General features: G+C 36.2%; 3 protein-coding genes and 1 pseudogene across 3 annotated transcripts; 1 reads left to right on the top strand and 3 right to left on the bottom strand.

Annotated features, from left to right (window-relative positions):
- Nucleotides 1–31,313: 31,313 nt before the first annotated feature.
- LOC116126020 (transcription factor ABORTED MICROSPORES-like) lies at nucleotides 31,314–50,039 on the bottom strand. The gene is made up of 12 exons (XM_031411716.1): nucleotides 49,853–50,039; nucleotides 49,589–49,784; nucleotides 49,069–49,415; nucleotides 47,260–47,472; nucleotides 35,744–35,828; nucleotides 33,086–33,268; nucleotides 32,900–32,981; nucleotides 32,681–32,749; nucleotides 32,259–32,573; nucleotides 31,883–32,167; nucleotides 31,607–31,783; nucleotides 31,314–31,517 (listed from the first exon to the last, which is right to left on the bottom strand). Exons 1-12 carry the CDS (start codon nucleotides 50,037–50,039, stop codon nucleotides 31,314–31,316), a joined length of 2,343 nt encoding a protein of 780 aa, XP_031267576.1.
- Nucleotides 50,040–56,883: 6,844 nt separating this feature from the next.
- LOC116126019 lies at nucleotides 56,884–58,430 on the bottom strand (annotated as a pseudogene).
- A 4,001-nt stretch (nucleotides 58,431–62,431) lies between these two features.
- Nucleotides 62,432–62,974, top strand: LOC116126018 (pectinesterase inhibitor-like). Its single transcript, XM_031411714.1, has one exon. The coding sequence runs from the start codon at nucleotides 62,432–62,434 to the stop codon at nucleotides 62,972–62,974; it is 543 nt and encodes a 180-aa protein (XP_031267574.1).
- A 322-nt stretch (nucleotides 62,975–63,296) lies between these two features.
- On the bottom strand, nucleotides 63,297–64,405 carry LOC116126073 (stress-response A/B barrel domain-containing protein HS1-like). The gene is made up of 2 exons (XM_031411782.1): nucleotides 64,209–64,405; nucleotides 63,297–63,780 (listed from the first exon to the last, which is right to left on the bottom strand). Exons 1-2 carry the CDS (start codon nucleotides 64,346–64,348, stop codon nucleotides 63,591–63,593), a joined length of 330 nt encoding a protein of 109 aa, XP_031267642.1. The 5' UTR covers nucleotides 64,349–64,405; the 3' UTR covers nucleotides 63,297–63,590.
- Between the last annotated feature and the right edge of the window lie 7,684 nt (nucleotides 64,406–72,089).

Here is a 72,089-nt window from a genome sequence, read left to right as displayed (position 1 = left end):
CCCAAAAAAAAAAAAAAAAACTCAAATGGAAAGTAGTCCTGACACACTTCAATCCCTTGTATCCTCAATTTTACTCCCCTACAGATTCCCTCCCCTCTAACAGTAAACCCATTTCCCACCATCACTCCAAATGATTTTCCCTTTTCCACCGTTAAACCTAGTTTTCGCACCAAGTCAGGCGAGATGAAATTGTGGGAAGCCCCATTGTCCACCAGCACAATCACCTCTGCACTATTAATCACTCCTTTCAACTTTAAGGTTTTGTCGGTGGTTACCCAACGATCGAGTGCATAGACAGGGCCAAGGGATTACCTTCTTTGTCATTTTCTGCGGTAGGTTTAGGTGAGCTTATGTCGTTTTCGGTTACTTCGTCGTCAGTGACCAGCAAGATCTGGATGGATTTGCTTCTGCAGCGATGGTTGGGTCCGTATTTCTCATCACAATGAAAACAAAGGCCCTTTTTCTTGTTTTTGCTGTAGTTCGACGTCGGACATTCGCCGGAAAGTCTCCCTGCAGAAGTTCTGTTTTTGTCGTGTCTGTGAATCGATTTCTGTCGTGAAATCGATTTGAGGCAAAAGGGTGACTTGGATCTGGGTTTCGTGTTGGGTTAGTCCAATGTGGGCAAATGGGTTCTGGGCTTGGGTTTGGGCTTGGGGTGACCCTATTATAAGAGTCCAACTTGTGTCCTTGGGCTTTAACAAACCTGGGTCTGTTTTTGTCTAAGACCCAATTTCTTTCCTCCACGCGATGGGCCTGGTCCATCAATGCAAACAGGGACCTGGGTTGGGTCAGACAAATTTCGGCCTTGATTTCTTCTTTTAACCCATTTGTAAATACCCCCATAAGTATATCTTCCCCTACCTCACACAAAGGAGCTGTGTGAGCTTCAAAATTTTCCCTATACTCCGTCACTGTACCAGTCTGCTTCAAAGCTACCAGGGCTTCGTAAGCTGATCCTTTAAATGATGGTCTGAATCTCTCCACCACTACTGTCTTAAATTCTGTCCACGAACCAATGGGTGCTCTAGACTCTACCCACTGATACCAGTTCAGGGCACGACCTTCCATACACACTGCAGCTGCTGCCATTTTTTCTCCTTCCTCATATTGATTCACCGAGAAATACCGGTCAGCTCTGAATGTCCATCCATTCGGATCTTCCCCATTGAATATGGGTAGTTCTAATTTTTTTTCCTTTGAGTTCTCTCCCCCCTTGCTCTTATCACTTCCCCTACTGTTTGCAGGATCAGAGTTAGATGCCTCTCCTTTATCGTTATTCATAACGGTATCCCTCTCTTCCCTTCGTCTCATCCACTCACGCAGTTCTGATAAGTACCTCTTAATACTCCCCAACTCTTCCCTTACATTTCCCATTTCTTTCTCAACGTTCCCCATCCCTTTTTCCAAACCTTCAACTCTGTTCTCCATCTTCGATTTAACCATTACCCGAACGAAGCTCTGATACCACCTGATGAGACTCCCTGTACTGATAACAAACAACAGCACAAATAGCCAAGGATAAAAGAATATGTTCACTCAAGCAAGCCTCAACAATTATATTACTTAGAGAATAGAAACAGAACAACCAAAATATTGATAAACTAACAGATAGATCCCAGCAATTCGAGGAGCTGAGGGCCTCCCTCAATGACAATATTTGATCTTCCCATTCACCAAAATGGACCCTTTATTTGTACTACCTTCATGACTAACTATTCCCCTAACAACTTTGATTCCCTTCTCATACGTGGCTGTAACCACTTCTCTAACAACCTACAGCAAGGCACCTCACACTCTTAACCCCCTTTCTGTCCCAATTGTCTTTTATGCCCTTAGTATTGGTAAACATGCTTAATGGGAGGTCTATCAGAATACTTCCTAGTTTTATTTTCATTAACACTTTAGGGTCTTTCTTACGCTATGCCATAGAGCAACCATATGTAACTTCACATCTTCAAACCAGTTCAAACTCAAACATGTATCTTTAACATTGTGACATCTCACCAAACTATGTTCAGCTTCAAAACTCCATGGAAACACATGAAACTATAAGCAGTTATATTAAAAACTATCTACAAGAAGTTATTGATTCATTTCCTGGTTGACAATTTATAAAAGAAATGATTCCCATTCCATTTATCTATATTGATAGCTTAACTATCAGTGTGAAAAACAGAGAACTGATTGTAATTTTATTATATTTGTATTGATAAATTATACATCAATATATAGGAAAATAAAGAACTAATCTAGGAAACAAATAATCTAATCTAGGAAATGAATAATCTAACTTCCGATTTTACAGATTTGTTTTTAATATATATTGATTACAATCCTAATATCCTATTATAGATTTATACACTTAATCATGCAATATCTGTAAGATTTTGCATGATTATCTACAACACTCCCCCTCAAGATGAAGCATAGATGTTAATCATGCCCAACTTGTTACAAATATAATCAATCCGAACCCCATTCAAAGCTTTAGTGAAAACACCTTCTAGTTGCTCTCTAGTCTTTACATATCCTGTAGAGATTAAACATTGCTGTATTTTCTCACAAATGAAATGACAGTCAATTTCAATGTACTTAGTTCGTTCATGAATACGAGATTAGAAGCAATATGAAGAGCGGCTTGGTTAGCACACCACAATTTCGCTGGCAAAGAGGCCATAAGACCAACTTCAGTCAAAAACTGATATATCCATATTACTTTATACACAGACTAGGCCATAGCCCTATATTCCGATTCTGTACTAGACTGAGACACAACAGTTTGCTTCTTACTTTTCCATGGGACCAAATTTTCACCAACAAAAACACAGTAGCCCGTAGTGGATCTCCTATCTATCTTGGAACCTGCCCAATCTGCATTAGAGAAGCACTCAATATTATTATGTCCACTATTTTCGTACAAAATACCACGTTCTGGAGCTCCTTTCAGATAACACAAAATCTGCTTTAACGCTGCCCAATGGTCAACAGTAGGAGAAGACATGAATTGACTTACTACACTGACAGAGTACGCAATATCATGACGAGTGACTGTTAGATAGTTCAACTTTCCAACCAGTCTTCTATACCTTTTAGGGTCTTCAAACAGTTCACCATCTTTGGTAAGTTGCGAATTAGGAAACATTGGCGTATTGTATAGCTTAGCTCCTAATTTTCCTGTCTCAGTTAATAAGTCAATGCCTTTCTTGCTCCTTGTTACCTCAACCCCTGATGAGAATCTGACCTACAAAACTACTGACAACACCAACAAACAATTCCACGACACACAACCAACACTCACAAGCAATAAGAAAATACCCAATTGTATTAATAATCAAACAGAACCTTACAACCAGTGCAACTACAACCAGTAGCCAGGTTCAATCCGTACTCAATACGCAAACAAACTGGAAAACACAACAAATACACTAAGAAAATGGTAAACTATAGGCTGACTTCTTACACTGAGAAGTTCAGAATTACCCTCAGCTATGGACTATATCTCAACATCAAATCTACAAGAATTCAATTAACAAAACAATGGAAAACAGATATGCTGGATTTCGAGGGCCAGCTCCTCCCTAATTGCTAACTTCGAGGGTTAGCTCCTCCCAAATTTCCCTATATTCTTCTCTCCTAATCTGCTCTCTCCCTCTCTTTTTATCCTCCAGCTCTCTCTCTCTCTCTCTCTCCCTAACTAAATTATTTTGCTGTCCCAACCCTTAATCGCCATCTGTCCTAGCCTAAACCCCTGGAAGTTTCCTGCCAACATCACCAAAATCCCCTACTACGCAACCTTATGTTTCCTACCATAGACCAGCACACTAAAGGTCTCATCAACCCCCAAGAAATACTTCAACACTCCTAAATCTTTTGTATGAAACTGGGTGTGAAGAAAGGACTTAAGTAATGAAATCTCTATAGTGTCACTCCCAGTGATGATAATGTCATCAACATATACGACGAGAAGAACAAAGCCAATTGTCGATTGTTTGTAAAAGACTAAGTGATCAGACTTGCTCTTTGTAAAAGACTGAGTGATCCGAACTTTTCAACTACCTGACTGAACTTTCCAAATCAAGCATGTGGACTCTGTTTCAAACCATACAACAATTTGCGAAGATGACAAATTTTCCCATACTCCCCCTAAGCAACAAACCTAGGTGGTTGCTCCATATAGACTTCTTCTCGAAGGTCACCATGTAAAAAGGCATTTTTTATGTCCAACTAATGTAATGGCCAAGAATGAGTAGCTGCCATAGAGATAAATAAGCAAACAAAAGTCAATCTAGCCACAGGGGAAAAAGTGTTAGAATAATCCACTCCATAAGTTTGAGCATAGCCTTTAGCTACAAGAAAAGTTTTAAGCCTAGCCACTGACCCATCAGGATTTACATTAACAGCAAACACCCATTTGTACCCAATAGGTCTCTTTCCAGTAGGTAAGTCAACCAAGGTCCAAGTACCATTAACATCTAAAGCATTCATCTCTTCTATCATAGCATCACGCCAGCCATGATGAGATAAGGCTTCATGAACAATTGCAAAAAGGGAGACAGAGTCTAGTGATGCCACAAAAGAACAAGAAGAAGATGATAGATGATCATAAGAAACAAATGTAGAGATAGGATAAGTACACTGGAGTTTACCTTCGAAGAGCAATAGAAAGATCAAGATCACTCAAGGTTGGATCCAACGACGAAGAGTCTTGGGCAGGACATGAATTCTGAGGGTCTTCTTGACGAGGAACAAAGGTATTGGGATCACTGGAGACTGGATCTAACGACGAAGGGACTGGTACAGGAGGTTCCTGTCGACGAGAATAGACAATGCGAATTAGAGGTAGTGGACGGACAGAAGGTGGTGCCGGAGGAGAAACAATAAGTGAGGAAGCCTCATGTGTAGGAGTAGCCGATAGGGATGTGGCAATGTAGATTAGTAAGTCATTGTCCTCCCAGACTTATATAGGTAGATGAAATATGAAAAAAATTGGTGTTTTCTAAGAAAGTAACATCAAGTTACACCAGAAATCTATTAAGACTAGGACAATAGTATAGATATCCCTTCTGAAGGTGAGAGTAACCTGGAAAAACGCATTTAAGAGATTTGGGATCTAACTTGGTTAGGGGTCAAATATCACGAACAAAACAAGTACTACCAAATATCTTTGGTGCAATAGGAAACAAAGGCTTAGACGGGAAGAGGACACTGTAAGGAGTGGAACCATTCAGAATAGATGAAGGCATGCGGTTAATTAAGAAAAACAGGCCGTGGACACTGCATCGGCCCAAAACTGTTTAGGAACTTGCATTTGAAATAATAGGGCTCGGACGATTTCAAGAAGGTGCCTATTTTTCCTGTCGGCTACTCCATTTTGGGACGGTGTGTCAACACAAGAGGATTGATGAAGAATGTCATGCTGACTCATAAAAGTCTGAAAGGAACTTGAAAAATATTCTTTGGCATTATCGCTTCTTAATGTCTGGACAGAAGTATTAAATTGAGTTTTACCTTCAGCACAAAAGGCACAAAAATGAGAAAACAACTTAGAACGATTTTGCATTAAATAAAACCAAGTTACACAAGAGTTGTCATCAACAAAGGTAACAAAATATTTAAATCCAGGTTTAGGCATAATGGAACACAGACCCCAAACATCTGAATGAACTAATTCAAAAGGGACACTAGCCCATTTATTGACTCTTAGACTTGAAGGAAGACAGTAGTGTTTGGCAAATTGATATGACTCACAATCTAACGAAGATAAATTATTAAACTAAAAACATAGTTTCTTTAACAATGGTAAAGAAGGATGTCCTAACCGACAATGCGCCTCAAAAGGGGTCGAAATATTGGAACATGCAATGGTTCTGGACACTTGTGTGTCAAGGATGTAGAGCCCTCCAGATTCATGTCCTTTACCAATGGTCTACCTCGTCGTAAGATCCTGAAACAGGCAATGATCAGGGGAAAATGAGATACAACATTTAAGAGCACAAGTAAGTTTACTCATAGAAATTAAATTAAAAGCAAACTCTGGTAGACTCAATACAAAGGATAGGGAAATTAATGGAGTAGGGTTAACAGACCCAGACCCAGAAACAGAAGAAGTTGACCCATAAGCTAAAGTAACATTACACGAGGAATTATGTGACTGATATGTTGAAAAGAGACTAGGATTACCTATGATATGATCTATGGCACCAAAATCAATGACCCATTTGGAGGATGAGGAAATAAGACATGTATAATAAGACATGTATTTGATTTACCTAACTCGGCGAGAGCAGTGATGGAAGTAGATGAGAACTTCAATGATTCTTGATACTAAGAAAACTTGGCAAACTCATCAGCTGAAATCATAACCGTCTTCTCAGAAGTATCAGTAGTGGCAAATGAGCTGACTGAGTTTTCTGGGCCTTATTTTGCAACTCTCTACACGTGCGCTTTGTATGACCGAGTTCATGACAATAGTAGCACACAATCCCCCCTAACTCCTGACTCCGATTGTCACGATTATTCGAACCCCCTCCTCTATTATTGCTCTTGTTATATGAACGCCCAGTGTCATTATTCTGACTTACAAGAGCACTACTCAACTGAACAGATAGAGTGCTTTCTGTACGAAGAACCCTAGTAAATACGTCTTGGAGGGAGGTGATCTCAGAACTAGCGAGAACCTGAGATTTGGCAGATTCAAACTCAGAAAGGAGTCCAGCTATGAAACTCATAACTGCCATTTTCTCTTGTTGAGCTTTTTGAACTTTCACAACAGCACTCACCGGTAAAAGGACGTTAAGTTCTTTATATATCCTTTTAAAGTCCATAAAATAGGTCGTAAAAGACCTATCTTGTTTCTCAGCTCAATAAAAGGCTTTGCATACTTCAAAAATATGAGAAACATTCCCTTTCCCAGAATACAAAAAATCTAGATAGTCCATCAACTGTTTCACATATTCACAATGATTAATTAAACCAAGTACCTCACTATTGATGGAGTTTCGTATCTGTAAGAACAACCAGGCAACCAGGCATCCTCTCTCAACCATGTTTGCTTTGAATCGTCTTTAGACGAATCTTTTGTGAGATGATCATATTTACCAATGCTTCGCAGGTAAATACGAATTGTCTTACTCCAATAAAAATAGTTATCAGAGCCATTAAGCTTATGTTCCGTAATTTTTAACATTACAGGAACCATATCAGTTATAGGCTTATCAGCCATGGTAAGAAGACGAAAAATTGATCTCAACACAAGTAGCCAACACTCTTCAAAGAACAAAATCTGATACCAACATAAATCAACAAAACTGATCTGACCTGGCTAAGATACTGAGGAACTGATCACACAGACTCGCCGAAAATATCAAGATGAAGCCAGGAAGGGTGATCGGAGCACTGTCCTCTATCACAAGTGCCCGCACGCATCGGCATGTGAAGACTGCCTCAGATGAAAAAGGTGGCGCCTGAGACTCACACGATGCTCCTCTAGTGACTAGACTTCAGGGTATGGTTGATCGACAGGAGGGGCTTCTTCCTAGGCGATGAGGCAAAAAAAAAAAAAAAAAAAAAAAAAAGGCCACTCTCCAATGTGACTACAAATAATGCTCACTTGGGCAGAGAAAAAGAAAACAAAATTGAGAAACAACCTGGCTCTGATACCATGTGAAAAATAGAGAACTGATTGTAATTTTATTATATTTGTATTGATAAATTATACATCAATATATAGGAAAATAAAGAACTAATCTGGGAAACAAATAATCTAACTTCCTATTTTACAGATTTGTTCTTAATATATATTTATTACAATCCTAATATCCTATTATAGATTTATACACTTAATCATGCAATATCTGTAAGATTTTGCATGATTATCTACAACAATCAGCAAGTTGAGAAGTGTTAAAACTCGCAACTTCTCCCCAACTTTCACTGACCCACTCTTAGCCATACCATATCCAAGAAAATCTAGAGTTTCATACCAATTTTTTTAATCCATTCAAAGATGATTATTCATCAAACATAAAGATCATTGATGGCATAATATTAAAAATTAATAAAAAATATGAGAAACATGCATATGCAAATCAAAGGAAAAATAATTTTGAAAAAAAAAAAAAAAACTTAGTAAACAAGACTTACCTTCACAACCATGTCTATTACAGAAGCTGACAAAAATCTTGCAGTGTTAGCAACAACCATCCTTTTTCCCTTGCCTAAAGAGCGTGGTTTACAAGTTATAGTTTTCTTTGAGCTTTTACTTGATGGCCGCATAACAACGTCTAAGTCACATATTAACACTTGTAGTTTGGGATCCTTAGAAATAAAACCAACCCCAAGTTTGACCAAGGACTGACGTAAGCTGAGTTTGATTTCACTAACAGATAAAGATTCAATAGCAAATAATCAAAGTCAAAACAAGACAAAGATAAGGCATTTATCTAGTGCTGGAAAATGCATGCCATATATCTAAATGTCTAATTTTCTGTTGATTACACAAACGTCTCCCTCTCATTTCATGATTACACACAGAAGTATTCAGAGGGATGGAGAAAGCAGAAACAGAACACCTAACACTGTGTCAAAACCTTTCTAATCTTTAAAATTTCTAAATATAATTTTCTTTAATGACAGATTTTTATTTAGAAACAAAAGGGTGATTTCTAAAATTATAATGAATATTTATAAGTTATTTGTAGACACATAAATCATAACACCAATTAACAAGTCCCATAATATGCTCTCCTCCTTGGCCAAAGTCTATTTATAGAGCAATAACTTTTTACAATACCAGAATACAGCATTACAATCCAACCACACGATAATTTCTCCATTAGTGATTAGATTTAAGTACATATGCATCACTAATCAACCAAACTTAAAATAAAGCATGCCCAGTAACATGGATTCGAATCTGAATTTCTCATTCCACCAGGGCTTTCCATCTTTAGCTGCATCAAAAACCAGTTACTAGGATACCAGAACATATTGGCATTCAAATTTCAAGGCACCGGAATAATAAAACTCAACAAAAGCATATCTAAACCTGATGATACTTTGCTTCTATGTACTTGAGTTCCAATTTGTACAATGACATAAAAGGCTGGTGTTCCTATGAAAAAAAAAATGATAAAATCAAAACAGCTAGCAACTCTAATAGTTAAAAAGATGTAATGACAAAAAAGTTCCGATCCTACTTTGAGGAGAAAACTTAAGAGTATGCAAACATGACTTTCTTATAACTAAGGGGAGAGAGTACCAAAAAAGTTTGTATGTCTAATGCCTGCAGCATTAACAAGAAGTACTTCAAGGATCCCTCGTTTCATGTGTGTATCTCCGTGTGCATGAAAGATGGAATACATAATAGTGGCAGTTTTGCAAGCTCACTTTATTCAACAGTGAACCTATTGTAAGAACAATTTAAAGTATCTCTAATCCATTTCCAAAATTAATGCCTGTCAAACTATAACTGCTTAGACAATTAATTTTAATTTATATTTTTCCATTAATCAGATGTAAGACAATTAACATGGTTTATGCTTGCCTAATCACACCTTTCAATATTTAAGTGTTCGTATTATCTTCTATTTGATATAAGTTATAGAATTGAGAATTTAAGGAGAGTATCTACATTCTCTTAGTTCTTCTTGTAGGAAGGAAACAGTAATGCAAAACTAGATGTTTCAAATTTCTCCGGAGTCTACGTAACTCATTGTCTTCCTAAAACAATAGAAGCAATTGAAATTTATCAAAGAACGAATTAAAAAGTAGAAGACAATAAAAAACCAAGATGTAGAAAAAATTACTAATAATGTAACAATAAAGAAATTACAAGAATAAGAATCAAAACCAAAACAGTGAAGCACCTTTGGAAATACAAAAATTGCAATACATTTCTTGTTAAGACCGATATCCCATCGAATAGTGACATTGTCCTTGCTTTGGGATTCTTTCATCATCTATACCAAAATTTAGACTATCAGATTTTTGCACAGTATATTATAACAAAGAGCTCATATGAATAAAAACTCTGAAAAAACTTGTCAAATCAGAAATAATCGCCATAAAGCATGATGCATATGGTCAGCTTCAAGCTTGATAAGTGTTGCAAATACATTTTGATACTGCAAGAGAAAGCGATTCAAGGTTAATAGCCATGAGACTAATTGCAATTTCTTCCAATATTTTCATTTGATACACCAAACAAAAATTTTAAATTATTTGTCAACAGAGAAACCTGATATGGATCTTCATACTTCAAGGCCACAGGTTGAGGTTCATCATCCACACCAGGCTTCTCAAGATCTTCAAGGGTAGCATCAGGTTTGTCTTCCAAAGTTCTTCTACCTTGTTAATTTGTTGAGCACTGATCCGATGTGCCCTCAACTGCTCCTGCTCAGATGGGATCTGTGAAGAGCAAACATGTTAGCAAGTCTAAGAATAAAGGACTAAAATCAATAACAAAAAGAAAAATACCAACCTTAACAAGCCCTTGCAAGAAACACCTATCATCAATCAAGGGGCACCACTGACTAAGATCCCAATTCATGTCCTTCAATGCATTTAAATTCAAGCAAGGTTCCCTACAGAGAAGAACAATAACACTTTCCGTCTTAGCTGATATAAATCCAAGAAGGAATACATTTCGGTATCCACAGTTGTCGCATTCAAGGATAGTCTCTTCCAAAGGATTGTCCTTACGAAGGCAGACTTCCTCGTGTTTTGCTCGAACCTACAAGAGAACCCACGAAAATCAATATGGGCCACCAAAATCCTGATCTCTCAGCTATATCATTAATGTATAATCCCAAAATAAAAAAAAATAAAAAAATGATTGATGTACCCGTCCACAAAAAATCATCAACGTATTAAAGTGCCAACTGTGGTTCAAGGGGAATTCAATCTTACATTCTCCAAAACAATAGGGTTATCATATAAGGGTTCTAATAAAATTACATAAAAAACATATGAGACCTAAGGAATTGAAGCAGCCCCCAACAAATACGAGAAAAGCCACAAAAGAAAGTCCAAGTCTAAAATGATTCGAAGATAAAAGCAATCCCAGATGCTCTAGGAAACATATACACAGAAAGTTCATGAACCAGAGAACCATGTAGACGATTAGCAGAACATGTCACATAGCTTCACTAAATTACGCCAATGAAACTACAAACCTTATCCACTTTCAATTAAAGATACCAAGCATTTAAGTGAATTGCTCTACCCAAACAATCAAAAAACATTTCATTAAATCTTAAAAGTTTATTGACACCCTGAAACAAGTCGAGCATTAGCAGAATACACATATACATATCACAAAAAAAAAAAAAGTACACAAAAGCAATTATAAACACTGCAGACACCGAGCCTTCATCCAGAAACAAACTAGTAAAAACCCACTGGACCCACATCAGAAAATGAGCGAATGAAGAGATAAATTAAATTTGGCTAAGCAAATAAGCAAGAAGAAAGATCATAAACACGGAGATATTTTTCACATAGCATTCTTTAGCAAGTATATCATCGAAGTAATGGTGTAGAGCCTCCAATGCCTCCAATTACAGCAATGGAAAGAATACTAAAAGGAGAATGAAGGTTTAAGTCTTAGAGTATCTCAATTGACTAATTCACCTGCTAAAAAATGAGAGGAGGATAGGAATCCATGGGAATCAACAAAATTGAATTGATTCAAATCGGGGGAGAATAGGATTTGTTTGGGTTTTGGTTTGGAAAAGAAGAAAAGAGCCGTTGGAGTTACCATTGAGGTGTGCAGGAGAAGTTGCTCTTATATAATAGAGGAAGTTAACTTTGGGTTGTCAAATTCAACAAATCCAACGGTTATTTTTGCATGTGACTTTTTAAGTGGAGGATATTAAACTCTTGGATTAGCTTATTTAACATTACCAATTTTCAATTAGTTTATTCAACATCAAACTATATGATTTAACGTGGTTTAGTATTTTATAAATTCAAGATATTGAATATGATAAACATCAAATACTTGATATTTTTCATTGTGAGAAATAAAATCTATTAATATGATTTTGAGTAATGTTATAGTCACCGATAATAGTGTACCGAATGACATGGTTACATCCTAACCGTTAATAAATATTAAGTTATAATTAATCAACGGTCAGGATTGTGCTACGTTATTCAATACATAAATTCGGTGCACTACTTTCAATTACTGTATTATTTTCCTATGATTTTATGGTTATTTTTGTATTTATTTGCCTTTTAAAATAATGAGCCTTATATATATATAGCATCACATTTTTAACAGTTTAATTAGATGTTCAATTGTCCACCCCAAAGGTTTGATATTATTTCAGGATTTATCGTTTATGAATCTCACTAGAATTACATAATCAAATATAGCAACAAGTTTCATCATAGCCCAACCCAATTATTGATATGTGGGCGCCGGTGACCTCAATTCTCTTTTTTTCGTTATTTTAGTAGGTTTTTTTTTTTTTTTTTTTTTTTGGCGCTTTGCCCATCTTGTATTTATATTGACGTTTATGTATTCGACTCAACTTATTTATTTTTCTCCTATTTTATATTATATTATTTTTAAATTTGCCCATCTAAAGTTACTTCCTAGGTCCAACCCTATATTATATAACAAGTTTTGAAGCAAGCTCTTTAGCAGACAAAAAAGATAAATGAGCAAATAAAATTATAAAGCCAATTGTAAAGAGAAAATATAGGAAGAAATAAGAATTAAAGATACAATTATAAAGAGAAAATATAGGAAGAAATAAGAATTAAAGATACAATCTTCGTTAGTCAAATTTATGTATTTTCTGAGACTCTCATGTGCATAAAGTCTTCAATTATTCCAATGTCGCCTACACATAAAAATCTGTCCACAGTTGTAGCATTCAAGGATAGTCTCTTCCAAAAGGACTGTCCTTATGAAGGCAGACTTCCTTGTGTTTTGCTCGAACCTAGAAGAGAACCCACCAAAATCCTGATCTCTCAGCTATATCATTAATGTATAATCCCCAAACAAAAAATGATTGATGTACCCATCCACAGAAATCAATAACACTACGGATACCGAAATATCACCACCGAATTTCTGTACCGGCCTACATGTAACGCGTCTCTCCATTTTTTTATAATTTTTTTCTAATGAACGGCCGTCAATCAAATTTGGACGCCCGTCGGGCGTCCATATGCGAGAGACGGCCGTCCATATAATATGGACGCCCGTCCCTTTTAAAATAAAATAAAAAAATTTGTAAAAGCTTAGGGACGGCCGTCCATTAATTTTGGACGGGCGTCCATATAATATGGACACCCGACGGGCGTCCACAAATAATGGACGCCTGTCCTTCACCCAAATATGAAAAAAAAAAAAATTTCCATTATGGACGGCTGTCCATAAATTTTGGACGGGCGTCTGTCAGTAATAGACGCCCGTCCAAAATTAATCTTTTACAAATCTTTAAAAAAAAACGATGGAAGGCCGTCCACAATTGTGGACGGGCGTCCATAAGTAATGGACACCCGTCCAAAATTAATTCGTAAAAAAAAAAAAAAAAAATTTAAACACTGGACGGCCGTCCCTTTTTTAAAGGACGGCCGTCCAACCCTTATGGACGGCTGTCCATAATGTTATTAAAATTTAAAAAAAAAAAAAATCGCGTTATACTAATAAATATTTTTTGGTTTACATTAGCTTCTCCAATACGCTTCTCCAACACCAAGCGCTAAAATTCTCCGAGCGAAAGAAAACCAATGCCAAAATTCGTCGTCCCCTTCTGCTTCATCATTGCCGTCTGTTCTTTGTCTCAGTGTTGCGTCTGCATTCCTCAGCTATTTCTTCCCGCAACAAACGTTTTCTCCTCATTTTCCAGCTACCTTGTGAAGAACGAAAGCAATCATCTTTTCATTTCATCAAACCATAGCCATTTTTTACAGTCGAAAGAGAGATCCATTTTTTACATGGAAAGGGAGATTAGAGAGATTTGTGCAGGTTAATAAACGATTTTTATATAATTTATACATTTATTTAGTTTTTTACCCTGGAAATTTTTATATAACTTATCCATGTATTTAGTTTTGTATTATATTTTGGATTGAATATATGTTCCAATAGAAAAAAACTGATAGAGAAAATTTGTTGGTGATTTTTATGAATCAGATTTCGTGAACATAAACACTAGTATTGGATTTGCATTAAATTACAGAATATGGAAGAGTCCAGTTTGCCTCAGAATATGGAAGAGTCCAGTTTGCCTCATTTCAATGATGTTGAGGTAAATTTATTGTATCGTATTGTTTATTTATTTTGATGTGTTGTATTAGTACATTCTAATTTTATGTATTATAAAAATTCCAATTAGGAAAATAACGTGATGAATTAGAAGATATGGGATGTCAGAGGAAGAAGTAGAGCCTCTATTGGAATGGTGTTTGATTCAGTTGATAGTCTGGTGATATTACAAACGTATGGTAACAAAATAGGATTTGAAGCAATGATACGTACTTCAAAGAAAGCGCAAGATGGAGAGATGAGATATGTGACAGTGGCATGTTCTTGTTCTGGAAAGGAGAGATGTAAATCCAGAAATCCCTTGAAAAAACACTTATTGCCAAAACAGATTGTGAGTCGGATTAGTGCAGCTTTGGATGGTGAATGCAAATGGGAAATTAAATCAGTTGTGCTTGAACATAACCATGATCTTACAAGTCCGACAAAAAGAAGATATTTCAAGTTAACCGAACGATACAACCTTATGTGAAAAGCGACTTGAAGTTAATGATGTGGTTGGGATTAGACGCGTGTAAAAATTTTCAGTCATGTTCAGTTGAGGCAGGAGGTGTAGAGAATTTGACGTTTCTAGAAAAAGATTGTAGGAACTACATTGAAAAATGGAGAGTTACAACTTGGAGTTGGAGATGCTTCTGCAGTACTTGAGTATTTTAGGAAAATGCAAAAGGAGAATTCAATTTTTGTACATGATTGATGTAGATGAAGAGTCGATTACAGAATGTGTATCGGTTGATGCTAGATGTAGGGCTGCATATAAGAATTTGTGATGTTATCACCTTCGACACAACTTACTGACGAACAAGTAGACATGCCATTTGCTGCTTTTGTGGGGGTTGATCATCTGGACATTCTATGTTGTTAGGTTGTGGGTTAATTTCATGAGGACACTGAGACATTTGTATGGCTATTTCGTTCTTGGCTTGAATGCATGGATGTCGCTCCTAAGAATAATCACTGATCAAGATAAGCCATGCAAAATGCAATTGAGATTGTTTTCCCTGGTACAAGACATAGGTGGTGTTTGTGGCATATAATGAAGAACTGCCTGAAAAGTTAAGGGGGTAAAAGGAATATGAAACTATCAAGTTTAAGTTGCAAAATGTTGTGTATGATTCCTTTACGCGTGAAGAGTTCGAAAGCGGTGGAACCAATTTGTTGATTTGTACAACCTTCACAATAATGCATGTTTATGTGGATTGTACAAAGAAAGAGTACGATGGGTGCCTACATTTCTTAAGATACTTTATGGGCAGGTATGTCTACTACCCAACGTAGTGAAGTATGCATGCATTTTTTGTAATATGTCAATTCCAAAACCACTTTGAACAATTTGTGGAACAATATGATAATGCATTGCGAGCTAAAGTGGAAAAAGAAAGGGAGGCTGATTTTAGATCTTTAAATCTTGGATACCATGCATAACTAATTACCCCATTGGAAACAATTTCAAAGTGCATACACAACTGCAAAGTTTAAGAGCTTCAAGTGAGATTGCCGGGAAGATTATTGTGAGTTATCTTTTCTGAAAAATGTGATTCATGCGCGGAGTTTCAAGTTTGGGAAGATGTTTGGTTTGGAATAATAGTCGCCGTGTTCCTCATGTAGTATACTTTGATGAAAGTTCATGTGATATTCATTGTACTTGTCATTTGTTTAAGTTCAGGGGGATTTTTAGCAGACATGCCATTTTGGTGTTGATTCAAAGGGTTTCACACGTTCAGAAAAGTACTTTTACGGCGTTGGAGGAAGAATGTGAACAGATGTCATACGAAAATTAGGGTCAGTTATAATAGGTGAGCACCAACATTGAAGGACACGTTTTGATAATTTGTCTATTTAATGCTGACAGTAGCGGATCTGGCATCAAACAATGAGGAAGATATAATATGATGACTGAGTTTATGATTGACATGAGAAAACAGTTGGAGCAAAAGGAGTGGGGAGGGCTTGGTACAACAGTGAACATCTCTTCTAGAACCGGTTTGACTAGTAAGATGGGGACATTCCTCCTAAAGAGGGAATACCCTAATCATTAGCCACAGGTAGCTCGTAGCAAAGGTCTTCCTCCATGTAGAAGAAAGCAGTCGAAGATTGAGAAATTGTACGTAGGGTTAAAAGAAAAATTACAAAAACAGAATTTGTATGACTTATACATTTTCAGTAATTTTTTTGAAACATTATTTACTTATTTGAAGTTTAGAATAATATCACTTGATTATTAATGTGTTATGATACTTTTTAGGAAAGGATCATCGGTACAACGACAACAGGAACAGTTTCTTTCATGTACTTCCGTGGCCGATGCGGAAACTCAAGTGTTGTCAAATGATATTGTTACTACACAAGTATGTGTTATATATCTTATATATTGTAATTGCCTTAAGTTTTCTATACCGTGTGCTAATTATGGTTGTTAAACACTGACAAATGTCCACTGGTCCTTTTCCAAATCTCGCAGGACAAAGTAGTTTCTATACTGGACAGAGTTTGTAAATGATGAACATGTCTCGTTGGGAGATGTTTTATATTTTGCCAAGTTGAAGCATATGGAATTGTATTTGGTAGAAATTTTTCATGCTTTGGTTAATTTCTACCGAATGCAGTTGAGTTTTATGCTTATATAGTTGTTTTATTTTTGTATTTTCGTCATTGATTGTGTAGGATAGTGAATTCATGATAATGACGTTAATGCATATGGCATTTTGGATATGCATATCTTTTGAATTTGAATTTTTATGTCTTTGGGTAGATCTGTATTACATATACATATACATTGAAAGAGTTGTAGACATATGTATTAAAAAGAGAAACTATTTATAAACAAAGACAGCTTTATTATAAACAACTACAATCTTATTACAACACCGCTCAAATCAATCTATTTAAAACAAAGGGAAAAATTCTTCATCATGGTGCAGGGGTGAGGCTGACTAGAGGATGAGGAGGCTGTTGAGAGATTCTTCATCATGTTGAAAATCTCTGTCATGCGGTCTCTAATGATGTCAACTATTTCTTCAATTCTTGATGCAAACGTGTTGAAATCACTTTGCAGTTCTGGCATTTGCCTCTTACTATGTGAAAAACGCTTTTCTTGAAACTTTTCCATCCGCTCAAATCTGCTTTCTATTTCCTGTAAATTATGAGAAGCCTATCTTCTACATTCTCGATGGTCTAGGTTCAGTACCCGTTCTTCTTCTTTTGCGCACATAGACTTGTCCTTCAGTAACCCCTTCTGGAATACTGACACCTTCTTGAACTGTTGCATCTCCCTCCTTTCATCCCTAATAAGATACCATTGTCCTCACATTCTTTTTAATCAAACCCATTCTATTCAATGTCACATCCCCCAACACATTAGTTGTAGAAAACGTAATCTTATTTGTTGCATCATCAGGGGTGATCTCAATATTCACTTCTCACATATTAACGTAACCAGCATCCCCCAATATATTTCTCCTTTCTCTGTAGGGATCTCTCTCAACTTCTTATCAATAACTTTGTTGAATTACTTGCCTCCCTGCTACGCTGCTTCCATGAACAATAATCCTTAACCGTCACATTTCCATTTGTCTCTTTCCTACCATTAAATGTGAAAGTCAGTATCTGTGAAATACTCTCATAGCAGGATTCTGTAACTTTGTAGATTTACACCTATGTGGATGGTAAGTCCCTATTCCGGAAACATCAATCCAGCTGTTTGGAATCCCAGTTTCTAGGTACGTTTTCCAAACCTTCACAATCAAATCTATCCAGGTTGCTAAATCTTGGGGTGTCACTACAAGTTCTGATTCTTTAATTTAAAGAACATTGTACGCCTGAAACTCATCACTGTCTGTCTCTACATTTCCAAACTACCAAAAAACTCATATATCAAATGCCTAATCCATCATATCTCATACTGACTAAACGTCCCATTTCAAAGATTAATCCAACCATTGATTTCATCACCTAAACCTAAACTTGTTAGAAGTCCTAAATCCAAACTTCTTCCAGGCAAATTCTCTTTTCGACATGTCTCGTATGGTTTTTTATGTCCCCAGTCTCGAAATTGAAGTGCAGATGAGATGTGCCTTCCTGAGGAATGGTTGTATTTTTTGCCCTCACCATTTTGCTTTCTCTAAAACCTGTATACATAAAAAAATCGTCATCATAATCTGCCAAAGACACATAGCCAATTAAGCCTGTTGTTCAAATAAAATCCATGTGGATGAATGCCAGAAAGCTTACTACTGGAAATGAAAAGTATTGTTTGATCTTCTGATTGATGACAGTCGTAAAATTATGTACAACATTCTAAAAATAGTTTTCTTGGTTCTCTGAACAGGATTATCTGAAAAACTAACAACTGGGAATCTTAAATTATTCATAACAATCACAACACAGTTGCTTCCGAATTATCCATTTTATTAGCTCCGACATTTATTCTGTGTGCAAATAGATAAGGATTGAATACAGTATATTCATCATTTTAATTTGGCTGCTGATTTTTTTGTTAGTTGAATAGTACCTTAGAGAGGTCAAACACACAGCTCAAAAGTGGGCTACCAACATTTCCACTTGCTAGAATAAAACAATAGAGCAATATGAATAATATTCAACAATTAGATAGGTGTAGATGATTTTTGATATGTAGATATTCTTTCATATCTCTTTGCTTTTTTTATTCCCATTATATTAGTAGGCAGCCAGAATTATTGAAGCTAAGAAGAAAAATTTAGTCATCAAGGGGTATAACACTAACTTAATTAAATTAATTTAATATCCCTTCTCTGGTATAATGGAATTGAAGGTGAAAAGAGAATCGAATATTTAAAGGCTTCTACTTTATTTGCACCTTTCTACTCGTTGCATTTATCTTCTTTTTCTTCTTGGTATTGAGATGAAAAAGTATATAACTTTAACAAAGAAAGGTATCAGAATCATTCAACAAATCCAAAAATTTAGAAGGTATACGATTCTTCTTCAAGCACAGGAACTTGTTCAATTTGTCAGGAGGCCAGAATATTCATATTCAACATGCATGCAGTTTCAAACTTGAAGATTTAAAATTCGATTTTAACTATTTAAAGACTTCTCTCCATGAAAATAGTGTAACTTTCTAAGCACTATAGTAAAACCGTGGCCAATATTTATTTTTTCTTGCCATAAATAAGAAAGGGTTGATTTGAAGCAGCCGAGCGAAAAGGGTTGATTTCATTTCCAGTAGTAAGTGATTTACATGTAAGATTTATAAAGGTTTTAGATGGGTAGAGTGACTTGGAAAGTGCAGGGGCTTTTGTAGTTGCGATCAAAGCAAGAGGCTGGTGAGTCACAATAAAGAAACGGTGAAATGAGTGGGGTGGTCAGCTGAAACAGAGAAATTATATAACAAAGTGTAGAACATGTGAATTGGCAGGTGAGTTCATGAAGGATAAGGCTTTCTTTCCACTCGAATACAGAGATTTGTTTGGTTTATTTACATCTTCACTCAAATTAATACACTATAGTCTATACTATTACTCCAAATCATATTATTTAATTTGACATTGTGTAAGCACTTTAAACCTAACCTCTCCCATAATGCTGTAATATTTAATTGAATAACAACTGCTTGCTCACAATCACGATCACGATCACATTCAATATCAAATCATACGGTAAATTTCCCCATATCAGATTCAAAAGAAACTGAGCAAAAGAAAAGGCTAAAGCAATTGCAACTACTTAGAGCAAAATCTAAGTTGGAAGCTGTTTCTGCAGCTGAAGAAAAGGCTAAAGCAATTGCAACTAATCTCTCTCTCACTACTGAACAGTTGAAGACTGAAGCTGAAGCCGCAAAGAAAGAGAAGGAGCTTATAATTCAAGAAACTGCCGCCATCAAAGAAGAAATTCAGAAAATTGAGTCTGAAATTGACTCAATTGAGGAAAAGTTGATGAAACTCTGATTGAGTGTGTGAGGCATTCATGTATAATAATTGAGACTTGAAATTACATCTCATATAGTTAGCGGATGAGAATCTGAATCTGTTTATTAAGTCTTAAATTTTCTTAATTAAGTATCTGTGTGTTATACTTGATGTTACATTTTAATCTAAAATTCCATAATTCCACAACCAATTTTCCTAAAATATGCCTAAAATCAATTTTTCTTTCACGGTAGTTCACACAAACCAGCATGTAAAATAAACTACATTTATCTTTATCAATGGCAGAACACTTCTATTCATCAATCACACAAACTAGTCCCACTAAATTGACTGGATTTTATCTCATAAACTCAACTCCATTCAACACATTTATCCAACCAAAAAAAAAAAAAAAACTTGAAAAAGGAAAGTGTTTAATTACCAAGACGAAGAACAAGCACAGAACAGGAGTCCAGAAGAAAAACACCGCGAAGACGAAGAAGACGCAATAACGCAGATGGAAGACAAAGAAGATGGTAATGGTTGCCTAGGTGTTAAAAAAATTTGAAACTTCCCCAAATGTTTTACCCTAAAATGCGAATAATTTTTTTTTAATAACATTATGAACGACCGTCCATTAATTGTGGATGGCAGTCCATTAATTGTGGATGGTCGTCCATAATGAATGGACAGACGTCCATTCAGTATGGACGCCCGTCCACAATTAATGGACGGCCGTCCACAAGTTAGGGACGGCTGTCCAGTGTTTAAAATTTTTTTTTTTTTTACGAATTAATTTTGGACGAGCTTCCATTACTTACAGACACCAGCCCACAATAAAAGGACGACCGTCCACAAATTGTGGACGGCCGTCCATCGTTTTTTTTTAAGATTTGTAAAAGATTAATTTTGGACGGGCGTCCATTACTGACAGACGCCCATCCATAATGGAAATTTTTTTTTTTTCTTTTTTTTTCATATTTGGGTGAAGGACGGGCGTCCATTATTTGTGGACGCTCATCCAAAATTAATGGACGGCCGTCCATAATAGATGGACAGCCGTCCCTAAGCTTTTACAAATTTTTTAATTTTATTTTAATAGGGACGGGCGTCCATATTATATGGACGGCCATCCCTCCCATATGGACGCCCGTCCAAAATTAATGGACGGGACGACCGTCCCTAAGCTTTTACAAATTTTTTTTATTTTATTTTAATAGGACGGCCGTCCATATAATATGGACGGGCGTCCATATGAGTGAACGGCTGTCCAAATTTGATGGACGGCCGTTCATTAGAAAAAAATTATAAAATAATGGAGAGACGCGTTACACGTAGGCCGGTACAGAAATTCGATGGTGATATTTCGGTGTTCGTATCATATCTTGCTATAGAGAATGCAAAGAAGTTGTAGCCTTCAAAACTCGATATTTCACTTACTTTCTAGTATCAGACCTGGTCTTTTTCTTGATTCATAAAATGGAATTGCCCGTGTTTCGGTTCAACTTTTAATGTCATAACTGCATTCGACCAACTCTACAGTTTTACAACCAGCCAGAGTTGATTGAGCACAATCTGGCGAAGTTCTAACAGGGAATTTTCAATTAACCTATACATAATATACTCCAAACAAATCTGGAAAAAAGTGCATAATACCCTATCATTCAAGTGAAATAAGTCAATTAGGGAAGCAAAATGACAGGACAACAACCAATTTCGAGAAGAGATGAGGATTTGCATAACTAGAACAAATTTGTAAGGGGTTTTCAGTTCAAACAATCATCAGCGTATTAAAGTGCCAACTCGGGTTCAAGGGGAATTCAATCTTACATTCTCCAAAACAACAGGGTTATCATATAAGGGTTCTAATAAAATTACATACAAAACATATGAGATCTAAGGAACTGAAGCAGCCCCCAACAAATACGAGAAAAGCCNCAAAATTCCACAACCAATTTTCCTAAAATATGCCTAAAATCAATTTTTCTTTCACGGTAGTTCACACAAACCAGCATGTAAAATAAACTACATTTATCTTTATCAATGGTAGAACACTTCTATTCATCAATCACACAAACCAGTCCCACCAAATTGACTGGATTTTATCTCATCAACTCAACTCCATTCAACACATTCATCCAACCAAAAAAAAAAAAACTTGAAAAAGGAAAGTGTTTAATTACCAAGACAAAGAACAAGCGCAGAATATGAGTCTAGAAGAAAAACACCGCGAAGACAAAGAAGACACAGTAACGCAGATGGAAGACGAAGAAGATGGTAATGGCTGCCTGGGTGTTAAAAAATTTTGAAACTTCCCCAAATGTTTTAACCTAAAACGCGAATAATTTTTTTTAAAAAAAATTTTAATAACATTATGGACGGCTGTCCATAAGGGTTGGACGGTCATCCTTTACAAAAGGGACGACCGTCCATTAATTGTGGACGGCCGTCCAGTGTTTAAAATTTTTTTTTTTTTACGAATTAATTTTGGACGGGCGTCCATTACTTACGGACGCCCGTCCACAATAAAAGGACGGTCGTCCACAAATTGTGGACGGTCGTCCATCGTTTTTTTTAAGATTTGTAAAAGATTAATTTTGGATCGGCGTCCATTACTGACAGACGCCCGTCCACAATAAAAGGACGCCCGTCCAAAATTTATGGACGATCGTTCATAATAGAATTTTTTTTTTTCATATTTGGGTGAAGGACGGGCGTCCATTATTTGTGGACGCCCATCCAAAATTAATGGACGGCCGTCCATAATAGATGGACGGCTGTCCCTAAGCTTTTACAAATTTTTTTATTTTATTTTAATAGGGACGGGCGTCCATATTATATGGACGGCCGTCCCTCGAATATGGACGCCCGTCCAAAATTAACGAACAGCTGTCCATAATAGATGGACAACCGTCCCTAAGCTTTTACAAATTTTTTTATTTTATTTTAATAGGGACGGGCGTCCATATTATATGGACGGCCGTCTCTCGCATATGGACGCCCGTCCATATAACATGGATGGGCGTCCATGTGAGTGAACGACCATCCAAATTTGATAGACGGCTGTTCATTAGAAAAAATTTTTAAAAAAATGGAGAGACGCGTTACACGTAGGCCGATACAGAAATTCGGTGGTGATATTTCGGTGTCCGTAGTATTATTGTTCAAGATCTAGTGATAAGGTTATTTAAATCTTGAACATCTTTTAGAATATATTAAAGGTTAAAATAGAAACAAAGGAGGTCATAATTTTTTTTTTAATCGAAAGTGAAAACAATCGGGTTTGCGTGAGAAAATTGTTTCTCAGATAATTTTCAGTGAGATCCAAGCATGTAAGGTCGTTTTACTTGGTTGATAGAATTTCAAGCTTTATTCTATTTCTTTAGTTGTTGTATGTCTAGAAGTTTATAGAGACAAATGAGCTTTTAATTGAGATTTTAATTGGATTTTGATGAAGAAAAGGAAGAAGAAGGTGAAATCTAGCTCTACTCCGAGATTGAAGAAGGTGATAGAATTTCAGGCTTTATTCTATTTCTTAAGTTGTTGATTTTGTTGGAGATTTAGGATTTGGATTCAATCTTCTTTAGAGTGAAGAATGAAGATTGAAGATGCATAATTGGAGATTGAAGGATGCAGAGAAGAATTTTCGTCTATGGCATTGGACAATACTCGTTGTCATCTAGATGATTGATGATTGTATGACATTTTGTATGGGTGCAGCCCCCAAAAAGTAGAATATGCAATCTCATTGCCTTTTTTCTTTTTTTATTTTGAATTTTTTTAAATTATTGCAGCCATTATCTCATTGCAATATGATGTTTTTCTAGACTTCAATTTTATTTTCCTTGTTAAATCATGTTCATGTTACATGTTGAAAAATTTCCTTAATCTATCTGCAGATTTTTGGATGAAGAAATCTATGCACCACAGATTGCTATTGGATATTTGTTAAGGAATTGAGATAGAGACAAAGAGAATGACAAAGAGAAGCAATTCAAGATAATGACACTGCCATAGTATGCCCAAGAGAAAAGAAAAGAGAAGAATCTTGTATATTCAGTATATTGTAAGGTTGTCCTATTAGCCAATTTATACAATTTTGTAAATGTAAAGAAGGAAAATAATGAATACAAAAATCCCTGTAATTGTTCAGTTAATCACATGAATTAAGTTGATCGATTGAAACTTTGATCACTCTTTAATCTCAACCAGTAGAGATCAAGGGAAATAAGTAATAAAGGCATTACATATTTCGTCACTCTCTCTCAAGTTTGTGGTTTGTAGATATCAAAAGCTCCAAGCTTGCTAAGTAAATACGAATGTTGTCTGCTACATAATGACTTTGTGAAGATGTTTGCTGGTTGTTCTGAAGTACGAATATGTAAAGTCTTGATTACCCCTTCTTGTATTTTGTTCCTGACAAAGTGCCAATCAATTTCTATATGTTTCATTCTTTCATGGAATATTGGATTTGATGCTATGTCATTTGTAGCCTTGTTCTCACAGTATAAAAGAACCGGCTTACTTACTTGTACTTCTAGGTCCTTTAATAATCTTAGAATCTAGATGATCTCACATGTTGTTTTTGCCATGACTCTGTATTCTGCCTCTGTTGAAGAAAGAGATATTGTCGATTGTTTCTTTGTTTTCCAAGAAATAAGAGCTCCCCCTAGCTTGATGCAGAATCATGCAAGTGATTTTCTTGTCATTGGACATGTGGCCCAGTCTGAGTCACAATGAGCTATGATATCCAAACCTTTGTCTCGAGGAAGGAGGAGACCTAAGCTAGGACATCCTTTTAAGTATTTCAAAACCTTTATCACAGCAAGTATGTGAGATTATTTAGGCCCATGCATGGACTGACTAAGGATGTGGACCGCATAACTGATGTCTGGGCGAGTCATGGTGAGGTAGATTACTCGCCCAACAAGTCTTTAATAGTTTGTGGGGTCTTGAAGAGGTGGATTAATTTCAATAGATGATGTCCCATTGTCGTATTCTTAAGTAGTCAATTTGATGTTTTGTTATACTAGAATAATACTTGGCTTGCATCCTGATAGCCCAGAATTAGAAATCAGTTCCAAGACATATATCCTTTGGCTGAGAGATATTTTTGCCAGGGATCTTGCAATTTTGATTCCTAGGAAATATTTTGGTTCTCCCAGATCTTTAATTTGGAATTGTCTGTTGAGATATTCTTTCAAGGATTTGATGCCTACTTCATCATTTCCTGTAATAAGAATGTAATCTACATAGATAATTAGAGCAATAAAGTTTTTACCTTTGTGCCAGGTGAATAGTATAAAGTCGTGTCTGGACTAAACAAATCCTATGCCAATGAGAGCTTTGCTGAATTTCTCATTCCATTGCCGAGATGCTTGTTTTAGGACATAAAGGGATTTTCGTAGACGACATACTGTATTCTCTCCCTGTTTGTGAATGCTTGGAGGAAGATCCATATAAATTTCTTCATGAAGATCACCATGAAGGAAGGCATTGTGAACATCTATTTGATGGAGAGGCCAGTCATGAATGGAAGCTATTGTAAGGAAAGTACGCACGGTGACATGTTTGGCTACTGGTGAGACTATCTCTTGATAATCAAAGCCCTCAAGCTGAGTGAAGCCTTTAGCCACCAATAGAGCTTTGTAACGTTCAATGGATCAATCAGCACGATGTTTGACTTTGTAAACCCGTTTACAACCAATAGGTTTTCTGTCAGAGGGACAAGGCATTAGATCCCAAGTATGATTTTGAGTCAGATCAGTAAGTTTATCAGCCATTGTTTGACACTAATGAGAGTATTGAACAACATGTGAGCAACTAGTGGGTTCTCGATTGGCAGAGATGTGATTGATATAGACTCTGTGTATAAGAGAGAGACAATCATAACTCACATAACTTACATAATTGGGGGTAGGATATAATGTAACCGAGGAATCTAAAATAATGGGACATTCATAATTTGCTATCCAGATTGGTGGCCGAGTCTGACGAGTTCTACAGCGGGTGGGAATAACTGGAATAGTGGATCCTAGTGTGGAAACAGCTGGAATAAGAGATCCTAGTAGGGAACTAGTAGTAGGCATTTGAATAGGTGTTTCTTCCTGAGGATCATTAGTGGCCACTATATCAGAATCAGAGGTAGTGGGGTTAGGTTGAGGAACCGAACGAACCGGTATCATAGTAAATAGAGGATCCTGTTGCATATTATCTTTAGGAACCAATCTGGGTGATGTAGATGTAGTAATGTCGTTTTTGGCAAACGGAAAAGTGTCTTCATGAAACACAACATCTCTGGAGATCAAGAACTTGTTTTCAACTAGATCATATAGCCTGTAACCTTTCTGAAGCGTAGGATATCCCATAAATATACAGCGGGTGGCCCGGGTACCAAATTTGTCATCGGAGCCAAGGGTGGTAGCATAACAAAGAGAGCCAAATACTTGGAGGTGGTCAAGAGCTGGTGGCTTCTTGAATAGTATCTCATAAGGAGTCTTACCATGAAGAACTTTATTTGGCATGTGGTTGATAAGTTATGTGGCTGTGATCACACAATCTCTCCAAAAGGAAGTGGGTATGTGGGCTCTGTGTTTGAAAGCATAGGCTACTTCAAGTAGATGGCAGTGTTTTCTTTCGACGACCCCATTTTGTTATGATTTATATGTGCAAGAGCTTTCATGTAGAATGCCAATAGATAAAAATGGAGATGAACAATTATAATTAAAGAAATCCCTAGCATTGTCGGTTTTAACTCTTTGGACAAAAGTATGAAATTGGGTGGTGACCATGGACAAATGTTGTTTAATGTGAGTAAGTGTTTGGGTTTTGGATTGCATGAGGAATGTCCATGTGCCCTGAGAAAAGTCATCGACAATAGTGAGGAAAAATCTGGATCCATCATGATTTGGGGTATGCCAGGGACCCTAAATATCAAGATGGATTAAAGCAAAAGGTTGGGTTGTAGTGGAAGTGCTATGCGGAAAGGTAATGTGGGCTTGTTTAGCTAATGGACATATAGGACACTAAGGTTGAGGGATAGTTGCACTGTGACCTAATCTTTGATGAAGAATAAAAGAATTTTTATTAATTATCGTATTACAATTGGAAATTTCATTTAGATTACAAGGAGGAAAATTTTTAGTAGACTCAGTAGGTGTCCAGTAGTATAGACCTCTATTGACTTTACCCAAGCCTATCAGTTTTTCAGTTGAAGGGTCCTGAAATTTACATGTGCAAGGACAAAACTCTACAGTGCAACTATTATCTTCACATATTTTGGATACTAAGATGAGGTTAAAATGAAATGCAGGAACACATAACACATTTTAAGTGATAAAGTGGTAGATAATTGGATGGTCCCTATATGAGTGGTTGGGGTGATATTCCTGTTCGACATAAGAGGTAGTGGAAATAGTGGTAAAAAAATTTGGGGGACAAATTATGTAATCTTTAGCCCCTAAATCAATAATTTACATATCAGTTGTGAGTAAATTAAAATGGTAAGAGGTACCTACGTAAGATGTGGTGGGAGCAGTTGGGACATTGTTCAACAATTGGAGCACTTAGTTATATTGTTTCGGATTGACAGTGGGTGCTGACTGATTTCCAAGAGAATCAACTTGGAAAGAAGAAGAATTGTCATTTCTGTCATTGTTGTTGGAATCCGGACGACCATGTAATCTCCAGCAATGGTCCTGATCATGATTTCTTCTTTTGTAATAATCACAATACAATTGGTTTTTATGGGATCTTGAATTTCTCAACTCGTTTGACCCATTTCCAAATCCATTTGACTTGTTTGACCAATAAGTTGACCTGTTTGACCCATGGCGTGACGTGGCACAATTGGAGCCGTGAGATGTGTTTAAAAACGTGATGAGTTTTTGACCGTCAGATCGCGAGATTGAATCTGAGCTCTTCATCTCGCATATATAAGAGAAAGATTTTCACTTTCATTTTGCCCTAGCTGTTGTTGATCACCATTCTCTCTCAACTCTGCCAGTGCCATTGAATCTAGTGGTGTTCTGTTAGATTCAACTGGTATTGGCTTTCATCTTGCACTGCCAGTTGAAAACTATGGCGGAGAGAGGGTGGTGGAGACATGGGTAATACCTATGTCCTAAAAGAAAGAAAACCATCATATAATCCGAGCAAAAAATGCGACAATCGATCGTGATCTCGCATTCTGTAGTACTGATTAAGTGTTTTCAGTGGCCCCTAAAGAGTTTCTTCGGCAGTGTCTAACTCATTCCAAACGACAGAGAGTCGATTGAAAAAAGTGGTGACTGAGTTATTCCCTTGCTTGAGTTCAATGAGGCATTACCAGAGAGTGAAGGTTTTGGCGAGATCTAACTTCCATTCATCTTCTTGATGTTAGCCCAGATATCGGTGGCCAATTCTGTCGGTGGGAGCCTAACCGTGACCTTTGACAAAAGACAATTGCTGATCCATGATCGGACCAGCATATTACAATGATTCCAGTGGTGTTGAAGATGAGGTTGCGACGATGGTTGAAAAGCCCCATCAAGAAATGAATATTTGTCTTTCGTGATGAGGGCTCGTCGGAAATTGCAAGACCAGGAGGCATAGTTGTTTGATCCGGTTGGGGTTTGTTTGATGAGGACTAATTCATGTCCATCGAAGACTGGCGAGAAAAGAACATCGCCTGGTTTAGGGCAATTGTTCTCGGCGGTTGGAACAATTTGAGATGGATACGAGTAGGGATTTGGATTTGAACCCGATGTAGGAAAGGAATCCGGGTTGTAACCTAGTATTCCAAGAGAGGCTGGGTCAGGCGTTGAATGGGCTGTGTGCGCTTCAATTGTATGGGTTGTAGTAGGCATAGATTGAGTGTTTGGGCTGGAGCTGTGTGGATTGTCTATGGTGATTGGGATGTTTGTATTAATTGGGTCATCTGGGTTTTTTGTAGTTGTATTTGGGTTGATTTCCATGCTAAAGGGTAATGGTTTTTTTTTTTTTTTTTTTTTTTATTGTTTGCAAGGACAAAGAGAAAGAAGCTAAGTTGATAGGCAAACAGAAGCTTTTAGCTAAGCTCTAATACCATGTAAGGAATTGAGATAGAGACAAAAAGAAGGATAAAGAGAAGCAGTTCAAGATAATGACACTACCAGAGTATGCCCAAGAGAAAAGAAAAGATAAGAATCTTGTATATTCAGTATATTGTAAGGCTATACAATTGGCTAATTTATACAATTTTGTAAATGTAAAGAAGGAAAGTAATAAATACAAAAATCCTTGTAATTGTTCAATCAATCACATGAATTAAGTTGATTGATTGAAACTTTAATCACTCATTAATCTCAGCCAACAGAGATCAAGGGAAATCAGTAATAAAGGCATTCCATATTTCGTCAATTTGGATTGGATGAAGAAAGATGTTCTTATTTGATATTTGTATTTGTTCATTTGGATTAAAATTTCAAAATTTAATTAAATACATTTGGTGTAAAACATTTTATGTTTGATTAAAATTTGAGGAAGTTTGGAAGAAATATTGCAAGTTTAATTAACATTTTATGTTTAATTAAAAGGTTATGTTGGAAATTTGGGTTTACAGTTGGGTACACAGTGACCGAACTAAAATTTTGGGTACTTACATATTCTGATATTTCATAATCTGGTTCGGTTATCAGGTACTATTGTTAAACTACCCGAATATTCGGTTTGGGTAGAGAAATGATACATTCGGGTCAGGTACACGGTTTTGCCCAGCCCTAGTTATTTTTACCCTTTTAAATATTTATTTGTTGTTATGAATCTAGCTCCGTTTGTTTCATTATTTTCACCATATCCTATCCTAACGTATTATCGTATCCAATCATATCAAAATACATATTTGTTTTAATATTCATAATTCAATTCAAAATCCAATCATATTCTATTCAACTCAAAACATTTAACAATTACTTTTCTCAATAAAAGTTTATAAATTAACATTAACAAAAACACTCTCACCCACCCAACTATTGCCGACAGCCAACCACTACCTAGCAGTGGTGGCTAGCTGCCGACAATAGTTGCGTGGGTGAGTGGGAGTGTTTTTATCAATTTATAAACTTTTATTGTAGAGGGTGTTTAGTTTAAATTAACAATTCTAGGGGGTTTAAAATAATCTAGGGGTGCGTTTGGCACATTATTTCTACTTATATTCCCAATCTTATTCCCCAAATATTGTTTGGCACATTATTTAAGAAATATTAGTATATTTTTTAATTACTTTTAGACCCCTTAAGTTTATTAATTTCATTAAATACCCCTAGAAAAAAGTTTAAAAATTAACAAAAATACCCCTACCCACCCATACTTGCCAGTTTCCGGTAATCACTGTCGGTGGTAGCCAGAATCTGTCACAACAGCCTACACCATGACCTGAACTGGCCGGTAATTCACCGATCTGGCCGTCTGGACTTTTGCGGTTGTCGACGGCTAGATCTGGCCGTAGATCTGGTGTTTTCTGGCCAGATCTACCACGGATCTGGTCAGAAAAAGCCATATCCTGGTGGATCTGGCCGAAAAAGGCCATATCGACGCCCTACCCACCAGATCCTACTGGTCTGTGTCATAATGTAATTTTCGGCCAGATTCTAGCGGTGGTGGCCGGAATCTGGCACTGCAGGTGGTCGGGGTGTTTTTATCATTTTACAAAATTTTTATATATTGGGATGTTTAGTTAAATTAGCAAACCTAAGGGGTTTTTAGAAATTTTTAAATTTTACCTCGTAATACTCTCATATTCAATCGCCTAATATTATTCTCAAAATCCTATCTAAAATAATAAAACAAACAGACCCAAAGTTTACGTTATAAATATGAGGTGGTAAAAATATTTATGAAGAATAGGAAATTGAAGTTATAACGGAATAATTCACTATATAAATAAATTTGTGATGATAAAAATTATTTAAAAATGAGATTTCTTGAGCTTATTAATGAATTGGCATTACATCCGCCCTCCAGTTAATCAAAGGAAAATCCATTAAAAAAGATTGCATCAATTGCCCACAACCGTTCATAAAATCAGTGAAACCATTCCCTCCACTACCACCACCAAATCTAAACCGGGAACAAAAGCATTTTCCACTGTAGCCCCTCTTATTCTAACCATTACCATTATGTTTTTACTTGTGAAGGTGGTGGAAACTCATTTGGTGATTGTGAAGGTGGTGCTCTTGATGATGATGAGGAGGAGGATTATACTCCACTCCATTGATGCATTCTGAAGTTTTTGCAATCTCATGAGGCCATACTCTAGACGGGTTTCTTGTTAGCTCCAGCAATGAATCCCTCAGATGATCAGCTTGAACAATCTCGTTATCCATTTTCTGCCATCAAGAAGTTATAATAATCAGAACAATTAAAATAAAAAGAGTAGTTTTAATTTTGCTATCTAAAAACGTGTTCATAATTTTACCTTCACTTTGAAAACATTTGAAACAAGTCCCCTAAAACGGGTTATATTCGCATTTGTCACTTCCAGACCCAATGAATTCAAAGCTTCCATCAATTTTACAAATCCAGCAGGCTTGTATTCGCAAAACACTTTAACAAAGAACTCGTTACCATCTAATGGAGCCACTTCAACTTGCACCTTCAAATGTACATTTGTTCGATACAGTAAAATTAACATATTGAAAGTCTAATTTAAAAGAGGAAGAAGATATTATATTTAGATTTTACAGTACGTTACCTCCATTTGTTGTGTCTTGTCATTAGTGATTTCTAGGTCTTGATTCTGAACTTTAGGAAGAGTACTGCTATTACCTGAAGCAGTTGCACCCAAATGAAACCCACCACTTTGACTGAAAATTTCTGGCTTCACGATGTTGTGGTTAACATTCATGCTTGTATTATTGTTCTTGGCGCTCCCTTCATCATCTGAATTCTCCTCCAGTTCATCTTGAAGCTCTTTTATTTCCTTTAGCAAATCCTTTATAAAGTCTATTGCGTCACCAAGGATTGAAGCTTTATCCATCTGAAAACATCAAACATCAAATCATTCTATAATACTGATACAATTTATTGTTAGAAGATAAAAGATCAAATTAAAAGGAAGAATGGTTTACTTTTGAAATTTTCGGAACCAAAGCTCGAAGAGCATAAAGCCTGTCATTAAGTTTCTTCCTTCTTTTCCTCTCAGCTACAAGGTTTTTAGCTTGAGGTCCCTTCCCAGTTCTCCTCCGATACTTGGCATCATCCTCATCATCAATCTGGTCACTGCAATCCGAGATTGAATCTGACCGTCCATTTTCATGCACATTATTAACTGGTGAAGAGAAATTAGCATCCATGTTGCTTGTAGTAACCATTGCAGCTTCCTGCCCCATTGATATGCTGCATTGCGTTGTGATAAAATCAATCACATGTGGATCTTCAGGTACCTGAAAATATCATGCATCAGCGGTAGCACATACAACTGTCTAGTTAGGTTTCTCAAATTAATCTTATATGTTAGACAAAAAGAATAAGTGGAGAGGGCAGTGTATACTTCTTTAGTTGCTAACAGCTCAACCAATCCTCCCACCACTGGTATCAAGACCCTAGTCCAAACTGTTTCCTGAAAATTATCACAAGGAATGTAATGTTAGATCAATTTTTAAAGCGGGGAAATGTGCAACGGATGCACATAAATTCTGTGTTATATCAATAAGTATGAATGTTTTTAATAGGATATTAATATTTTCAAAATTAAAGGGAATTTATATACCTTCATAACATCTCCATGTGAGCTATTAGAGAAGTTTATCCAACTTGGATGGTTTGAAATCAAGGTCTGTGCATGATTAATCCTGAATAATTATGAGATCAAATAGCTAGTTATATAATTGAAATATATATATATATATATATAAGTAATTAAGAAAAGTTGATGAATATATATAAAAATATTTACCCGGAGTCTAGGGGAAAAGAAGAAGGAAGCTGAGAAAGAAGTTCACAAGATTCAGTTCTTGGATGCTGAATTATAACATCCCTACAAGGAAGAACCGGAGAAACTGGAAAATGAAGCTCTTCTCCGCCATTAATGTTGGTCATCTCAATTCCAGCACAACAACAATCCATCCACTCAATAAATCTAAGTGAAAAGAGATTGATATTAATAACGTAATGCATAAATTTAAATATAAATTAATATGCTGATTATAAACCATTTCATAAGGAAACTAATTAAATTCATAGCTTGTAAAATCGAAACAAAATCTATTTTATGCAATCCGAAGGGAATTAGGTAATCGCATTGTAGACTTGGAATACACACATCTACTTCGTATGCAAGCTGATAAGGCTGAGATAGTCCGAGCCAGATCAGAATGGCAGTCCAAACAAATAACACAAGTCACCACTAGATCTCACAACTTGTTCTCAAAACCACTTAACTTTAATTTGCTCTACAATTTGTTTGTTGCGAGTAAAACTTCTCAGGCTAAATATGCACATTTTTGCAAGTGCAATTATGTTTATTATATATGTTTGATGTACCGAGCTCTTTAAGTTTGCCATTTATGTAATGAAAAATGAAACTTATACAGAGATGTATTGTAAAAATAAACACCTAGCCTTTCCAACCACAACAAATCGACTCAACAGTAAACTTACTACAAATAAATTCCCAGACATATTTGTTTTAACAGAGGGCAACAAGAAACATTCATGGATCTTTTAATATAAATTCCATTTGGAATCTTAGCTGGACATAAGCATTTTAATTCTCAGTTAAAAATTCCTATACATCAGAATATTCACATGAGTAACTTGATGGTCAGAGTGATTTTTGTAAGTATCCTTCAATTTCCATACACTAGATTCATCAGTACATGTTACATCACACAGTATATAAGAAGCAAATTAATTTGGTCCCGACAGCAAAGGAAGAAATAATAAATTAAGGAAACTATATCAGTGGACCTATTTTGGATTTTACAGTTTCGCTTTCCTTCGTGACAGAGGAAAATACAACTGCTGATTGTGCTGTGTATTTATCTGTCTATCAGATTTTTATGTAAAGGCAAGGAAACTGAAATTGGGCAGCCCTCTACAGTTTTTGATAAAAGAGTGCATTCGCACTACTGGAGGTTGTCGTGGTAAAACATTTTAAAGTGTAGAGCACTTTGAAGCTCAAAGATCCTTTTGGTCTTGGTTGATTAAACTTTTTGTGGCCACGTCCATTGCTATTCTAGTTCTATTGATACGTAAGTCATTGAATCTGCAATTGACTAAATGTGAAGGAATTTAGAGAAGAATAATATATTTTTCTATTGTCAAAGAGAATGATGACTGAAAGTGAATAGTTATAGTTGTTAGAGGGGAATCCGGCGGTTGATAATATTGTATAAATTAAATTTAAATATCAATAATTCCACTGCTTCATTCTACTGGGATGCTATTCGTTGCACCTTCATTAGAAAGGCTAAATGTGAAGGTGACAAAGGGTGTTATTAATGACATTTTTCCAAGACACAGAATCCTTCTTTCTGCTTGGGGGTCTTATCAAGCTCCTGGAGCAAGTACTGCAGATCTTCCAGGTCAGCCAAAATCACTATTGACTTGGCACTTCTAATGCTACAGAAACTCTTCAAATAATTCAATCATTAGTCCCAAAAACAACTAATACTAAACTTAAGGAGGGATACGCAACTTGCTCTGGCATATGATAATGCCATTGTGACCTTGGTGATGCTCAACAACACTTGAACACGGTGATCCAATGGGTGTCAATTTCTCAGCTTCAGCTTCCATGGATGAAGCCGGCGATTGTGATGATAATTAAAAGGCTCCCAGCGGATCCTCCAGTCCTGAAGGGCAACCAGGATCTAAATAACATTTGTAGTATTATTTTGGTTATTGCTAACCTTATACCCCGATGAAACGTGTTTGTTTCTAACAAATTGCTTTAGTCACGGTGGCAGTGTATCCATCAAGTATGGATTTCAACACAGATACTATTTAATAAAGTTTTAAAAGCAGTTTGCAGTCAATAACTTCAAATATTTTTTTCTCTATGTGCAGACTCCACCTAGTCATTCACTTAGCAGTAAAATTTTTGGAGTATTACCCATATGATCATTGATCCTAGAGAAGCACATTGTGTTCACCAGATAAGTTAATATCTCATAACACATTGGATCAGCATCAGCCTTAATATGAATAACTTTGGAGAGCAAAAGTGTAAGCAAGCATATTTTATTGAACATATGGATATAAGGGCCCAGGGACCAATATCTTTCATCAACATAGTTCAATTTATAATCTAAAAACATTCCAAAAGCTATATGTGAAAAGAACAGACAGAAGTGAGGGGTATCCAATTATTCTCTTATATTAGATTTACAGCATAATGTTATTTCACCATCATCAGCATTACATTTATATGTTTCCCAATCTTATTCAAGATGATGGACCTAATATCCAAAGATAACAAAGCAATACAGTTTGACTGAATTACCAGTACAATTCAGAACGCAAAGTAGTATGTTGTAGTCTATCACAAGAACTTTATCCAAATGGGACAGGAACAGTTTGCAAATTCAACATGCGCAGGATGAGCACATACTCTGCAACACCCTCTGTGCTCTCAAAGGTAGATTCAAAGATATGAGTGAAACCTTGATGCAGATTCTCAATACTCACTCCGTCCCCTGTTGCAACACATAACAAAATGGCAAAAGGGTCAATCTTTTTGAACTCAGGCACCAAACCCCACTAAATTATGGTTTTAAACATCGCCATTTTCCAGAAAGTGTGTAGATCCAGAGAAGTATATTATAAGCGTAATTTGTTAAACGCTATGAGGCAGCAATACTACTTACATGAGCCACCAGGTCTCAAGCTTTGCATCAAAACCTGCTTATGTAAAGGTTAAGAGACAATAACTCGAGGTTTGGTAAATTCTTCACAGAATGTAAGTGCCCTGCTTTTGAATCCCAGAAAGAGTATTCTAATCTTTCAATAAGGCGCCATCAAAAACACCAAAGCAGGATTTCCAAAACTCGAAAAACCACATAACCCATAAAAACAATAGCTAAACAAGATCGCATATTGAGTGTTTATCATATTACCATTGAAAAGACTTCATGTTCGGAGTTTGACGAGATTGCATACCTTGATGAGCTGTCAATTTGATCTGATTTTACCTCGTCTTTGAACCTAGCGAGTAACACGTGCTTCACCACTCCTTTAGCCTCTTCCATCCAAAACTCTCTGGCGCTCTAAATCTCCCTACCTTTGTCGCTCCTATACGGATATTTTCAGCCCAACTCACCCCGAACATATTTTTATTCATACATATATGATGTAGACTTGTCATACACTTGTATATAAGAAAAGACTTGACGTTTCAAGATAATTTATTTGACGACTTATGGAACACAGTGCTTATTGCATTAAAATAATAAAATTTCTCAAGGATAATAAGGTGTAAATGATTTGGTGTAGAAATGGTAGTGGGACGTGGACATTATTTTAAGGTCCAAAATTTTATTCGAATCTCTCAACCGCATTAAAAAAAAAAAAAAAATAGCGTCACAATCCAATCTCAAAAGATGATGAAGAATAACAAAAACAAATATGGGAACAGCCTTAATAATACACAATATGCCAGTAAAAGAACCCGTTGATGTAATCCATGACTCATAAACCTTACAAATATAATTTATTGATTTCTTCAACAACATCTTTTATGTCTTCTTTGTTCATCCGTGAAACAAGATCCTGGTAAAAGTAACCCTAATAGTTAAAAGGTTTCATCTGGTCACAAAAAGAGAGGTAGTAATCTTTTTTGTAATGCATGTATTGGATTACTTAAGGAACTTAATTTGAGGAAATTCTTTATAAATTATAATGATTGTTGGGGATAAAATACCCTAGCCCAAATCATAAAGTCTGACTGAAAGCTCAAATAAACGGGTCAGGAATCCCAACAAGGGTCTAGAATTTAAAAATATTGAAAATGGGCCAGATTAAGGTTTGGGATGTCTGTGGCCCAAACCCGAGAAGTCTGTCCCAAGGGAAAGCGGTCCAAGCTGATAAAACATTTTCATTAACTTTCTCTAGACAGCTCGTAATTAATTAAACGAAACCCATTACGAGTTACCACGTCGTGTTTGTGAGAGAGAGTTAATAAGAAGCGTTTTTCAACGTATATTACCCATCAATTAAGTGGAGTAAGTGACGGACACATGGCACACAGAAGACGATGATCGTCAACCACCTATGATATGTTTGCTTCCAATTATAAGATAACTTCCACTCCCTATTTCTTAGGAGATTAACTTCTCACTATCTCATCGTTCCAATTAAGAACATGACCACCAGCCACCATGCTTGGCACCACGATGCCACCAGAATTCATGGCCAAACACCCTATAAACACTCCACATGATCTCAAAGGATAGATTAATAAACTCCCCCAGGGGGCTAAGGGTAAAAGACTTAGTTCTAAAGAATCACGAATTACATAATTTTTCTCTCTGTTTTACTACTCTTTTTATTTTATTTATTTTATTGTGTATATGACTTAAGCATCGAGGGGCTCAGCTAGTGTAAAAGACTTAGTTTCAAGAGTCACAAATTTCATCATTTTTTCTCTCCGTTTTGTTACCTTTTTTATTTCATATTGTTAAGGTCAAAAAATGTCATCGGTCTCAATAGACCCAAAAACGAAACACCTTTAACGGAGCTCAGAGCAATATCCAATTCTGATTGGGCCCACCACAAAAATCCATTTATTGGGTTCGCTCATTACACCTACCAAGTTATTCACTGATTACCCCTCAATGCGGCCCCAATTTACTTAGGCCTCATCGATCCATTTGGGCCCAGGTCCATTGATCCAAGATCACCTATTGACCTACGTTTTTACTTAAACCTCACGGTGAGAACTGGGGGTTTTAAGGTTGTATATGATGAATTGTGAGAGGGTAGGCCTCTGCTTATATAGCAGTTTGTAGGTCTTCGAATCCTAGTAGGACTATGAGTCTTTGGTGGTTGAGGTTATGAATAGGAAGTTGTTAATTCCCTTACCTTAGTAGAAAAGGGATCCATACAGTCTAAGATACAGATCCTAGATGAATTATGATAATAATGGTCTCTTCGAAGAATTCGATAGTACCAAAATTGGAAGTAGTTCGATTCTGTTTCCTGAAGTGGTGGACAAAATCGAAACCGCACAGTGCCAATTTCACCAATTTTGAATCAGAAACACCTCGATAGAGATGCAATGGTAGGCCCCCATGACCAGGCCCAGGCCCGGACCCATTAAGGGGATGGCAGGTAATGCCTAGGCTCGGTCCGACAGGCTTTTTATAACCCTAGTCCCAACCCATGTTAATTTCTACAATTTATTTTCTCATTGGCAATCTTTGATATATATTTCTTTGTCATTCATATTAACTTAATTAATAGTATCTCTTGCTCTAATCCCTATTTTTTGCATGCATAGATTATATGATGGGCAGTAGATCTTGAGTTTGACTAAAATCGCAATAATTATTATTATAAATTCGTTTCAAAATCATAATCAAATAAAATAAAATCTAATTATTTTTTTTTATGATAACTTAAACCTGAATGACATTTTTATTTTATTTATTTGGAAAATAAATGGAATGCAATTTAACATCATCAAATAAAATTTCATTCTTGGACAAAGATAGGACTAAACTTAATTTTGATAATTCATAATGCATATATCATTGAAATTAATTAATTGAAGAATGACGAGTATCAATTGTTGCTTCTAGGGAGAGGAAATTGCATGATGAACGCCGTTTTATGTCCGTACAAACCAGTCTGCAAATGCAAGAAGCTGTGTATCCTCAATGCATACGTAAACAGATTTCAAGATTTTATCGGCTAATTAACTAGAATAATTTTCTTACCAACTTGACTTCATTTGTGAATCTGTACTTAAAAACCGTAATATTTTTGAAAGAGAAAAAAAAAAGAATATATATATATTAGTCCAAAGAAATTCATTTCCTTAAATATATTTAGTTTTTATTTCGATGAGATATTTTCCCTACTTACTACTTAACGGAAGTTTATATCTTACCCCCCTCGAAATTTAAATCTTAATCGGAAGTTTAGAACCTAACACATGTTGGGGAAGTTTATTTTGGCAATTATTTGAGATTAGTAATTAATTAAAAAACATATGATTCTATTTGGCCGAGCTTATGAAAATTAGCATCTGTCGCGAGCCTTTTCACTAGTTTTTTTTTGGGTTTCTTGTTGCGATTAGAGTGGTAATTGTTAGAGTTGATTGAACGGGATTTGGAGTACTCTAAGGTTGAGGATTGTTTTTGAGTGATTTTGTGTTGATTGATTGAACCCCCTAGCCGTTTTCCATACCGCCGACGACTCACCAACCTTTCCCCTGCACTTTGCCCACTAGGTGTCGAAGTATGTGGCAACGAACACCCAACCTACGTGCACAACATGTGAGTCCAAAACATAGTTATGGTTAAAACAATTCGTACAAAACTGATTCAAAGAGAAGAGAAGAGATTACTTACTGTACCAAAATGCCAAATGCAGCAGCTGATTTATCTTCAATTAGGTGCTTAAGTGAGAGAAGAGAAAAAGATCTTGATTGTACCTAGCTCCCAAATCGATTTACTGGCCGGTTTTGATGACAGAAGTGTTTTGAGGAATTGGATTTAGATAACTTTTTTTTTTTTTTCACGGGGACTCGTGGGTATACCCGGCCCACCCGCCAAAAAAAAAGGGTAGATCCAAGTAAAATAAAAAGGGTCTATAATGGTAGACCCGTACCCTATATTATTTTGATGGGTATGAGTTCACCCACAGTATGGACCCATTTTGCCAGGTGATATGTAGGACTAAGGCATCTCCAAATGACTCTTATATGACCTAAACTTTTTATTATAAGAGTCTATCCTAAAAACAAGAGTGCACATACTCTTATCTTTAAAATATAAATTAGATAGTGAGTTTGACTCTCCACATTAAAGAGTCAAATTTCACTCTCTATCCTAATTTAATTAATAAACACAATTTCTATGCATTTTATTTATTAATCTCTCTCTCCCATTAATCTCTTTCTTAATAAATCACTTTCTTAAAATAAAGAGCATATTCATTAAATTTAAAGAGTCTATTGGATTTGAATAAAAATTATGTTCTTTATATTTAAAAATTAATAAAAAGCTCTTTATTTATATAAATATGTTTTTCAAAATAAGAGACACTATTGAAGATGCTCTAATTAAGGTAAGCCTTTGTATGGTTTTACAAACCATGCGGGACTTTCACAAGCTGACAAAAGGAGTCTATTTCTAACATATACAAATTTTTAAATACTCAAATATATCTAAGGATACTACACCACTCAAATTTCACCAAATGTTTGAAAGAAAAAAGCGAGAAAATTGAATTTAATTAGGTAATGTCCTTTGTAGAAAAGTTTATATTTAACAAAATTTTGGTTGGTTTTAACAATTACAACCTTATGTTATAAATCCCTGAACTTTGAAGAATAACATCTTGATAGTTGATATTTGATTTGCATGTAACAAAGAAACATATAAACATTAAATTAATATCATAAGGTATTGAAAACTTTCCTAATTACATTACTTTTTGTTGTTCCTTATAAGTTTTCCAAAGGAAATTTGGTCTTGAAATGATTGAAGTTTTGCGATAGTGATTATATTTAAGTATTGAACTAATTTCTATTTTTGCATGATTTCTTTTATTTGATTATCGATATTTTCCCAAGAATATAATTTATTTCCTATTTGACGTTTATACTAAGATATTTTTTTGCCATATTTGGCTTGGCATTACCTTTGATGGCATCATAATATAAAACACCAGATGGTGGTCAGTTATATAGGAATGTGGATAATATTATACTTGTAAGATGTATACACACAGTCTCTACTTAATCAATATCAAAAATTCTTACAGCTTTTCTCCTTTTAATTATTCTTTTGAGTTTCTGATCCGAATTGCATCTTTGCTTTCTCTTTAGCTTTCACAACATATGATATATGATTCTCTGAGACCACGATAATTTTCCCAAGAATTTGACAGCTATTCGCAAGTGTACGAAATCGTGCAAGTAATAAAGCTCGAGTAAACGATTGTCGAATCTCAAGGGAACTACCTACCAAGTACCAAACTATTATATTCTATTGCTATTTGATTAACTGAATTTAAAAGAATGAATTAATGAAAAGTAAACAACTAAAAACTAAATAAATGCAAATTTTATAAATACTTTGATAAAAGATCAATAGACAAACCTAGGGCATAGATTTCGCACCAATTTATCCTATGCATTGACATTTGTTGTTAACCTAATTAAGCGTATTTTAAAAGCCAAATCTCCTAATTTCCACTAACTCTCTCTCGAGAAATTAGCAAATAACTCTTAAGCACACCCAAGTTATCTCTAAGTTGGATTTAGGAGCTGAGAGATCATTAGTTCTATAGAATTTCCGGAGCCTCACAGATCGCGGTACCTATTTCTAGCGTTCGCTCAATCTATGGTTTATTACCTAAGACAATCAGTTTCATCTCTCGATCTCAACCCAATCCATGATCATTTAACTCTCGGGCCCTTGAGAATTGAAAGCATTACACACGATAATAAAACTTAGAATTCATGCTCAAAAAAAATCACATCGACATCAATACATGTTCATAAATTGGGCTATATCTGTAGCCCTAGAAAAGAATTAGTTCATAATGAAAATAACAAACCATCATTCTATTCAATGACATCAGTTCAAGAAAGAAAAAGTAAAACTTCTCTAATCGGTGAACGAGAGCTCCCAGGTCCCGATCTCCAACTTGGTAGCCATCTCTTCCTCCTTCAAAGTCCTTTAATTTCTTAAAAACTCTCTTTTATATCCCTCGGTTGTCTTGGCCTACTAGGAAAAGATTAGAAAGCTTAGCCATTCAGATTCGGATTAGGGTAATGATTAACACAAACCCGTGACCCATCACCGCGGTGATAAAATGGTCGCATGGTGATCGTTCTTTCTGTCCAAAGCATCTGTAACCTTCAGAATTAGATGAAGTCATCAACACGAACATTGTAGCTCTCTGAATAAGCTTTCCAACGCCACCAGATATTGCAAATTCAGACTTTGATAACTTAGTATTTATGATAGAAACATTGAGACATACTCATGATGAAGATTTCCAGATTTTCCGTACACTCTTCGACGTGCACAACTCCCTCTTTTCGACCCTGATTCTTGTGCCGTTTGTCCCTACGCATCGTGAATCCTATCGACTCATCCTTTTCCCTTCACAACCTGTTTAAACCTGAAAACACTCAACATGCACCCGTGATCCCATAATAGTTATTATGAAACAAATAATCCAAATTTCACTTTTAAACACATTTTTCCATAAATAAACCAATTAAATTACTAACAAAATATAAATTCAAGCTCTTATCACAACCCTCAACCAGCTTTTTGCTAGTCCTAGCAAAATAAGCGATAAAATAAGTCTCTATGCTTGACAGAAAACAACTAATTAAAAACCTAAATCTAACTATCTTAAACACTTTCGTAGATTGACACGATTGCATTAGCATATGCAACAAGCCTTTAACCCCTAGGTGGCCCTAGTTGGACGAGTTGTAGTCTCGGACGGTTTCCAACGATGATACCCACAAACACCATACTAAACGTATCCTAAACTCCAAAAGTACACAAACACAACCATTAAAAAAAAATCATTAACAAAAAGTCTTGGATCAATTCATAAAGACGTCTCAAAAATTGCATATACACGAAACAATAGATTAATTAAAAATCACCTAAACTCATAGACAATGCAAACATCAATTTCATTTTTGTTATCAACCCTAGAACATCCATACATCCACAAACCATTAGTCTACAAACTCGATGGTGTTATGCACAACATTCATGAACAAAATTTTTGATCTTAGTATTCGGGTTATGACTTATGCGAATCATGAAATCAACTCAATAGGCTCACTTTTCACATCACTCTCCACTAATGTAGAATTCACATCACCTTGGATCAATAGGTCTTTATAAAGGTTGTAAGTTAGCTGGGGTAGGATTCATGAAAGAACGGAAAGAGAAATTAACAACAATTACATTAAGAGACTAAATTTTCATTCACTCTATTACACAACACTTCTCTTTTTCACTCGGTCGCTTCCCAGTCCTTATTGAGCTCTTTCTTTTGACAGTGATAACCACTCAATTTCATAATTCCCAATCTCACAATGCTTTTTCAATGCCTAATTTTTTTTTTTTTTTTTAACTTAGAAATAAGAGGCAGAAATATGCACATCCCCACTAATCTTACAACACTCCACACCCCCCACAAGTTCTTCGCACACGTGGGTTGTGACAACCACACTTCCTTACCAAAACTCGTAATAAGCTTGAAGAAACAATAAAGTCTCTTAAGGCTAACATGGGTAGGATTGTATTTTAGGCTCATAATCAGGATAGGGTAAAAATTAAGTTCAAAGAAAGAAAAACAGGCTAAATTGTGTTTAAAAGGCTCAAAGGGCTAACTAGTGACAACAATAACAAGGGTTGGCTTGAAATGTTCAGTCGGTCCAAAATAGCCTTAATCATTCCTAAGTGATGTGAATTTTGGATTTTGCCTTGAGTGATTTTCAAATGAGTTCTAGAGTTTGTTGAGATCACAATAAAATCATGAAAACTTTTAACATAACATGTCTCTAAGTAAGTGACTGAACCACTTTCAATCTACAGTTCACTAGGTCTCAACTCAATGTCATAATATTCACACTTATCCGAAAGCAACGGTAAAAATTAATGTCCTCATAGTTCTATGATTGCAATCACATTCCTATCAAGACAATTGATTACATCAAAGAGACAAAAATAAAAGCTCACAACCTAATAAAAGAATACCAGAGAAAAACTGCTCTCTAAATCCAAAAAAAATTCTGCTCAATTTAAGTTTTCTTAATTCCTACCCCCACCAATAAAATCAACATTGTCCCCAGTGTTAAGCGTAAGAATAAAAGAACGAAAACGTTACCGCATTCCTCAACAAATAAAGCGTCCAGTCGTATACACCAGTTATTTATCAAAACAGAAAAAACCACTAAACAGACCTGTCGGCCATCAGAGTTATGCAAAAAACAAGAATGGATAAAAAGAGCATGAACACAAAAAACAAAGAATAAAACAAAATAGACTAACAGTTCCAAAGACTCAAAGAACACAGTAGACAAAATGCAAGTACACCAAACAGAAAAATAAAATGTCAAAACAAATTGCATTGACAATAGTAATTCAAGCGCAACTGAACTCTCAAACTACTCCTCCATACTCTCCTCAGAGTCCTCATCAGGATCATCGCCTTGTCCTCATCCGCTAGGTACACAAAATCAGTCCATTCCACCCTGGTGCTGCTATCCTAGCATGGGCAGTTGCAATCTTTGCATCTTATGTTGCACCCTTATTTGCCCACTCATCCACGTCATCCAGGCTTCTTGGTGATTATTTTGAGTTTTCAACTGTTTGATGTCTTCATGGAGCTTCGACAATTGATCTCTTTGGAAAAGCTTCGTTGATGAAGTGCTTTGGCCCTAATACCTCTCCTCTGCCCCCACTGGTTAAATTTTGCAGAAATTGCATGGTAAGACACACGTAAATTTTGTTAGACCGTGTTCACGGTCACAAATTAAACCTATACCGTAGTAGCGCGTAACAGGGTCGAATCCACAGAGAGCAAGACTAATGACCTAATGTATATTTGAGTTAACGAAAGAAATTGACAGAATGATTGATTAAAACTAAAGAAACTAATTACTTGCAGGAAATTAAAAGCATTAAATAAATTGCTAACTAAACAACAATATTAAAACGTTGTCGCTAGCTACGGTTCGTTTGACTCAAGACCACCTCTCACAATTCCTCTCCTCGCTCTTCAATTTCCTAAACCTACAAGGCTAGGCAAATCAATAAAAATATCTCCAGCAATCTAGAATTAATCTATCCTGTCTCCCTGTCGTCTTAGTTACAGATCGATTGGTTAAAGACTATCATCGACTAACCGAAAAACGCTAAACCTTTAAACACCACTAGTTGGTACAACGTTAACAAGTACAACCTATCAACCTGTATCATCCAATCAACTAATTCCACAATAAATGCATCCTAGTAGAATGTATTTAAACGACTACAACTTGATTGCAATCAGTACCGAAGCAATTTAAGTCATAATCAACATTCAATAATCTCAAACCACATTCAATTATGCAAAAATTATATATCAATAAACATTCTCAATGGACATTATCAATTCAACACGTCGAGTATCAGAAAATATAAAGTATCGCAAACAAACGAAACGAAACAATATAATCTGAATACAAGAAACTTAACCAAATATCCAACATTCGGCTCATCCAACTAGTCGAGAGCTGATGAGGAGATTAGTGAGTCAATCTCGATCTTGCCTACACCGTAACGGACAACGGGAACTTAGCCGCTCATGGTGGTGATGACGGAGGCTGAAACAGTGAAACAGCTGATCATGGCGAAGAGGAGGTAACCGACAGCGATATGATGCGAAGAAGGGCCGAAACGACCAACGACGCTCGAAATACGAACAGCCGCAGTTCGCCGGAAAACGTTAATTTTCCGGTGGGTCTCCGGAAAACGGTGGCGAAATGGGATCCGAAGGTACCAATGGAAAGCTCTGGTGATGGGGAGTTCGATCAGGTCCTAGGGAGGTGAGAAGTCATCGAAAATGAGCAAGATCTGCCTGGAAAATGAAGAGGCGCGACGGTAAACCCGGATTTCGGCGGTTTTCGCCGTGGCTGAAGCTTGGAAATGCTAGATCCGGCTTGGGGATGAAGATCTACCGTTGGGGGCTGGAACGTCGCCGAAAAACTGCCAAAACTGCCGGGAAGACGAAACGCGCGGTGGTGGGAAGGCGAAGCGTCGCGGCAGCGCGTGTTTCACGGTGGTGGCTTGTGGTGGAGGCACGCCGCGGAAGATAAGGGTCGTCGGCCTGGAAGATGAACGTCGTCGGCCGGCGACCAATTCTGGTGGGGGCTAGGGTTTTGGTTGTTTGCGCGGCGTCCCCTTTTTCACGTGATCACCTGGAAGTTATACCCATTACGGCAAATATCCTTTGTCCCTGCATATTAAAAATGACAAAATCAACCCCAGATTATGACAATTTGACCCCTGAATGGCATAAATGACAACATTAACCCTAGAAAATAAATCACATCCTAAAATCAACTTACACAATCTCATTTCAATCCAAACATGCCAATGATAAGAAAAACTCAAAATATGATTTTTAAACATAAATTCATAATTTCTCTTAATTGTCTCAATATAACTTCAATTCAATAACACATAGGGTCTTTTTGTCACCAAAGTAGAGTCACTTTCATGACTCTAACAATGTTGCACCATGTCCCACTCATCCACATCATCCAGGCTTCTTGGTGATTCTGTTGCGTTTTCAACTATTTGATGTCTTCATGGAGCTTCGACAATGGATCTCTTTGGGAAACTTCGGTGATGAGATGCTTTGGCCTAGATACCTCTACTCTGCCCCCACTGGTTAAATTTTGCAGAAATTGCATGGTAAACACACGTCTTGCGAAATAAAAACCTCTTCAGCATTCAATGGCACTTCAGCTTCTTCACAATGCAGTGATCAGGTGAGGAAAGTAAAACCAGTCTTGGTACGCTTTGCTGAATGGGTGATCTCTTGAAAGTAATCTCATCTCACCCACATTCATTCCATCTTCTGCTGAATTGCAATATCAGAATCGCCCTGCTTAACTAACATGCTCATGTGCTGTATGGCATCAATCGAGCGCATACAAAATACAGCCACATGCGCGAAGTTGAGTTCAAGAACTTACTGTCAAAATGGATGTGTTCCCCAGCCGCAATACCATTAGTTTTCCCATCTGTCAAGAATTAATTACTGCGTCAAAATCCACTTGGTGCTTAAATGCGGCATAGGCGTCATCATCTAGCTCAACTTGCGGCAACCCATAAACCGATTAATAGCAGTTGCATTGAATATGCTCTTTACCTCTTACCATGTCCCCCTCAACGCTATCAGGAACGTTGGCATAGAACTCCTTTACCATAGAGGCAACAGCACGCCGGGGTTCTTTACAAAATTTCTCCCAACCCAGAGCTTGAATCACGCCAATTATTCCCTCAAAAGCTTCTGCAAATACCAGCCCTCTCTTCAATAAATCCACCCGGTTTCTTTGCAAAATCTCATATCTTTCCTGGGCAGCTGGACAACAAACCGGGTATCTCTAGAGGCCTTCCTTTTCCTTTGTCACTCCTATCACTTCCTGGTTTTCTTTGGATGCCATTATCACATTTCACTCTTAATCCAAATATTTCAATCACACCAATTTAATCTATTTTTTCAATCCTCAACGAAAATCACCACATTCCCACAACAACAACTGCGCTCCGTCAATCAAGCAACACTACACACAGATTCAATCACGAACACACTTAATCTTGTCCAATTTTCAATACTCAATAACATCAACAATAATCAACCCATACCCACAAACGACAACTGCGTTTCGTCAATCAACAACACTACACACAGATCAACACAACAGCAACTTAATCTCGTCCAATTTTCACACTTAACACAATCACAATAATCAACCCATACCGACAAATGACAACTGCCCTTCTTCAATCAAGCAATAATCACCAAAACAACTGCACAAATTTCACGAAATTCACACCATCTCTCCAAATTTTCAACAATCAACAAAGATCAACCACACCCACAAAACTCAAATCAATGGATTCCACTTTTCCAAATTAGAATGCAAAATGGTGAGAAACACTTACTTGAACCTTGTACTATCCAAATATGCCTTGAATTGATATGAATTTGATGAACTTTCGAACCCCCAATTTGCTTTTCGAAACCCTAACCTGATTTTTCGCAAATTCTCCCCTTGCTTCCTTAATCTGCGTAATGTGGGAATTTGAATTGTTAGTAAGCAATGAGTCAAATTGAAAGTGGGTTGAAGAAATTGTGAGGAATGAAAAAAATTTGGTGAAGAGCACTTATGGAAGAGATGATTCGTAATATGAAAAGTTTTAAGGAAAAAGGGACACAGGCTGATTTAAACGCGAAATCGCGTGGCCTGGTGCGATCGCTGCAACGATTTATGCGTCGCTGCGGCGATCGTTGTTATCGTCATGGCGTCGCTCTGAGTTCACCTCGCTGCGTATGAAATGCGTTGCTACGCAAGCTGATCAATCACAATTGGGTTCATTATACTCGTCATTCGCGCTCCTGTCAATGATAAAGTGTATCGCCGCGGCGATCGTAAGGTCTCTAATTTGTCCTGCGTGCGTTTGAACATCGCCTGAAAATATCCGAAAATTAGAAACATAACACATAAAACATAACACAAAAAAGAAGACATACGAAACAGAAACCTCATTACTCAAAAAAAAAAATTAAAAAAAGACAACCGAAATCAAAATATTGAGTTGCTCCCAAAGCGCTTGTTTAAAGTCTTAAGCTTGACTCATTTTCTGTCGTCAACTAGGATTCTGGAGAAGAATTGAAACCATCTCGTTGTCATTTCCATTCTCAATATAGGGTTTCAATCTTTGCCCATTGACTTTGAATGTTCCCTTCATCAGGTGGTTAAGCTCTATCGCCCCATGCAAAACACGCGATGAATGATGAATGGCTAGACCACCTTGAGCGCAATTTTCCTGGAAAAGTCGTAGTCCGAGTTGACCAACAGCACTTTTGTCATCTTCCTTGAATTCCTTGTTCACATGTGTTTGTCATGCCACTGCTTAGTTGTAAATCCGGTGCTTTTCTATGTTCTTGTGAAACCTCCTCTCATAGTGCAGTAAACGTTTGGCTCTAGCGGCTTGTAGACAAAATCAGAAACTTTACTGCCCAACCACGACTTGTGCTCTAACTCCACCAGCAAGTGACAAGCTTTTCCGTAAACCATCCAGGGTGACATTCCTATTGGTGTTTTGAATGTCGTCCTATACGCCCATAGTGCATCATCAAGTTTAGTTGCCCATCCTTTCGAGAGTGTAGTGAAAACCACCATCACTGGTAATGGCTCTTGGCGTGCCAAACCTTGAAAGATATTTTTCTTTATAAACTTGATAACGACACAAGCATCATTTGTTGGCATGCAGCACCTTCCACCCACTTCGACACATAATCTACAGCAACCAAAATGAAACAGTTAGAAAACAAAGAAGGAAAAGGTCCCATAAAATCTATCCCCCAAACATCAAACAATTCTACTTCTAGGATATTATTTAAAGGCATGGCATTTCTTCTAGAATATTCCCACTCGTTGACTCATCACAACTCATAACAAAACGAAAAGCACTTTAAAAAGATTAGGCCAAAAAATCCTGATTGAAGAACTTTTGCGGCGGTTTTTGTCGAACCAAAATGACCACCAACTTCCATTGAATACAGTGACAAAGTATATTCGTCATCTCTTCTCTGGCACACATCTTCTATAATCTGCTCAGCGCCATGCTTGTACAAAAATGGATCCTCCCAGAAGTAGTACTTTAAATCTGCAAAAAATTTCTTTCGTCTCTGGAGTTCATTCCAGGGGGCATAACCTTTCGCGCCAAATAATTACAATGTCCGCAACCATGGTCCTTCTTGAATAGCAAACAATTGCTCATCTGGGAAGTATTCTTTGATTGGCTTTTCTTCCTCTCGAACTTCTTCATTGGACTCCAACCGGATAAATGATCAGCCACTTGATTTTCCGTTCCTTTCTTGTCCTTGATCTTCAAGTTGAATTCCTGTAAAGCAATACCCATCGCAATAATCTTGGCTTGGAGTCCCGTTTTGCTAGGAGTACTTCAATGCAGCATGGTTAGTTGACACGATGACCTTGGTACCTAGCAAATGGAATGAAATTTATCAATAGAAAACACTACTGCTAAAATTCTTTCTCAGTAGTGGCATAATTCAGCTGAGGTCCCATTAAAGTCTTACTGGCATAATAAATCACATACAAGAACCGCCCCTACCCCCCCCCCCTAGCATATCACTCGCATCACACATGAGTTCAAGGTAATTCCCAACGGGCGCAACAATAATGGAGCAGAAATAATTTTTTCTTAATGCATCTAAACACTCTTGACTGAATAAAAAAGGAACATCTTTAGCTAATAATCACAAAGAGGTTTAGAGATTTTAGAAAAATCTTATATGAATCTCCTATAAAAGCCTGCATGCCCAGGAAGCTCTTGACAGCCTTCACTAAATTTGGAGGTGGTAGTTTCTCAATGACTTCAATCTTCACTCGATCCACTCAATGTCGTTCGCTGATATCCGATGACCTAACACGATCCCATCTCGTACCATGAAATGACTTTCCCAATTGAGCACCAAGTTAGTGTCAACACATCTCTGCAAAACATTAGACATTAGTTAACACACTCATCAAAAGAATTTTCAAAAACAGAAAAATCATCCATGAAACTTCAATGGACTTCTCAACCTATCAGAAAAAATTGAATCATGCAACGTTAAAAGTTGTAGGAGCTTTTACAAGCCAAAAGGCATTCTTCGATAGGCGAATGGTCCGTATGGCCGTGAAAGTAGTATTCTCTTGATCTTCTCGACGCTATGGCAATTTGGTTGTAGCCTAAATATCTATCAAGGAAATAGTAGACTCATGCCCGCTAACCTCTCTAACATTGATCGATGATGGCAATGGAAAATGATCCTTACGAGTCGGAATCGTTTGCGGTAGTCAATACATACCCCATCCCGGACCATTCGCATTGGAATCACTCATTATTATCATTGGCCACTGTCCTCCCCTTTCTTTGGAATCACCACTTATAGCACCATCCGAATGGGATATATTATTCCTGCATCTAAAAGCTTCAACACCTCCTTCTTGACCACTTCTTGCATTGACGGATTCAATCTTCTCTGTGGTTGGACAATAGGCTTGTAACTTTCCTCCATTAAGATCTTTATGTGTGAGTTGAAGACTGATACCTTTGATATCCGCAATTGTCCATCCAATGGCCTTCTTGTATTTTCCAAATACCAGCAACTTTTTCTTCCTCTACAACACTCAAAGAACATTAATATGACTTTTACCCTCTTCTAAAAATGCATCACCTTAGAGGAGATGAGTTTGCTTGAGCTCAATGTGTAGGCGCCTTGTGTATCGGTAAGATGACTGAGACTCCACGGCTCCAATTCTTGATCAATTTAGCCTTGGGACAACCTAAGGTGGTAAAGCACTTAAGTATCTTAGACACTCCCTTATCTCTTCACTAAGAACTTCTTCCTCCTAGTCTCTAGAATTCATCAAACGTTCCTAAAGGCAGAATTGGGTAGTTCTCTTCAAATTCTGCTCTATACATGGTGTCGAAAATCAATCTTAAAACATAATCTAATTCAGATGGATGCTTCATAGACTTGAAAACATCAAATTCTACTTGCTCATCTTCTACCCTTAAGATCAACTTCCCTTGGTGGACTCTATCAATGTTCTACCCTGGGCCAGAAAAGGTCATCATAAAATTAAAGGTATTTCCCTATCTTCCTCCATGTCTAGCACTATGAATCTATGGAAAAATCAGTTTTCTACTAATCAGGACGTCTTCACTAACCCCCTAGGATATGTATCGATCGATCAGCTATTGGAGAGACACGGTGGTTAGCTTCACTTCTCCCAATCCAAGCTTCCTGTAGATGGAAAAATGCATTAAGTTAATACTAGCCCCAAATCACTAACACTTTATCAAAATAACAACTACCATAATACAGGGATAGTAAAAATCCCTGGATCTCGTATTTAGGTGGTAGTTTCTTCTGAATCACGCGTTGCATTCCTCCGTCAGCATACTTTCTCGGTTCCTCTCGAATTTTGTAAACTGCTTTACACGAGGATACTTGAAAATATATCAAGTAGAATATATTTATAAAGCAAAAGTAAATGGGCCCAAATTTTTCTTTTATTACATATGACATTATTATACAAAACAGGCCATTTACAAAAGGTGTTACAGTGTGCTATTACTCTTCGCTTGCTGACGCCCATCCAACCGCGTTCTCACCTAGATCCTGCAACCATAAGAAAACAATGGGGTGAGCACGAAATAATGCTTAGTAAGTATCCTCTACTCGACTGTCCCCGTAACCTCTCTCTCTAATTCTTTCCTTACAGTACTCATCTTTCGCACAACTCTCTCTACTTAACGGCTGTGTATGTCACGGCCTCATCTTATCGGAGGCATGGCTGGGTGGAGTTCACACAGCACCATCCCACTCTTCGTGACTTGGTGACTTCGTGACTTTCGTGTGAGATCACAAGCACCAACCCACTTTTCACAACTTTCGGGGGAGATACAAAGCACCAACCCCATCCTCATACCTATCGGTGGAGATCACAAAGCACCAACCGTTCTTAGTGCTCTTCTCATTCTCTCTACTCTTAGAGTAGTGTATTCATACAGTTCTCTACTCTTTCTCAAACAAATTCATAGTGTAGCTTAATGCTTAGAGTAGGTGAGTCACAAAGTTCTCTACTCTTTCTCAAGCTACTTCTCAAATGCACAATTAATGCATATGGATTTCATGCTCATTAATGCACTTAAGAAATACCAATAGGCAATGTTGCAATAAGTAAGGTTCTAACTCATTTCATGCTTCTCTTAGGCATTTCATCAAACAACCATGTGCATCTACAATCTCTCTCAACTACAACTCTATTTCTCTTTTTAACCACCAAAAATGGGAATAAACTCCCTTCCATGGGCATAACCCCAATCATAGAGGAACACTCCCAAAATATATATTCAATCTCATCCAACTTCATCTCAACTCATCACAACAAATACCATTCTCAACTTATTTTCTCAACAAGTAGACATATATCTCTACCAATTTCTCATAACATATATATAACATGCATACATCATTTCTACTAAATCTCTACTGAAGAGAATTCTCAAATCCAACTTGGATTGGGAATTACCCTTGTGAGGAAATAGCTTCTCTAATACTTCTCCTTTCCTTTGGTGGCTTGATTTCCTCTCTACAACTTTAAATAACAACCACCACTAAGACTTTAATCAAAACATAATAAATCCCCATCTAAAACAAGAATCCTTACCTTAGGATGTCTTAGATTAATTCTCTACAAGATCCAACTAAAAACTCTCAAAACTCCTTAAAGATTGAAGGAAGAATTGAGAGAAAATGGTGGGAGAGAATGGCGGTAGAAGAAGAATGAATGAAGGGTTTGCAATGACTTAAATCCTTTTAACTCAACTTATGGGCAAGCATTCCCATATTGCCCTTACTCTTCCTTGGGAATTCCATTTAATTCTTAAGTCATCACAATCACACCCCCACACCAACATATTTTTCATGAAATTTCCTTACCTTTTACTCCCTACTTTTCCCACTAATTAGGGGTAGAATGGTTAAATTGCCTTAGGAAGAAGTATCAAACTTCCATAAATTTCTCAGCCGACCCTCGCACCAAGAAAATTCATCGCCGCGGCGCACTCCAGCGACTGCACACGCGGGCTAAAACACAACTTCGCGCGGCGAAGCTTCTTTTTCGCCCCGCGAAGCCTGTACCCCTAAATTTCGCCATCTTCATAATTTTCAAGGCAAACACTTAACCAAACCACTACCTCCATTCAACTAAGGGCCACGAACACATATTAATAATAACCCGCTCAAATAAGAGCAAAATAAGAACATTAGCTACATCCTCAAGTGGAGCGTTACAAATTTCCTCTTGTGCGTGAGGATCTCCTTTAAAATTTCACATACTTCGGCATCTGTTCAGCATATCAACAAAGGAATATTAATATGTAAACTCTAAACATGTCAATGAACTTACCGAATTGCTTGTCGAGCTTCTGATTCTCAACCGTTGTGGGTATGGCAGATTGCCTGGCTCGACGAGGGTTTTCTGCTCAAATGTGTGCTCGTCACGGCCACCATTCATCAACGCGGCTAGTCCGAAACTTCTGACGAATTGGAGCATTCAACGCTTGTCGCGACCACCATTATCATAGGCGCTGATCAGCCTTCTTGCTGATGAGATTCTTTAAATTTTCACGATCATTGCGACAAAAATTCATCACCACGGCGATCATTCTTCTGCTCTCCTTCAAATCTTTCTCTTGTTCTGCTTCTGTTTTCCACCCTCTGAATTCTCCACATTCGTCCACTCCTCAAAGTGATTGCATGCTCTTGTTTCTGGGATTCTTCTCTGTATCACTCGGGAAAAACTCCTTGAACTCTTCCCGCTAATATGTTATGAATTTGCCCAATTTGGTCTCAAGGTTCCTAATAAGGCTGATTGATTTTGGACAGGGATGTCAGTCTTCTCAAACCTCTGCTCGTCTCTTCAATGATTTGTAAGTACATCTTCCAAAATTGATTTCTTCTCTTGAGTTTGATAACCACAAGGTGGCTTACAATCGTTGTTGTTACTCAAGAGAATCAGGATGATTCTGCCATGCTGGGGTATACTTGTTGGAATATGGATTCCTTGCCTTCTTTGGAAGTTGTTGACGTAATTGAAGTGTTCAGTTGTGCAAACGGACTTCGTCTTTGGCAATCTCTAATTTCACAAACTAAAGTAGGAGACTTGATAGCATTAACTTTGAGTGCATACCCAATTGTTGTTGAATAGTTAAACTTGAGAGGCCAAAGCTGTACTGTCTAAATCTAATTCATGAACTCCTGTTACTCTCCTGAAAAATTCCATTCCAAAGGCATCATATAGTTGTTGCTTGCCACACTTTTCTTAACTGTCAGATTGTTCTCTGCGATTTTAGGGTCTAAGGGATTAAGATCACCACCACCTTTTGAACGTAAGCTCTCCAAGACTAACAAAAACAAAACAAAATAAAAATTATTTTTGAGCAAATAAACAAATCAAATTAGCAACTAGATATTCGTATTGATATTGGTAGAAAAAAAAAATAGTTCCCCGGCAACGGCGCCAAAAACTGACAGCTATTCGCAAGTGTACGAAATCGTGCAGTAATAAAGCTCGGTAAACGAGTGTCGAATCCCAAGCCTACCTACCAAGTACCAAACTATTATATTCTTTGCTATTTGATTAAACTGAATTTTAAGAATGAATTTAATGAAAAAGTAACAAACTAAAAACTAAATAAATGCAAAATTTTATAAACAGTTTGATTAAAGATCAATGACTAAACCTAGGGCATAGATTTCGCACCAATTTAATCCTACCATTGACATTTCTTGTTACCCTAATTAAGCGTTTCTAAAAGTCAAATCCCCTAATATTCCACTAACTCTCTCTCGAGCAATTAGCAAATTAACCCTTAAGCCAACAACCCAAGTTATCTCTAAGTTTGGATTTAGGAGCGAGAGATCATTAATTTCTATAGAATTTCCCGAAGCCTCACAGATCGCGGTAACCTATCTCTAGCGTTCGCTCAATCTATGGTTTTATACCAAGACAAATCAGGTTTCATCTCTCGATCTCAACCCAATCCATGATATCTTCAACTCTCGCCCTTGAGAATTGAAAGCATTACACACGATAATAAACTTAGATTCATTCTCAATAAAAATCAACATCACATCAATACATGTTCATAAATTGGACTACATCTTTAGCCCTGGAAAAGAAATTAGTTTCATAATGAAAATAACAAAATCCATCATTCTATTCAATGACATCAGTTCAAGAAAGAAAAGATAAAAACTTCTCATCGGTGAACGAGAGCTCCTAGGATCCCGATCTCCAACTGGTACCGCTCTTCTTCCTCCTTCAAAAGCCTTTAATTTCTTAAAAAACTCTCTTTATAATCCCTCGGGTTCTTGGTCGTGCTTAGGAAAAATTTAGAAACTTAGCCTATTCAGATTCAGATTAGGGTATGAATAACACAACCCGTGACCCATCACCGCGGCGGTAAGAATGTGTCACCGCACAATCGTTCTTTCTATCCAAAGCATCCGTAAACTTCGAATTGGATAAAGTCTCAAACACAACTTGTAGCTCTCTGATAAGCTTTCCAACGCCACCAAAATCGTCAAATTCCGACTTTGATAGCGCAAGTTATGACAGAAACATCGAGGCATACTCATGATGAGAATTTTCAGATTTTCCGTAACATCTTCGACGTGCCACACTCCCTCATTTCGACCCTGATTCTTGTGCCGTTTGTTCCTACGCGTCATGAATCCTATCGCAATCATTTTTTTCCCTTTAACACCATGTTTGGCCTGAAAACACTCAACATGCACCCGTGATCCCATAAGGTATTTATGAAACAAATAATCCAATCCACACTTTAACACATTTTCCATAAATAACCTATTAAATCACTAACAAATATAGACATTCAAGCTCTTATCAGAATTCACAAACAAAAACTCAGCCACAGAAAAGAAAGCCAATATTGCCACTTAATTTTATTCATTTCATTTCCAGTATTACAGCTTTAAACTTGGAAATTAAGTACTGCGCATTATAACATAACATAAACATTTTATTGTATATACGTTAGCTATATATATCAATTATAATTGGTTGCTAATATATATAATTATGCTGCTGATGGTGCGTTCCTATGGTGAACCACATCCCTTCTTCATCCTCCTTCAGGGCTTCCATCACAGCTTCCAAGCTTTTCATTGTTGCCAGGCACTGCTATTAATGTTCTGTGTAATCAAGAGACTCATCCCGTAAATATCCCACCATTTTTGCACAAGAATTTTTAGTCTTCCCTGTCCATGTTCTCTTCTTTCCTTGAACCTCCATGGCTTCGATCCCTACAATTATAACGTTGTTATATAAGTCAATTACACTAAGACTATTTTTCATTAATTAAGAAATTAACACTTACTGCAGCACAATAGTGGACGACTTTCAATTGTCTAGAGTGTCTACATTCTCAGGTGGCGCCACAGCATAGCCAGAACAAGGTTGTAAATGGGAGGGATTGGCTTGTAGATTTCCCTGAAGTACATGTTAGAAAGTCCTGCAAATATAATTAATTCAGTTAATTCTAATGTTTCAGCTATCATGTTAAATATAGAGTTATTAATTAATAATTAATTAACCTGCTCAGCAAATGAAGTCGAGGAGTGACTTTGACGGTATCCAGGAGGTCAAAGTAAGTCAAAAATGAGGCTCAAACCAAACATGCCGCATGGAAGTAGAGAGGAGGAGGGGACCCATCTCCGCTGGCCACTGAACCTTCTCCGCACTGCTGGCAGTAACCGATCTTGTACTGAGCTGAATCACTCCATGTCTTCTCACAGAAACAGTCCATAACAGCAAAAGTAGCGTCCGGTGCATCAAAAAGGTGATCAATATTGTCAAAACTTGTATGTCACCGTCCAAATATATCATCTTCTCATACTCCACAAACTACAAAACAAAACAAGAGTATAATTTTAATGGTGAGACACATGCCGCCACCACGTGACACTATTTCCAGTTTTGAATATGCCACGTTAAGATTACACCAACATGTGAAAAAGGGTTTAGAGTTTTGATATTTTTACCTCCCAAATGCGAAGTTTAGAGTAGTTGTGAACATAAGTAAGCCATGGCGATCGTTCTGGTTCTCAGGAGGATAAACCGGCTCATCTCACGAACATACAGCCCTGAGACTCGAGGATTTGGCGGTGATCCTCGGGAACATCAGGCAAAAATAGCAACAACAAGAGGGTAGGCAGAGTTAGCCTTTCTTAACCCTTGGCTAACCCACCACAACCTTTCACATAATCTCCATTGCCGGCCAGAACGTAACATAAGCCCCTCTTTCGGCCTCTCTGTCGACTCTGTGGTGGGAGAGGTAGTGTTTTGGTGGTTATCTCAGTTAGGAGACATGATTAAATCTATAAAGAGAAGAACTAAAAGAGCGAAGAACAAGATTGTTTGTTGTGCTGAATGATGAAATATGTGAAGCGTTAAAGTCCTTTATATAGCTCGAAAGAAAGGGTAGTTGTGGGGAATTGTATAATTTTGTAATCTACTTTCTAAAACTTCTAAACGTGGCGTATCAATGATACAGTGTCACATCTGTGAGGATGTTACACTTGCCAGTTTCCATAGCAATACACATAAGAAAGGTGGCTTCCTTTCTGAAACGAGAGGGATCCATACATGCAAACTTCACTTCACCAGTTTGATACAGGGAGGATTGATCAACGGTGGGGAGAAGGGCCATCTAAGTTTGAATAAATTCTATGATTTGTCAAGGACGTGATTGGTTTTTGAATGTAATCCTATCAACTTTGCAGGCTAGTCGGTCGTGTGATAACTCATGAGAAGGAGAAAATAATTAGTAATAGAATAGAACAAAGTTGAGAAGATTCATGCACGTCCCCATTTGATTCAAGTGGGGCCAAAAAGAAAAACTCAGATCAAGTGGATTAACACGTGGCAAGATCTCGTGCTTCATCATTCACGAATTGGGTGAATCATTTGGCCTTTCTTGGGAATAGTAAACTAAGTTGGAAATTAATGTTTAGGTCAAATAATGGCATTGAGCTTTATACACGTAAAAAGTACACCTAATTATAATTAAAGGAAATATGAACAAGTTCGGGTTGGTTTAATACTCAGAAGACAATCCCACGGTTGCGACCCTCCAGATAAATCATGAGCAAAAGAGATATTTGTCTTTGATTAGGCTCATATTAAATGGTAATCATGGATATTAATCTATTTATATATTAATATAAAGATTTGGTTCAATTCTTTAAGGGTAAGTTGATATTTTAACATATACTTTAGTAGTCTTAATATGTACATAAATCTTCCAAGCCTTAATGAAATCAACAGAGCCGAAAGAGGTGTTCAAAGTTTACACAAACAGATTGAGAATAAGGTGGCCGTTGATCTCTCTGATTGGAGATCCAAAAGATGGAACAGTTTATTTATATATAAAGATAATTGAGAAAAAATGTTCACCACACGGGTCAAACCTAGAACTGTACAGGATGCCTGCATATAATTATTGTCCAATTTCAATCATTTAGCAGCCATCAAATTAAGCTTTCAAAAGTGGACTTGATGAATGAATGTTCTTGTAAAGAGATGAAGACAGTCCCTGTCGTTTATACACCTTGGCACACACACTACCACTAGGTTACAACACACTGTTTCTATAAACCCGAATCAATAGTAAATGACAAAACTATATTATAAAGACAAAAAAAATGATATTTTTATGTATAAAAAAAGCAATTTAATAAGGAGATGAGATGATGATGATGATGATAAATTGATTAAAAATTTTGTATACGAAATAATATGTTGAAATACTGCATACATGCACATATTCATAAAATTAGGAAAGAGAACAAAAAGAAAGGTGGAGTTGCTTTTTATTAAATTGTGAAAGTCATTTTCTAATTTATATATTCTTATTCGAATGAAGTTGTTCACGTATATACGAGTGGTGTGAAGAGTCTTATTCGAATAAATTGTTCACTATATACGTATATATTGGATTTTAAGTACGTTACCTCCATTGGTTGTGTCTTGTCATTAGTTATTCTAGGTCTTGATTCTGAACTTTAGGAAGAGTACTGCTATTACCTGAAGCTGTGCACCCAAATGAAACCCACCACTTTGACTGAAATTTCTGGCTTCACGATGTTGTGGTTAACATTCGCTTGTTGCTTCCTTCATCATCTGAATTCTCCTCCCAGTTCATCTTGAAGCTCTTTTATTTCCTTTAGCAAATCCTTTATAAAGTCGATTGTATATATATAAAATTCATAAAAGATAACAAACATAGTATTCATTCATCGTAATTTATTAAACATGTTTTCTTTTAATTGTTAGAAATATTTATTTGTTGGATTTTCTTGGTTATGAAAAGCCTTTAAATACCACATTTACGATTTGATATTATAAATGTCATATTTAACATCAACTGATGAGCAGTAGCAGATCCAATTAATGACTTGTGGAGACTTGAGTCCCCACTCAATTTTTGAAAAAAGTTAGGTCTTATATTTATTTAAATTTTACACTTATTATGAGATTTTGGGAACAGCCTCCACGGTTAGTTTTGATTTTATTTTTGTAAAACCCTATTTTTAATCCTAGTATATATATTTTATATTTTTTGTGATTTTTATTTTTATGCAAGAGGATTGGTTAGTTTTTAAAAGTTTTATTATGAGTGAAAATGAAAGGAATAAGAACTGTTGGGTTTGCATTTAACTGATGGGAGAAATCTGAGCATTTTTACATCACAAAGCTAATGTGGTGAGGTCATGGTGAGAATAAGAGAATCTTGGACAGTTTCATAATTCGAAGAAGTTGTTTTATATATAAACTGGGTTGTTTGTCAAAAATAAAGAAAAAGAGAGAAAAACCTATAAAGAAGAAAGGAAGAAGAAGCAAAGGAAAAGGAAGAAGAGAAGAGAGGGAAGAATGGGTTTGGTCAGTTTTATCTATTAGTTTTTTCTGTACTTGAGTTGATGGTACTTGAAAACCAGATTGAGATTTATATTATTAACATACGTTCTTGTGATAAATTTGCTGAGTTATAAGGAATTTGTGATTTGGTTAAGAATTTAGTTCGGTTTAAAAAAGAAATTTTGCATACGTTGGTGTACAAGCTTGTGAAAGTTGCATTGGTTTTATCAGTTGCGACTGCGACTGTTGAAAATGTTTTTTCTATAATAAATCTTGTGAAAAATCGGTTATGCAATCGAATGGGAGATCAATGGATGAATGATTGCTTGATCATCTATATTGAGAAAGATGTATTTGATATAATTGACAATGAGATGATTATCCAACGTTTTCAAAATAGGAAAACTAGTTCAGGACAATTGTAGGAAAATTGTTTTATTTTTACAACAATTGTGTTTTTCTTAAGGTATTTATTTGTATTTTATAATTTTTAATTGAAGCTCATTGTAATAAAAAAAAAAAAAGTGTATTTTTTTTTTTTTTTTTGTTTACATTTTGCCCCCATTGTGAGATCCGCCACTGCTGATGAAGCTATTTATTTCTTCATAAAACTCCTACTTGACCGTTGGAATAACATGGAGAGTTGACGGATATGTTATCTGCTTTAATTCCCCTGCCCGTGCTGAGTCATGTCCTCCTCAGCGGCGTAGGTTCAGGTGCTCAAGTTTATCTGAGGAGGCGCGAAGTAGACTTAAGAGCCTGTTAGAAGGCAATTGATCGAGTATACCAATTATTTCATACACTATTTACCGATTAAAGTTGAGAAATGATTGTTATCTGTCTAAAGGCTGTTTCAGATGGTTCATTAAAAAAAAAAAAAAAAAAAAAAAAAGCCAGCCCGCAGTTTTGCATATGTAGGAGAGAGAACGCTAGGCTTGTGGAATTTTTCTTATTTCAATGAATTTGGGTCTCTGCAATAACCCACCCATATTTGTTTCCTAACACGTGATTTGTATATAAACTAACACTATCGCAAATATGCTTTAATGAAAGTCTATATGAACTATAGTTACCTTCATAGCGTAGTTTATATTTATAATTTAATTTAGGGAAAAATAAAAAAAATAAGTTTTATAAAAAAAAAAAAAAGGAAAACCGGTTCGGTGAACACCTCTAGTTATTATCATCCCATGAAATATAATTCACTTGATACAGTTATTATTTATTCTTAAATAAATAATTAAAATTTTTAATTTACATTATTATTCTTTATTTATTAAACCACTTGAAACTTGTAAATAAAATGATAACGTGACCATATAAATCATTTACATGTAAATAAAATGATGATGTATATAGCAACGGCATAACAAACTTGAAACTTGCTACCATTATGGAGAAATTGATCATCGAAGAAGTTGCAATACTAAATCAGTGGATCATCTTAAAATATATTACAAATTTCACATGTATCATGAAATTTAGTAACATTGAATATGTAAATAAAGTGTCGATGTGTTAAATAATATATATTTTATGTAAATAAAGTGATGACGTGTTGAATGATATAACTACGCCACGTATGGTGATACTTGGAACGTGAAATTTGATATTATCTTGGTATAATTGAAAATAGAAAAACAGTTTTAACACTTTCACTGTAAACTGTGATATTCTATAATCTAAAGCCATATCTGTCAATATATTTTGATGCTTATCTTCACAAATAAGACTCCCTCTTGATCTATTACATAAAGGTCTCCCTATAGCAATAATTCTCCAAAAAGCACAAAAATGGCTTCTTTCAAACGCTACTTCTTTCTGGCTTCAATTCTACTGGGGATGCTATTCGTTGCACCTTCATTAGAAAGGCTAAATGTGAAGGTGACAAAGGGTGTTATTAATGATATTTGTTCCAAGACACAGAATCCTTCTTTCTGCTTGGGGGTTCTTAATCAAGCTCCTGGAGCAAGTACTGCAGATCTTCCAGGTCTAGCCAAAATCACTATTGACTTGGCAACTTCTAATGCTACAGAAACTCTTCAAATAATTCAATCATTAGTCCCAAAAACAACTAATACTAAACTTAAGGAGGGATACGCAACTTGCTCTGAGCATTATGATAATGCCATTGGTGACCTTGGTGATGCTCAACAACACTTGAACACTGGTGATCCAATGGGTGTCAATTTATCAGCTTCAGCTTCCATGGATGAAGCCGGCGATTGTGATGATGAATTAAAAGGGCTCCCAGCGGATCCTTCAGTCCTGAAGGGCAACCAGGATCTAAATAACATTTGTAGTATTATTTTGGTTATTGCTAACCTTATACCCTGATGAAACGTGTTTGTTTCTAACAAATTGCTTTAGTCACAGTGGCAGATGTATCCATCAAGTATGGATTTCAACACAGATTCTAATTTAATAAAGTTTTAAGAGCAGTTTGCAGTCAATAACTTCAAATATTTTTTTCTCTATTAACATTATATGCAGACTCCACCTAGTCATTCACTTAGCAGTAAAATTTTTGGAGTATTACCCATATGATCATTGATCCTAGAGAGAAGCACATTGTGTTCACCAGAATAAGTTAATATCTCAACAACACATTGGATCAGCATCAGCCTTAAATATGAATAACTTTGGAGAGCAAAAGTGTAAGCAAGCATATATTTATTGAACATATGGATAATAAGGGGCCCAGATGACCAATATCTTTCATCAACATAGTTCAATTTATAATCTAAAAACATTCCAAAAGCTATAATGTGAAAAGAAACAGACAGAATGTGAGGGTATCCAATTATTCTCTTATATTTAGATTTACAGCATAATGTATTTCACCATCATCAGCATTACATTTATATGATTCTCCAATCTTATTCAAGATGATGGACCTAATATCCAGAGATAACAAAAGCAATACAGTTGATGACTGAATTACCAGTACAATTCAGGAACGCAAAGTAGTAGGTTTGTAGTCTATCACAAGAACTTTATCCAAATGGGACAGGAACAAGTTTGCAAATTCAACATGCGCAGGATGAGCTACATACTCTGCAACACCCTCTGTGCTCTCAAAGGTAGATTCAAAGATATGAGTGAAACCTTGATGCAGATTCTCAATACTCACATCCGTGCCCCTGTTGCAACACATAACAAAATGGCAAAAGGGTCAATCTTTTTGAACTCAGGCACCAAAACCACACTAAATTATTGTTTTAAACATCGCCATTTTCCAGAAATTGTGTAGATCCAGAGAAGTATATTATAAGCGTAATTTGTTAAACAGCTATAAGGGCAGCAATACTACTATCCAATGAGCCACCAGGTCTCAAGCTTTGCATCAAAACCTGCTTATGTAAAGGTTAAGAGACAAATAACTCGAGGTTTGGTAAATTCTTCACAGAATGTAAAGTGCACTGCTTTTGAATCCCAGAAAGAGTATTCTAATCTTTCAATAAGGCGCCATCAAAAACACCAAAGCAGGATTATCCAAAACTCAAAAACCACATAACCCATAAAAACAATAAGCTAAACAAGATCGCATATTGAGTGTTTATCATATTACCATTGAAAAGACTTCATGGGTTCGATGAGTTTGACGAGATTAGCATAGCCTTTGATGAGCTGATCAATTTGATCTGATTTTACCTCGTCTTTGAACCTAGCGAGTAACACGTGCTTCACCACTCCTTTAGCCTCTTCCATTTCCAAAACTCTCTGGCGCTCTAAATCTCGCTACCTTTGTCGCTCCTATACGGATATTTTCAGCCCAACTCACCCCGAACATATTTTTATTCATACATATATAGATGTATGACTTGTCATACATCTTGTAATATAAGAAAAGACTTGACGTTTCAAGATAATTTATTTGAACGACTTATGGAACACAGTGCTTAGTGCATTAAAAATAAATAAATTTCTCAAGGATAATATTAGGTGTAAATGATTTGGTGTAGAAATGGTAGGTGGGACGTGGACATTATTTTAAGGTCCAAAAGTTATTCGAATCTCTCAAACGCATTAAAAAAAAAAAAAAAATAGCGTCACAATCCAATCTAAAAAGATGATGAAGAATAACAAAACCAAAATATGGGAACAGCCTTAATAATACACAATAATGCCAGTTAAAAAAAGAACCCGTTGATGTAATCCAACGACTCATAAACCTTGCAAATATATATTATATGATTTCTTCAACAACATCTTTTATGTCTTCTTTGTTCATCCTGAATACAAGATCCTTAGGTATAAGTAACCCTAATAGTTAAAAGGTTTATCATCTGGTCACAAAAAGAGAGGTAGTAATCTTTTTTGTAATGCATGTATTGGATTACTTAAGGAACTTAATTTGAGGAAATTCTTTATTAAATTATAATGATTGTTGGGGATAAAATGACCCTAGCCCAAATCAATAAAGTCTGACTAGAAAGCTCAAAATAAACGGGTCATGGAAATCCCAACAAGGGTCTAGAATTTATAAAATATTGAAAATGGGCCAGATTAAGGATTTGGGATGTCTGTGGCCCAAACCCGAGAAGTCTGTCCCAAGGGAAAGCGGTCCAAGCTGATAAATCATTTTCATTAACTTTCTCTAGACAGCTCGTAATTAATTAAACGAAACCCATTACGAGTTACCACGTCGTGTTTGTGAGAGAGAGTTAATAAGAAGCGTTTTTCAACGTAATATTACCCATCAATTAAGTGGAGTAAGTGACAGGACACATGGCACACAAGAAGACGATGATCGTCAACCACCTATGATATGTTTGCTTCCAATTATAAGATAACTTCCACTCCCTATTTCTTAGGAGATTAACTTCTCACTATCTCATCGTTCCAATTAAGAACATGACCACTAGCCACCATGCTTGGCACCACGATGCCACCAGAATTCATGGCCAAACAGCCCTATAAACACTCCACATGATCTCAAAGGATGAGATTATATAAACTCCCCCAAGGGGGCTAAGGGTAAAAGACTTAGTTCTAAAGAATCACGAATTACATAATTTTTTCTCTCTGTTTTACTACTCTTTTTATTTTATTTTATTTTATTGTGTATATGACTTAAGCATCGGAGGGGCTCAGCTAAGTGTAAAAGACTTAGTTCTAAAGAGTCACAAATTTCATCATTTTTTCTCTCCGTTTTGTTACCTTTTTTTATTTCATATTGTTAAGGTCAAAAAATGTCATCGGTCTCAATAGACCCAAAAACGAAAACACCTTTAACGGAGCTCAGAGCAATGACTCAATTCTGATTGGGCCCACCACAAAATCCATTTATTGGGTTCGCTCATTACACCTACCAAGTTATTCACTGATTAAACCCAATCAATGCGGCCCCAATTTACTTAGGCCTCATCGTCAATCCATTTGGGCCCAGGTCCATTGATCCAAGATCACCTATTGGACCTACGGTTTACTTAAACCTCAACGGTGAGAACTGGGGGTTTTAAGGTGTAATATTGAATGAATTGTGAGAGGGTAGGCCTCTGCTTATATAGCAGTTGTAGGATCTTCGAATCCTAGTAGGACTATGAGTCTTTGGTGGTTGAGGTTTAGTGAATAGGAAAGTTGTTAATTCCCTTACCTTAGTAGAAAAGGGAGTCCTATTCAGTCTAAGATACAGATCCTAGATGAATTATGATAATAATGGATCTCTTCGGAAGAATTCGGATAGTACCAAAATTGGAAGTAGTTCGCGATTCTGTTTCCTGAAGTGGTGGAACCAAAATCGAAACCGCACAGTGCCAATTTCACCAAATTTTGAATCAGAACTGACACCTCGATAGAGATGGCAATGGGTAGGCCCCCATGACCAGGCCCAGGCCCGGACCCATTAAGGGGATGGCAGGTAATGCCTAGGCTCGGTCCGACAGGCTTTTTATAACTCCTAGTCCCAACCCATGTTAATTTCTACAATTTATTTTCTCATTGGCAATCTTTGATATATATTTCTTTGTCATTCATATTAACTTAATTAATAGTATCTCTTGCTCTAATCCCATATTTTTTGCATGCATAGATTAATATGATGGGCAGTAGATCTTGAGTTTGACTAAAATCGCAATTAATTATTATTATAAATTCGTTTCAAAATCATAATCAAATAAAATAAAATTCTAATTATTTTTTTTTAATGATAACTTAAACACTGAATGACATTTTTATTTTATTTATTTGGAAAATAAATGGAATGCAATTTAACATCATCAAATAAAATTTCATTCTTGGACGAAGATAGGACTAAACTTTAATTTTGATAATTCATAATTGCAATTTATCATTGAAATTAATTAATTGAAGAATGACGAGTATCAATTTGTTGCTTCTAGGGAGAGGAAATTGCATGATGAAGCGCCGTTTTATGTCCGTACAAACCAGTCATGCAAATGCAAGAAGCTGTGTATCCATCAATGCATACGTAAACAGATTTCCATAAGATTTTATCGGCTAATTAACTAGAATAATTTTCTTACCAACTTGACTTCATTTGTGAATCTGTACTTTAAACCGTAATATTATTTGAAAGAGAAAAAAAAAAGAATATATATATATTAGTCCAAAGAAATTCATTTCCTTAAATATATTTAGTTTTTATTTCGATGAGATATTTTCCCTACTTGACATACTTAAACGGAAGTTTATATCTTACCCCCCTCGAAATTTAAATCTTAATCGGAAGTTTAGAATCCCTAAACACATGTTGGGGAAGTATTATTTTGGCAGGATTTATTTGAGATTAGTAATTAATTAAAAAACATATGATTCTATTTGGCCGAGCTTATGAAAATTAGCATCTGTCGCGAGCCTGTTCACTAGTTTTTTTTTTGGGTTTCTTTGTTGCGATTAGAGTGGTAATTGTTAGAGTTGATTGAACGGAGATTTGGAGTACTCTAAGGTTGAGGATTGTTTTTGAAGTGATTTTGTGTTGATTGATTGAACCCCCTAGCCGTTTTCCATACCGCCGACGACTCACCAACCTTTCCCCTGCACTTTGCCCACTAGGTGTCGAAGTATTGTGGCAACGAACACCCAACCTTACGTGCACAACATTGTGAGTCCAAAACATAGTTATGGTTAAAACAATGTCGTACAAAACTGATTCAAAAGAGAAGAGAAGAGATTACTTACTGTAGCCAAAATGCCAAATGCAGCAGCTGATTTATCTTCAATTAGGTGCTTAAGTGAGAGAAGAGAAAAAGATCTTGATTGTACCTGAGCTCCCAAATTCGATTTACTGGCCGGTTTTAGTGACAAGAAGTGATTTTGGAAGGAATTAGGGATTTAGAGTAACTTTTTTTTTTTTTTTCACGGGGACTCGTGGGTATACCCGGCCCACCCGCCAAAAAAAAAGGGTAGATCCAAGTAAAATAAAAAGGGGTCTATAATGGTAGACCCGTACCCTATATTATTTTGATGGGTATGAGTTCACCCACAGGTATGGACCCATTTTGCCAGGTGATATGTAGGACTAAAGAGCATCTCCAAATGACTCTTTATATGACCTAAACTTTTTATTATAAAGAGTCTATCCATAAAAACAAGAGTGCAACATACTCTTTATCTTTAAAATATAAATTAGATAGTGAGTTTGACTCTCCACATTTAAAGAGTCAAATTTCACTCTCTATCCTAATTTTAATTAATAAACAGCAAGTTCCTATGCATTTTATTTATTAATTCTCTCTCCCATTAAATCTCTTTCTTAATAAATCACTTTCTTAAAAATAAAGAGCATATTCATTAAATTTAAAGAGTCTATTGGATTTGAATAAAAATTATGTTCTTTATATTTAAAAATTAATAAAAATGCTCTTTATTTATATGAAATATGTTTTTCAAAATAAAGAGCACTATTGAAGATGCTCTAATTAAGGTAAGCCTTTGTATGGTTTTACAAACCATGCGGGACTTTCACAAAGCTGACAAAAAGGAGTCTATTTCTAACATATACAAATTTTTAAATACTCAAATATAATCTAAGGATACTACACACTCATAATTTCACCAAAATGTTTGAAAGAAAAAAGCGAGAAAATTGAATTTAATTAGGTATAGTCCTTGTGTAGAAAAGTTTATATTTAACAAAATTTTGGTTGGTTTTACAAATTACAAACCTTATGTTATAAATCCACTGAACTTTGAAGAATAAAACATCTTGATATTTGATTTGCATGTAACAAAGAAACATATAAATAATTAAATTAATATCATAAGGTATTGAAAACTTTCCTAATTACATTACTTTTTAGTTGTTCCTTATAAGTTTTCCAAAGGAAATTTGGTCTTGAAATGATTGAAGTTTTGCGATAGTGATTATATTTAAGTATTGAACTAATTTCTATTTTTGCATGATTTCTTTTATTTGATTATCGATATTTTCCCAAGATAATAATTTATTTCCTATTTGACGTTTATACTAAGATATTTTTTTGCCATATATTTGGCTTGGCATTACCTTTGATGGCATCATATAATAAAACACCAGGATGGTGGTCCAGTTATATAAGGGAATGTGGATAATATTATACTTGATATATGATGTATACACACAGTCTCTACTTAATCAATATCAAAAAATTCTTACAGCTTTTCTCCTTTTAATTATTCTTTTGAGTTTCTGATCCGAATATGCATCTTTGCTTTCTCTTTAGCTTTCACAACATATGATATATGATTCTCTGAGACCACGATAATTTTCCCAAGAATTTGACAGGCTATTCGCAAGTGTACGAAATCGTGCAAGTAATAAAGCTCGAGTAAACGATTGTCGAATCTCAAGGGAACTACCTACCAAGTACCAAACTATTATATTCTATTGCTATTTGATTAAACTGAATTTTAAGAATGAATTTAATGAAAAAGTAAACAAACTAAAAACTAAATAAATGCAAAATTTTATAAATACTTTGATATAAAGATCAATATGACTAAACCTAGGGCATAGATTTCGCACCAATTTAATCCTATGCATTGACATTTGTTGTTAACCTAATTAAGCGTATTTTAAAAGCCAAATCTCCTAATATTCCACTAACTCTCTCTCGAGAAATTAGCAAATTAACTCTTAAGCAACAACCCAAGTTATCTCTAAGTTGGATTTAGGAGCTGAGAGATCATTAAGTTCTATAGAATTTCCCGGAGCCTCACAGATCGCGGTAACCTATTTCTAGCGTTCGCTCAATCTATGGTTTTATTACCTAAGACAAATCAGGTTTCATCTCTCGATCTCAACCCAATCCATGATATCATTTAACTCTCGGGCCCTTGAGAATTGAAAGCATTACACACGATAATAAAACTTAGAATTCATGCTCAATAAAAATCAACATCGACATCAATACATGTTCATAAATTGGGCTATATCTGTAGCCCTAGAAAAAAGAATTAGTTCATAATGAAAATAACAAAATCCATCATTCTATTCAATGACATCAGTTCAAGAAAGAAAAAGATAAAAACTTCTCTAATCGGTGAACGAGAGCTCCCAGGATCCCGATCTCCAACTTGGTAGCCATCTTCTTCCTCCTTCAAAAGTCCTCTTTAATTTCTTAAAAACTCTCTTTTATATCCCTCGGGTTCTTGGCCTACTTAGGAAAAAGATTAGAAAGCTTAGCCCATTCAGATTCGGATTAGGGTAATGAATTAACACAAACCCGTGACCCATCACCGCGGTGATAAAAATGGTCGCCATGGTGATCGTTCTTTCTGTCCAAAGCATCTGTAAACTTCAGAATTAGATGAAGTCATCAACACGAACATTGTAGCTCTCTGAATAAGCTTTCCAACGCCACCAGAATTGTCAAATTCAGACTTTGATAACTTAAGTTATGATAGAAACATTGAGACATACTCATGATGAAGAATTTCCAGATTTTCCGTAACATCTTCGACGTGCCACAACTCCCTCATTTCGACCCTGATTCTTGTGCCGTTTGTTCCTACGCATCGTGAATCCTATCGACATCATCCTTTTCCCTTCAACAACCTGTTTAAACCTGAAAACACTCAACATGCACCCGTGATCCCATAAATAGTATTTATGAAACAAATAATCCAAATTTCATACTTTAAACACATTTTTCCATAAATAAACCAATTAAATTACTAACAAAATATAAACATTCAAGCTCTTATCACAACCCTCAACCAGCTTTTTGCTAGTCCCTAGCAAAATAAGCGATAAAATAAGTCTCTATGCTTGACAAGAAAACAACTAATTAAAAACCTAAATCTAAACTATCTTAAATCACTTTCGTAGATTGACACGATTGCATTTAGCATATGCAACAAGCCTTTAAACCCCTAGGTGGCCCTAGTTGGACGAGTTGTAGTCTCGTGACGGTTTCCAACGATGATACCCACAAACATCCATACTAAACGTATCCTAAACTCCAAAAGTAACAAAAACACAACCATTAAAAAAAAATACATTAACAAAAAGTCTTGGATCAATTCATAAAGACGTCTCAAAAATTGCATATACACGAAACAAATAGATTAATTAAAAATCACCTAAACTCATAGACAATGCAAACATCAATTTCATTTTTGTTATCAACCCTAGAACATCCATACATCCACAAACCATTAGTCTACAAACTCGGATGGTGTTATGCACAACATTCATGAACAAAATTTTTGATCTTAGTATTCGGGTTATGACTTATATGCGAATCATGAAATCAAACTCAATAGGCTCACTTTTCACATCACTCTCCACTAATGTAGAATGTCACATCACCTTGGATCAATAGGTCTTTATAAAGGTTGTAACGTTAGGCTGGGGTATGAGTTCATGAAAGAACGGAAAGAGAAATTAACAACAATTACATTAAGAGACTAAATTTTCATTCACTCTTATTACACAACACTTCTCTTTTTCACTCGGTCGCTTCCCAGTCCTTATTGAGCTCTTTCTTTTTGACAGTGATAACCACTCAATTTCATAATTCCCAATCTTCACAATGCTTTTTCAATGCCTAATTTTTTTTTTTTTTTTTAAACTTAGAAAATAAGAAGGCAGAAATATGCACATCCCCACTAATCTTACAAACACTCCACAACCCCCAACCAAGTTCTTCGCACACGTGGGTTGTGACAACCACACTTCCTTACCAAAACTCGTAATAAGCTTGAAGAACAATAAAGTCTCTTAAGGCTAACATGGGTAGGATTGTATTTTAGGCTCATAATCAGGATAGGGTAAAAATTAAGTTCAAAGGAAAGAAAAACAAGGCTAAATTGTGTTTAAAAGGCTCAAAGGGCTAACTAGTGACAACAATAACAAGGGTTGGCTTGAAATGTTCAGTCGGTCCAAAAATAGCCTTAATCATTTCCTAAGTGATGTGAATTTTAGGATTTTGCCTTGAGTGATTTTCAAATGAGTTCTAGAGTTTGTTGAGATCACAATAAAATTCATGAAAACTTTATACATAAC

Source organism: Pistacia vera, unplaced genomic scaffold (assembly GCF_008641045.1).
Source record: "Pistacia vera cultivar Batoury unplaced genomic scaffold, PisVer_v2 Contig174, whole genome shotgun sequence".
Taxonomy (NCBI): Eukaryota; Viridiplantae; Streptophyta; class Magnoliopsida; order Sapindales; family Anacardiaceae; genus Pistacia; species Pistacia vera.
This window is presented reverse-complemented; position numbering and strand designations above follow the sequence as displayed.

What these genes read in the sequence shown, in the direction of transcription:
- LOC116126020 (XM_031411716.1), bottom strand. Translation starts at nt 50,039, where the DNA reads ATGGGTATTGCTTTACAGGAATTCAACTTGAAGATCAAGGACAAGAAA. An exon ending in TTACTGCACTATGAGAGGAG is followed by an intron (nt 47,473 to 49,068) that starts GTTTCACAAGAA and finishes TTTGTTGTCCAG; the next exon opens with CTGCCCAGGAAAGATATGAG. An exon ending in AGCTGTTAGCAACTAAAGAA is followed by an intron (nt 32,574 to 32,680) that starts GTATACACTGCC and finishes TGATATTTTCAG; the next exon opens with GTACCTGAAGATCCACATGT.
- LOC116126018 (XM_031411714.1), top strand. Translation starts at nt 62,432, where the DNA reads ATGGCTTCTTTCAAACGCTACTTCTTTCTGGCTTCAATTCTACTGGGG.
- LOC116126073 (XM_031411782.1), bottom strand. Translation starts at nt 64,348, where the DNA reads ATGGAAGAGGCTAAAGGAGTGGTGAAGCACGTGTTACTCGCTAGGTTC. An exon ending in CCCATGAAGTCTTTTCAATG is followed by an intron (nt 63,781 to 64,208) that starts GTAATATGATAA and finishes GTGTTGCAACAG; the next exon opens with GGGCACGGATGTGAGTATTG.